This window comes from Rutidosis leptorrhynchoides, chromosome 1 (assembly GCF_046630445.1).
Source record: "Rutidosis leptorrhynchoides isolate AG116_Rl617_1_P2 chromosome 1, CSIRO_AGI_Rlap_v1, whole genome shotgun sequence".
Lineage (NCBI taxonomy): Eukaryota > Viridiplantae > Streptophyta > Magnoliopsida > Asterales > Asteraceae > Rutidosis > Rutidosis leptorrhynchoides.
The window spans coordinates 618,821,115-618,893,203 of NC_092333.1; the positions used below are offsets into that span (position 1 = coordinate 618,821,115).

The window sequence follows — 72,089 nt, forward strand, 5'->3', positions numbered from 1 at the left end:
ACAATGGTAGTAACGATATGGTTTACAGTCCCACATGACTATAAAAATTTAGGTCCATTAAGGAAATTGGATCTTTATGAAAACATTTGATCTTTTGAAAATTAAATCTAGTTTTTACCCTAGATAAGTTTTCCGGAATAACCCTTCACTGGTGTTTGCAAAATATTTTTGTGGGTTTGGTGGGTTTCAGATTTGAAAATTTTAGCTCAAAACTTATGGTTTTGTGTCACCCACTTGCTAACCTTGTATTTGGAAAGCAACACGTCCAGTTTACTTGTCCCGTATATTACCTTTCGGTAAACTACCGTCCGGTTGTAAAGGAAAGCGTTGAACAAGCAACTGTTAAGGCAATGTCCCGTGACATGCTTTTAATTATGGTCCAAAAACGTGTCGGATGCTTTTACTATCCTTTGTAGGAGCAATAGTAAAGCTCACCCTTATAATAGAGTTTTCCCATATGGAACAATAGAGTTAATAAATTCAAATGGGATTGAATTTAAAGTTAATGGTCACAGAGTTAAACATTACATACATGGTCCGATGAAAGTTGACAATGAAGTCAATCATAATTTCACCACCCAAGAAAACCCTCAGAATGAAAACATAAATATGTTATCAACAACATATGAAAAACCAAAATTGGAAGACGGAGAAGCTTCAATTTGGAGTGATGAAGAAGAATTCCTATACAAACCTCCCATTCCAAGAAACGAAAAAAAATGTGAACAAGAAGTTCAAGTAGAAGTGAAAGAACCAAGAAAAAATCACTTGGAAAAGGTTAACAAATCAACTCTACTTACTAAAGTAGAAGACCCAGGTGAATTTATCATTTCTTGCTTGCTTAACGACGGTGCTATGTATAATGGACTCGCAGATTAGGTGTGGGTAAATTAAGACCAACCAGAATAGGTGTTCAATTATTTGATCAAACCATTAAACACCCGATTGGAATAGCAAACAATTTACTTGTTAAAGTGGGAAGTTTGACCTTTGTTGCAAACTTCGTAGTTATTAATATGGAGGAAGACCTTGATATTCCTCTAATTTTAGGTCGCCCATTTTTAGCAACCACCGAGGCATTCATTGATGTAAGAGAAGGTAGAATGACACTAAGGGATGGTGAAAAATCGGTCACCTTTGTGAACCGAAAGTTTAGATCTCCACCAACCAAAACTGTTGAACCAATAAAAACACCTAAGTGTGGGGAAGATGAAGCAACAACTAATGATGACCTGATAACAAAGAACCCCGTTGTTGATACGAAATTAGATGAACCTGTTTTTAACAGTTCAACGAAGAAACTTTATAAACGGATTCAAGATGCTAGGATTAAGGGGAACTTTAAGTTATATAACCGATTAGTATCCAATTTATCGCCTAAAGAAAAGGCAATGTTAGTTGAATTTGTAAAAGTTACAGAGGAAATCAACAATTGGCTTGAAGCAAAAGTCAGAGATATACAAGTTGTTGATAGTCCAATTGAAAACGAAGTTAATCACAATTTCGACACCACAGCTAACTAAGTGTGGGGAGAATCAAGTCTTTTTAAGGATAATATATATTTCTGTTAGAGTTAGAATTTCTGTTTTCGTGTAGTTCTCGAGAATGGAATCCGAATGGTCTTTCCCTAGCAGACCCTAAAGATCTAGTCTTCTCCCTCCATTCTGAATTTTTATTTCTTTTAGGTTTTACAAGATGAAGAATTCCTGTGATCTGAACCATGGTCTACTACTACACGCTATGATTACTAAACGTAATAATAATATCTTCCCAAGTAAACTGGTATCCTTCATAAGAGGCAAAATGGACAAAGTAGGAAAGAACTCGGGAAAGATCATCATAAGACACATTTTGGTAAAGGAAAATCAAAATCCGCAACAAAAAAAAGAGCACGACACCTTGAAAGATGTCGTAAATGCGGAAAATGGTCACACGAAGGTAAATGTTCAAACAATCAAACATATTCAAATACCGAATTTGTTACTCTATGAAGAGAATGACCGTTCATATGTTTAGAAGAAAAGTTATTGAAGAATCAAGGTTACGCTTACGTAGCTATGGAAAACCAAATCACACGACTCTCCTATGAGTCGGCTAAAGCAGGTCTCTGAGAATTCTTTCTCACAGGTAAGTATGTACAATTTTTATTTTTTATTTTTATTGCTTTTAATCTTTTGATAATAAACGCTGAATCGTTCGCTATAAAGTATTAAATTGATATTCAATAAAATTAGGTATGCGAAACCGAAATTATTGATATCATAAAAAAAAAATTATTACATCACTGCGAAATTTACGTTTTATTCTTAAGGTGTAAATATCTTTAATCAATCAATCCAAAATATTTCAAAAATTCGTCAGGAGTAAAACTAGGTAATATAGCCGAAATTACTTTACCCAAAAAGAGGGACGTATATTTTTGTTAATATTTGATTGATTAAAGTGGGATAAAAGACCAAAAAGATTTTTAATTATTTTTACCTTGTTTTTAAATTAATATTAAATTATTATTGTAATTTTTAAAATCAATATATTTATGTTTTTTAAATATTTTAAAAATTAATATTTTTAAATAAGTTTGTAAAACTAAAATATATAAATATTAATGATAATAATTTGAATTTTTAATTTTATGCATTTTAAATTTAAGTTTGGTGTAAATTTAAAAACAAAAATTACTTTATTTCATTAAGTTAAAAATGTGATTTCTAAAATTCGTCGTGAGTTGAAGACTATGTCATTGAACCGAAATTGCTTTACCCGAGGGCGGTACGAGAAATTTTGTTATCATTATTTTTAATCTTATTGAATTAAAGTATGCCAAAAACATTAAAAAAACCCCAAAAATCTTTGCTTTTAAAACAACGCTTAAAAATGACAAATTTTTATAATTTTGTCGAGAGACGGACTAGGACAACGATCCGAAACGCCCTCATTCTTAAAAGAAACAAATTTTTATAATTTATTAATTTATGTTTTATTAGTTAAAGGTTTTATAAAAAAAAAAATACACCCCATGCGATCACATGGGGTTTGTGCTTCAAAACCATGCGATCGCATGGAGCCTAAAAACTGGCCAGAAACAAAAGTCCATCGAGCTGTTCTCTGTCCACATAAAACACACATAAAACACGAACACTGATAAGGCTAAAAAGGAACATATATTTCATAGCAATATCCCTCCTAAATAATAGGTTTTCATATGTAATTGTATTATATTTTCATTGTAATTGTTTAAATAAATAAGTGCGAAGACAAAAGGCGAAAATGAAGATTTGAAGACACAAACGTCCAAAAAGCTCAAATGTTCAAGATACAATTCAAAAGGTTCAATTTATTGATGAAAAACGTCTAAAAATGACAAGAGTACAAGTTACAAAACGCAAAGTACAAGATATTAAATTGTACGCAAGGACGTTCGAAAATCCGGAACCGGGACATGAGTCAACTATCAACGCCCGACGCAACGGACCAAAAATTACAAGTCAACTATGCACAAGAATATAATATAATATTTAAATAATTATATAAATTATTTATATATTATATATATTTAAAAATTATGTCGACAAGCTATGAGACAAATGATCCTGAGCTGGATTTTCAAACTCCGCGACTCGCGGAGTTTGAAGGCTAAAAACTCCACGACTCGCGGAGCTGTCAGAAATCAAAATTCCTATAAAAGGTCACGAATTCTGCTAGTAAAAAATATATAATAATAATAATACTCCCTAGTATAATATAAATAAATATATATATGTATATATAGTATAGATTAGTGTTATATTAGATTAGTTTGGGTTATGTAAAAGTTATTTTTACGGGTTTTTAAAGTCGGAGCTCTGTCCGTGTAACACTACGCGATAAATAATCAATGTAAGCTATGTTCTCCTTTTTAAATTAATGTCTCGTACTTAAGTTATTATTATGCTTATTTGAGCCAAAGTAATCATGATGTTGGACTAAATATTAAAGACGGGGTAATTGGGTTTTGTACCATAATTGGGGTTTGGACAAAAGAACGACACTTGTGGAAATTAGACTATGGGCTATTAATGGGCTTTATATTAAATTAACGATACCTCGTTAATTTAATATAAAGGTTATGATTTGAAGTATCTATATATAACCACATACGCTTAATCGGACACGATGGGCGGGATATTTATAAGTACGAATTATTGTTCATTTGACCGGACACGGGGATGGATTAATAGTCAATGGACTCATTAAAACAGGGGTGGATTACATTCAAGGGTAATTGGTGTAATTGTTAACAAAGTATTAAAACCTTGGTTTACACACAGTCGATAACCTGGTGTATTCATTAAGCAAAGTATTAAGACCTTGTTACAGTTCGAATCCCCAGTTAGTTGGAATATTTGACTTCGGGTATAAGGTTAAATTTGCCGAGCAGTTTATAATTATGACCGATGAACTATTATGGACAAAAACCAGATAGGTTTCAAATACATCCAGGACAAAGGACAATTAGCCCAGGACAATAAATTAAAATCAAAACGTCAAACATCATGGTTACGGAAGTTTAAATAAGCATAATATATTTTATTTCATTTTTCCTCGTACTTTTATTTATTGTCATTTCAATTATTGTTATTTATTTTATATTGTTATTTAAATATCGTCATTTACTATACGCTTCGCTTAAAATATAAATCGACAAACCGGTCATTAAACGGTAAACCCCCTTTTATATATTATTATATATAATTATATATATTTTGTACAAATATAGTTGTTTAAAAATATAGTGTGCAATAAGCCCGCTCCCTGTGGAACGAACCGGACTTACTAAAAACTATACTACTCTACGATTAGGTACACTGCCTATAGTGTTGTTGCAAGGTTTAGGTATATCCCATTTGTAAATAAATAATTAAAACTTGTGTAATTTGTAACGTATTTCGTAGTAAAATATAGTACTATCACGTACCCCCACGCTACCACATCAAGTTTTTGGCGCCGCTGCCGGGGAACTTGGCGAAACGCTATATTTTTAATATATATTTGTATAAATATATTTTTAGAAAAACAATATCAAATTTAAAAAAAAAAAAAAAAAAAAAACCACGTCGAATTAAAAACTGTACCAGAGTTGAATTTTGGAACCCCGCGACTCGCGGGGTTTGCTGCTTGAAATACCGCGACTCGCGGAGATACTCTGACACACGTGACAGAACCCTAATTTCACATTAATTACGGATTTTATTATTATTATTATTATTAAACCCAAATTAGTTTAATTATTATAATTAGTTTAAGTTTTTTTTAATTAAATTGTATTTTAAATTTTAATTAGTTTTATTATATGTAAAATTAATAGTTTTAATAAATAAATAATATAAAAATAATATTTTTATAAAAATTGTACTTTTTACAACTTTTTGTATATTTTTATATTTTGTCCCTTTTTAATCGTTTTAGCGTAATATTTGTATTTTTAGCTCATATTTAGTTTTAAACTTAGTTTTTGCCATAGTTATTTTTACTTCTAGGTTTTTAAGCTTTGCCGTAAAATCCCTTAAGTGCTTTTTCTTTAGACTAAGATTTAGGTGCTTTAGAATTTTGCGACGCCGTTTTTATATTTTAGTATCTTTTTAAGTTATTACCATTTGGGATATAGTTTTTCTTTTAAGCTTTAATATTTTTAGACGCAACTTTTAATTCTTAGTTTTTAATTCCTTTTTAAGTTACGACGCGCTATTTTCTTATTTTTATTTTTCGAGGTTTTTCGACGCGCATTCTTTTTCTTTCTTATTTCTCGACGCTTTAGTTTTTAGGACTTAGAAATTTTCTCTATTTCTTATCTAATATCTCAAACAGAAAGAAAAATTATTTAAGTGGTTAAATTAATGGACGTTGACAATTTTCTGCTTCGTAGTAATAGTTGGATTTGTTAGTGGCTGAGTTGTGAGCTTCCGATTTAAAGGGTTCTGGCTCCCTGATGCATCTTTTGGCTATTCGAAACGTGGGCAAAAGCAGAAAAGTCTATTAATTGGACAACTTATATAAGTTTTTCTATTTTTATAACTAATAGGATAATTAGTAAATGCACCACATTGTAGCTAAAATTTGGCCATCGCAATAAAATGGAAAATTTTGAAAACAAGGCTATGGAAACCCTTTTTGATATCCAAAATCAATTAAATCAATACTCTCAAACGAGTGTTGATGACAATTCGTTCGGTCAATCTTGGATCACGAATGACGAAACAATAACTGGTTGTGAAATCTGTGGAGATTATCACTCAACAAGGGAATGTTATTATTACGTTCCTATGAAAAATTACGCACCCACGGAACCTGAATGGAATGATTATGAAGAATACAATTCAAATTGGGATTATTCCCAAGAATATATCCAAACTCAACAACCAGTAGACGAGGAAAATTACGTGTCTGCAAATTTATTAGACAATATGAAAATCAAACTCGAAGAACTCAATGCTCAAAATGAACAAATGAGAGAGTTTGTAAACCGGCAAGCTGAAACTCTATCAGACTACACACCTATTGATCTGAGGAGTCGTGTGCAAGAAAATCTCATATCATCGAATTTTGATGAATTCGAGAGCTCCGAAATCACCAACTATCCCGATGATACTTTTTATTCAGTCTTACCAATTTCACAACATATCGACACATTAGCCTCTACCGACGAAATCATCGATCCATCAATGGATAAAGAAGAAGTAAGGGTAACAAATTGGTACTCTTGGGAATACGATAACGTTGAAAATTTTACCCCCAAGGCCAAACCGAACTTCACCATTCCACAACCTTCCAACCCAATATTCTCAATAGACGAGTCATCCACCGGAAATGAACTACGAGCTGTAATATATAATGACACCTCGAATTTCACCCAATTGGGTAATAGAGGTGAAAACTTTGACATCGAGAATAAAAGGAAGGAAACGTTAGAAATTGTCCACCCTATAATATGTATGTCGGTGTATATCGATCCATTTGACCAAGAACCAGAAAAGAGACATATCCATTTACTAAAAGCTACACTTAAAAAAGAATTAAGTAGTGACAATCGGGCGAGTCTACACTTTAAACCCATTGATATATTATACACCACCCGAGATGTAAATAACTGGCTCACTACTCTAATTCGTGGAACTTATTCTACCGACTTCACATGTCGTCAGCTAAGTGTGGGGAAGTTTAACCCCACTTAATGTTAAATTAGGGGTTCGGGTTAGTGCATAACTCGTTAACAAAAATGCATGATAAGTTAGGATAAAAGACGTTTTTTCAAATATTAGTAAACAGTTCAGAAAAGCAACCGTTTTTGAAGAAAAACATGTGTGATAAAACAAGAAGGAATGAACGATGAGGTGCACCATCTATCATCCTGCAATTTTATGGTATCTTTAACTACTTTCTACACTAATCACCCTCATAAATTTATAATTAGAGTCTGATTTCATGCAAATGAGGGCATTGCATAATCTTAAGTGTGGGAAAAGGTTATAAATTCTCTCGGATCTATTCTTGGCTTATTTTCTAAATTTTGTGAAAATTTAAAAAAAAAAAAAAAAATTCAACTAAATGAATTCAAAATCATGTTTATACATATTTATGAACGGTGAAAACTAGGTGTTAATACCGAAATTATCGTTACCTCGGAAAGGACATAAATTGAGAAACACCCTAAAACGATTGAATTCATTTAAAATGGAATAAAGGAGAATAAAAAGGCAAAGAAAGAAACTAAGTGTGGGGAGAATGTACCAAGTTATTCAATTAAAAACTATATATCACATGTTTCTGTAAAGTTATTGCAGGTGCTTTTGTTTTGGACTAAATTAACTGTTTTACCCGATTTACTGTAATATATTTGAAAGAAAAGATGGATCTACACGATGAATCAATTCCATCATTAAAAGGAAGTAAAGTCTTCCGAAAAAGACACGCGCTTCTTGATTTAGGTCATGAAGTTGTCGTCCAGACCAGCTGTAGGTTGACGAAAAATCTAGAAAAGTCATCTCTAAAATCAGCAGGAAATCCACGGACCTCAGCATCAAACAGGGTCGCCAAGTGGTCAGATTTATCCTAACCATGAGAAGGATTTATCTCGTACAATGGGGGGGGGCACCGTGCAAATTAGCTTGATAAGACTAATGAATCAGATCCCCAGAAAGGATAATCTCCTTAAAGATCAAAAATCAGCTTTTAAGCCTGATATTACTCAATCCTTGAGATTGACCTTAAAGATTGAGAATTACAAACTCATGGAATTCAATGATATCTAAACTCGAGCTTGAACGAGAAAATATTTTGATCAAAAATAAAACCGATTTGTTTTCTGAAAACCCATTTTCAATGCATTCATTACCTTTGAACGTAAAATCCTAGGAATTCACCTGAAATTCATTAGGTCACCTGAACCAAATCGGGTGTCAACCGTAAGAACGGTGGTTGCATAGCATGGTCGGAGACAGGACCTTGTGCCAGACCGAAAAATCATAGGATGATCTTTACTATTGCTCCTACAAATGATAGTAATAGCATCCGACACGTTTATAGACCATAATCAAAAGCAAGTCATGGAACATTGCCTTAACAGTTTCTTGTTCATCGCTTTCCTTTACAACCGGACGGTAGTTTACCGAAAGGTAATATACGGAGCAAGTATACTGGACGTGTTGCTTTCCTAATACAAGGTTAGCAAGTGGGTAACACAAAACCACAAGTGTTGAGCTAAAATTTTCAAAACTGAAACCCACACAACCCACAAAAATAATTTGCAAACACCGGTAAAGGGTTATTCCGGAAAACTTATCTAGGGTAAAAACTAGATTGAATTTTCAAAAGATCAAATGTTTTCATAAAGATCCAATTTCCTTACGGATCTAAATTTTCATAGTCATGTGGGACTGTAAACCGCCTTTCAAATGTGCACTTTGCTTTGGAAACCGAAAGTAAATCGGCTATTTGATTGCAAGTGTCGTTGACCTAAACCCGAGGCAACTGTGGATGACACACCCACCTTTAACCATGGTTCTATCGTTACTATCATTGTTTATACCACCATATCAAAATCACTGATGTACAAAGTGTGATGAATAAAAAAGTGATTCATGTATGTTTTTATTTCAAATTCTGTATTGCTTGAGGACAAGCAACGCTCAAGTGTGGGAATGTTTGAAAAGGCTAAAAAGGAACATATATTTCATAGCAATATCCCTCCTAAATAATAGGTTTTCATATGTAATTGTATTATATTTTCATTGTAATTGTTTAAATAAATAAGTGCGAAGACAAAAGGCGAAAATGAAGATTTGAAGACACAAACGTCCAAAAAGCTCAAATGTTCAAGATACAATTCAAAAGGTTCAATTTATTGATGAAAAACGTCTAAAAATGACAAGAGTACAAGTTACAAAACGCAAAGTACAAGATATTAAATTGTACGCAAGGACGTTCGAAAATCCGGAACCGGGACATGAGTCAACTATCAACGCCCGACGCAACGGATCAAAAATTACAAGTCAACTATGCACAAGAATATAATATAATATTTAAATAATTATATAAATTATTTATATATTATATATATTTAAAAATTATGTCGACAAGCTATGAGACAAATGATCCTGAGCTGGATTTTCAAACTCCGCGACTCGCGGAGTTTGAAGGCTAAAAACTCCACGACTCGCGGAGCTGTCAGAAATCAAAATTCCTATAAAAGGTCACGAATTCTGCTAGTAAAAAATATATAATAATAATAATACTCCCTAGTATAATATAAATAAATATATATATGTATATATAGTATAGATTAGTGTTATATTAGATTAGTTTGGGTTATGTAAAAGTTATTTTTACGGGTTTTTAAAGTCGGAGCTCTGTCCGTGTAACACTACGCGATAAATAATCAATGTAAGCTATGTTCTCCTTTTTAAATTAATGTCTCGTACTTAAGTTATTATTATGCTTATTTGAGCCAAAGTAATCATGATGTTGGACTAAATATTAAAGACGGGGTAATTGGGTTTTGTACCATAATTGGGGTTTGGACAAAAGAACGACACTTGTGGAAATTAGACTATGGGCTATTAATGGGCTTTATATTAAATTAACGATACCTCGTTAATTTAATATAAAGGTTATGATTTGAAGTATCTATATATAACCACATACGCTTAATCGGACACGATGGGCGGGATATTTATAAGTACGAATTATTGTTCATTTGACCGGACACGGGGATGGATTAATAGTCAATGGACTCATTAAAACAGGGGTGGATTACATTCAAGGGTAATTGGTGTAATTGTTAACAAAGTATTAAAACCTTGGTTTACACACAGTCGATAACCTGGTGTATTCATTAAGCAAAGTATTAAGACCTTGTTACAGTTCGAATCCCCAGTTAGTTGGAATATTTGACTTCGGGTATAAGGTTAAATTTGCCGAGCAGTTTATAATTATGACCGATGAACTATTATGGACAAAAACCAGATAGGTTTCAAATACATCCAGGACAAAGGACAATTAGCCCAGGACAATAAATTAAAATCAAAACATCAAACATCATGGTTACGGAAGTTTAAATAAGCATAATATATTTTATTTCATTTTTTCTCGTACTTTTATTTATTGTCATTTCAATTATTGTTATTTATTTTATATTGTTATTTAAATATCGTCATTTACTATACGCTTCGCTTAAAATATAAATCGACAAACCGGTCATTAAACGGTAAACCCCCTTTTATATATTATTATATATAATTATATATATTTTGTACAAATATAGTTGTTTAAAAATATAGTGTGCAATAAGCCCGCTCCCTGTGGAACGAACCGGACTTACTAAAAACTATACTACTCTACGATTAGGTACACTGCCTATAGTGTTGTAGCAAGGTTTAGGTATATCCCATTTGTAAATAAATAATTAAAACTTGTGTAATTTGTAACGTATTTCGTAGTAAAATATAGTACTATCACGTACCCCCACGCTACCACATCAAACTCACACACACAAATCACTCTAAAATCTCCATTTTTTAACCAAATTTCTTGATATAATCCGCTTTAATCATGAAATTGTTCAAAAGTTTTTCAAAGAAGGTAAAGATTTCACCCCTAAAACTCTTTAAATTTGAATTTTAGTGTTCTTGAGCTAAATTTTACCTAATTTGATTTTGTTAATTTTTAGTGTAATTAGAGTTAAATTGTTAGTATATTATGCATGTACAACCTAGATTGATGCTATTTAACATGATTTGAAGTCTTAAACTTCAAAAAATTTAGGAATCTAGGGTTTGTGTTCTTGAGCAATTTGGGGCTTTTTGATATAAACAGGTTATGGACGATTTTTGTCATGAATTATTGCTAAATTAAGTAATGTAACATGTTTAGGTAGCTAAATGATCCAAACTTTGATCCTAAACATGATTTTTGAGAATTAAAGTGGACTTTTTAAGTTTAAAATTCATGAACTTGATTAAATAGATGTAAATGCCATTTGAAACTTGTTTAATTGCTAGTAATAGTTATTTTTATTTGAGTTGAATGCTTATGAACTTTGTAAACATTTTCATATATGCTTATTTGAAAAAGTGTAGAATTGATAAAAATAAGAAAATGAGTATAAGTTTAATATGGATTAAACATGTTATTGTAATTGTTTTAATTTGTTATTTTGCTAACACTAATGCATATTTGGATGCACAAATTTTATGTTTAATGTGTTTTGCAGAGAAATACCGATACTGATGGTGCATCATCATCATCTAGGCAACCTGCTCCGGAACCACAGCCAGAAATGCAATATCACGAACCGAAGCAACAACAGGAACAACAACAACAACATGATGATCAACATGTACCATACTATGAGCCGGATCCACAATTTTTTATTACCTACGTAGTATTTTCCGCTCACCATATGGTAGAACACCCAACAATTCATGAAGAACAGTTGCATCCCAATTTAAGGATTGACAAAAGTTGGAGAGATTACCCGACGTACCAAAGTAACAAATTTAAACTGGTAACGAAAAATGTGGAAGTACCGAGGGTAATCGATTGGGAGCCTTTGGAAAGGGTCCAACTAGCTAACCCAGTTAGACTGCATCTAATCCAAAGGTATGGCAGCTCTTCTTTTCCCGATTGGGAACGTTTATTCACCATTCGTAGGCCTGTACATAAAGAGTGGTGTGTTGAGCTTATGAGTTCTATAGCTTTTAATAAGGATGTAGATAGGTTAGACGATAAGAGTTTTCTTAGATTTTTACTTGGCCGTAGGATGTACAGGATGTCCATGCTGGACATGGCCAGAGCTTTACAGATTTACACTCCCACTGAATTACTATTACCTGATTGTACAAATTTGATTTATCATGGTGAGAGGGTAGATAGGAATTTTGACGCGAACGCCATCTGGAGGTGTATGTCAAATTTTAATGTTTTTTCGCGGGGAGGAAGACACTCCTATTTAGATATTAATAAAGCCGAGCTTCGTATAATACATAGATTCTTAGCAAACTCGATTACACAAAGAGATAACAACAAGGAGAAAATGACCTTACACGATTTATTTTACCTTAAGTGTATTCAAAACACTAGAAGCTTTGTTAATATCCCCTACTGTGTTGGTTTTTATCTGTCCAAAATGGTGGAAGGTATACAGGACGGGGGAATAATAGGAGGAGGTATTTTTGTTACTCTCATTGGAGAGTATTTAGGTGTAGATAGGGATCAAGGGGGTCCACTGATGGTGTGTAGGGAACAGGATGAGACTTTAGGATTGCGAGTCTATCAAGGTGCAAAGGTATTAAAGAGCAGACGCAATCAGGCAGTGTTCAGATGAGGAAATGGAGGAAACGGATGACATTAGGGATGTCATTAGGGAGGTTGTTACTGACGTTTACCAGCGTATAGATGAGGTAGAAATGACAAACGAGGCTAGACATAGTCAGTACGAGCAGTGGCACGCCGAGAATGTGTACGAGCATTCCAGGCAACGACAGCATGATAGATGACACTATCATCAGCATCAGATCATGAGCCAGCTATCATCTCAGGTACCAGATAACTACGTACCGACCCGACCTGCTTACTATCAGCCACACCAGCCCGATATGCGACAACCATTTACTCTCTACGACCCCAACCAAGTCTATCAGTACACCTATAACCAACCGTGGAACTCGACCGACGACATGAACTGGAACCCCTATCCAGATTGATACAGTTCCCGTTGGTGATTTTTATCTTTTATTATTTTTATTTACTTATGTTTAAAACATATAATATTATGATACTTTTATGTAATTTTTAACATTTTTATTATGTTGTACTAATATTTCATATTTGATTTGAAAGTGAGATGTTAAGTCCCATTTCAAAATACCATGCATGTTATTATTTGTATGTATGTATATTGTCAATTGTACACAACAGGGTAAAACAACGAACTTTCAAAGACTGACATTAAGTTCAGCAAAAGCTACTAATTTTGACGACAAAACGAAAAACAAATGTGATGTAACAACAAGACGAAATGAATAAATGATGTGCACTATTTATCATTCAACAAACAAACGCCAATATGTTTGGAAATTTTGGTAAAATGTAATCATTTTTCTACGCTACTCACCCTCAATAATTTAAATTGCTACTGATTTCTTGCAAATGAGGGCATTGCAAGATCTTAAGTGTGGGAAGGGATTAAATTCTTTCGGTTTTAATTTTTTTTGACTTATACACTTGGTTACCATTAAAAATACTAGTAACGCAGTAGTTGTATTAGAATCTAGTGCTCTCTGATAATAAAGAACAGCCCTAGTCTTATATACTGACAACCCAATTCTAGTAAAAATTTTCAACTAAATGAATTCAAAATCATGTTTATACATATTTATGAACGATAAAACTAGTTGTTAACACCGAAATTATTGTTACCTCGGAAAGGACATAAATTGAGAAACAACTCAAAACGCTTGAATTCATTTAAAATGGAATAGAGAAAAATAAAAAGGCAAAGAAAGGAAAATAAAAGCCAAGTGTGGGAAAAATTTACCAAGTTACTTAGAACATATATCACATATTTTTGTACAAATAATTGAAGATACTTTTATTTTGGACAATTTTATCAGTTTTACCCAATTTCTTATAATATATTTAAAAGAAATGTGCCACTTGATTTAAAAGGAAGTAAAGTCTTCCGAGAAAAAGACACGCGCTTCTTGATTTAGGTCAGGAAGTTATCGTCCAGACCAGTTGTAGAGTCTACGAAAAACCTTGAAAAGTTTTCTCTAAAATCAGCTGGAAATCCACAGACCTCAGCATCAAACAGGGTCGCCAAGTGGTCAGACTTATCCTAACCATGAGAGGATCTGTCTCGTACAATGGGGGCACCGTGCAAATTAGCTTATAAGACTAATGAATCAGATCCCCAAAAAGGATAATCTCCTTAAAGATCAAAAATCAGCTTTTAAGACTGATATTACTCAATCCTTGAGATTGACCTTAAAGATTGAGAATTCAAACTCATGGAATTCAATGATATCTAAACTTGAGCTTGAACAAGAAAATATTTTGATCAAATTACAAACCGATTTGTTTTCTGAAAACTCATTTTCAATGCGTTCATTACCATTGAACGTAAAATCCTAGGAATTCACCTGGAATTTATTAGGTCACCTGAACCAAATCGGGTGTCAACCATAAGAACGGTGATTGCATAGCATGGTCGAAGACAGGACCTTGTGCCAGACCAAAAAACTATAGGGTGATCTTTACTATTGCTCCTACAAAGGATAGTAATTGCATCCGACACGTTGTAGACCATAATCAAAAGCATGTCACGGGACATTGCCTTAACAGTTGCTTGTTCAACGCTTTCCTTTACAACCGGACGGTAGTTTACCGAAAGTAATATACGGAGCAAGTATACTGGATGTGTTGCTTTCCCAATACAAGGTTAGCAAGTGGGTGACACAAAACCGCAAGTTTTGAGCTAAAATTTTCAAATCTGAAACCCACCAAACCCACAAAAACATTTTACAAACACCGGTAAAGGGTTATTCAAGAAAACTTGTCTAGGGTAAAAACTAGCATGTATTTTCAAAAGATCAAATGTTTTCATAAAGATCCAATTTCCTAAAGGATCTAAATTTTCATAGTCATATGGGACTGTAAACCACAACGTTACTATCATTGTTCATACCGCCAAATCGAAATCACTGATGTACAAAGTGTGAAGAATAAAGAAGTGATTCTAGTATTTTTATTTCAAGACTATATTGCTTGAGGACAAACAATGCTCAAGTGTGGGAATATTTGATAATGCTAAAAACGAACATATATATCATAGCATTATCCTTCAAGAAAGACAAGCTTTTGGTTGTAATTGTTCTATTTACAAGTGATATTCGTTTAAATAATAAAAGGTGAAGACAAAAGACAGATTCGACGATTTGAAGACGCAAACGACCAAAAAGCTAAAAAGTACAAAGTACAATCAAAGTGGTTCAATTTATTGATAAGAAACGTCTCAAAATTACAAGAGTACAAGCCGCAAAACTCAAAGTACAAGATATTAAATAGTACGCAAGAACATTCAAAAATCCGGAACCGGGACATGAACCAACTTTCAACGCGCGACGCAACGGAGCGAAAATTACAAGTCAACTATGCACATAAATATAATATAATATATAAATAATTCTTAAAATTATATATATATTATATATATTTAATAAAACCGTCGGCAACAAGAAAACAAGCGAATGTGAGCTGTCCCAGGGGGTCATGCGATCGCATGTCCAGGAAGCACAAAAGCCATGCGATCGCATGGATCACTGTAGCAGTCCACATTCTATAAATTGCAACGTTTTCGACCGATTTATGTACACATAATTCAATCTCTCTCACTCTCAAATATATATATATTTATAATTTTAATTTTAATTTAAGATTAATAATAATAATAAGGTTATGTTAGCGAATGTTGTAAGTTTGTAAGTCGAAATTCTGTCGGTGTAACGCTACGCTATTAATACTCATTGTAAGTTATGTTCAACCTTTTTAAATTAATGTCTCGTAGCTAAGTTATTATTATGCTTATTTAAATCGAAGTAATCGTGATGTTGGGCTAAATATTAAAGATTGGGTAATTGGGTTTTGGACCATAATTGGGGTTTGGACAAAAGAACGACACTTGTAGAAATTAGACTGTGGGCTATTAAAGGGCTTTATATTAACTAAACGATACCTCATTAATTTAATATAAATGTTACAATTTGACGTATCTATATATAACCACATACGCTTAATCGGGTACGGTGGGCGGGATATATATAAATACGAATTATCGTTCATTTTACCGGACACGGGGATGGATTAATAGTTAATGGACTCATTAAAACAGGGGTGGATTACATTCAAGGGTAATTGGTGTAATTGTTAACAAAGTATTAAAACCTTGGACTACACGCAGTCGATAACCTGGTGTATTCATTAAACAAAGTATGAAGACCTTGTTACAGTTCGAATCTCCAATTAGTTGGAATATTTGACTTCGGGTATAAGCATAATTTGACGAAGACTCTCGCACTTTATAATTATGACCGATGGACTTTTATGGACAAAACCGTATGGACATATCGAATAATCCAGGACAAAGGACAATTAACCCATGGTAATAAACTAAAATCAACACGTCGAACATCATGATTACGAAAGTTTAAATAAGCATAATTCCTTTATTTTATATCTTATCGCACTTTTAATTATCGTACTTTTTAATTATCGCAATTTTATTTATCGTCATTTTATTTATCGCACTTTTAATTTATCGCACTTTAATTATTGTCATTTATTTTACGCTTTAAATTAAGTTATATTTATTTTTAATATTTTACATTAGGTTTTAATTGCAACTTAAAACATAAAATCGACAAACCGGTCATTAAACGGTAAAAACCCCCTTTTTACAATAATAATACTACTTATATATATATATATATATATATATATATATATATATATATATATATATATACACACAAATATAGTTTTAAAAATTATAGCGTTAAACTTGTTTACTGTATCCCTGTGGAACGAACCGGACTTACTAAAAACTACACTACTGTACGATTAGATACACTGCCTATAACTGTTGTACCACGGTTTAGGTATATCCACTCTATAAATAAATAAGTAACTTGTGTAAAATTGTATCACATTTAATAGTATTTTGCAATAAAAATATAACTATTTCGTATACACCTCTGCACATATCATAAGTGTATTGATTGAGAATTTTTATTGCATTAGTTATTTCTCATATTATTACATTATTGACTTATGAATTATCTAATTTGTGTGTTAGCTGTGGTTAAATGATCATGTTCTTAAATGAAGCAACATTTGTTTAAACTGATAATCTGTGTTAATGGATATGTTGGCTTTTTGGGATGCACAAAAGACTGTAACGATGAAGAAGTAGAAGAATTAACAAGAATGAGGTATTTTTATTTTTTAAAAAAAAGATTTGATTTTTATTATTATTCGTTTAAGTTTTTTTATTACTTCTCATCTGGGGTGTTTTTAAAATTGTTAGATATGCGTATCCATGATGGAAAGAGAAAGAAATCGATTCAGATATTAAAATAAAAGAAGGGTTGTGTCCTACGACATTAGAAGAAACTGCTTTAATTTTAAGATCATCGAGAGTTGATCAAAATATACAAATATATATAGCTGCAGGTGAAATATGGTGGGAAAAGCCGAACGGATAGTTTAGCTGCAGCGTTCCCAAATCTGGTCAGTAGATGGGTCGGGTGTCAAAATGGGTAATTTTCCATTATGGGTCAAAATGGACCGGTTTTGCTTAGTATTCGAGTCTTAGGCTTGGGTTTAGGGTTTAAATTTAAGGCTTTGGGTTTAGATTTTAGGGTTTAGAATTTAGGGTTTAGGTTATTGTTTAGATTTTAGGGTGTAGGGTTTTGGGTTTAGAATTAGGGTTTAGGTTTAGGGTTTATGGTTTATATTTTAGGGCTTAGGGTTTAGGTTTAGAGTTTTTAGGGGTTAAGTTAGGGTTTAAGGTGTAGGGTTTAGAGTTTAGGGTTTACATTTAGGGTATAGGGTTTATATTTTAGGGCTTAGGGTTTAGGGTTAGGGTTTAGAGTTTTCGGGGTTTAGGTCAGGGTATAGATTTAGGGTGTAGGGTTTAGAGGTTAGGTTTAGGGTTTAGATTTACCGTTTAGGGTTTAGGTTAGGGTTAAGGGTTTAGAGTTTTCGGGGTTTAGGTCAGGGTTCAGGCTTTAGGGTGTAGGGTTTAGAGGTTAGGTTTAGGGTTTAGATTTACCGTTTAGGATTTAGGTTAGGGTTTAGGGTTTAGATTTAGAGTTTTGGGTTTAGATTTTAGGGTTTAAAGTTTAGGTTTAGGGTTTTGGGTTTAGATTTAGGGTTTAAGTTAGGGTTTAGATTTTAGGATGTAGGGTTTTGGGTTTAGATTTAGGGTTTAAATTCTAGGGTTTAGAGTTTTTAGGGGTTAGGTTAGGATTTGGGGTGTAGGGTTTAGATTTAGGGTTTAGGTTAGTGTTTAGGGTTTAGATTTAGTGTTTAGATTTTAGAGTTTAGGGTTTAGGTTTAGTTTTTCATTTTGGCATATGTTGTATTTTTCATATGTTCTTTTTCTATACACACATGATCTATTTATTTCATAGAATGTTTTAATGCTATTTATTTTAATTTTCTGCAGGAAGATAGACTACGCTCTCTTACTGGAGATTATACTCCTAATAAAACAACCAGCCTTCCAACTAAATATTATTCATCAACATGTTAAAAGCTTACAATTATGGAGTAATCTGTGTAAAACTCGACTAAAATGTTAGATACAAAGGAAACCTTTTTTCAAGTATTAGTGTTTTCAACTTTGTGTTATATATATATATATATATATATATATATATATATATATATATATATATATATATATATATATATATATATATATATATATATATATATATTCAGGTTACAACTTGCGTTCTTTATTATCATTACTTCAACATTTATTACATGAACTGTTTTGGTTTCTTAACAACCTAATAAATAAAATATAAAATATAATTATTCTAACAATTCGAGTTTTGGTTCGTCCTTAAAAAAGTCCCGCGAATTCGGGGTCTTAAGCTAGTATATAAATTATATCAAAGAGAAAGAAACTAATGAAAGAAACTTTGATCTATAACTCTCAGATGGTGGGAAAGTAAAGTTTGAAGAAAAATTTATATTTTAAAAACGACATTGACATACTTTTATTTTCGATTAAAAATACGAGACAATGACCTAGTCTCATATTAAGATGTAATTTTATGTATTATAGAAACAAACTTATTAAATTAATTTTTTTCCGTAAATGGTTAACCAAATCAACCGTTTTATAATTAATCGTTAATCAATTTAACCAAATTAACTAAACCGAATTTAACCAAACCCAATGATTAAAAAATATAGTTAACTGAATAATGATTATGGGTGTGATTTTGACCCCAAACCGCCTCAACTCGCACATGAGTCCCTAGTATGTATAATTCAAGTTAAAGCTTACAAAACACGCTCCATCCACACCACCGCTGGAATTTATAAAAACACGGGGAAAAAAGGGAGGGAAAACAAAATTTTGTTCATATTTAATCATCACTCGATTTCAATTTCAATACTTGTAAACCTAATTTCGGTTCCTCACACTAACTACTACCCTATACTTTATTTTTATCACTTTACACTAAAGTTTGATCCAAATCATGAGTTACAGCCAGTTCGATGGCAACGCCGTCTTCTCCGGCGGCGGTTTTATGCCTCCTTCTCAGGCCACTCAAAATACCGAATCTGCAATTCCTGTCTTCAGTAAGGTATAAAATACATCCCTAAAACTCTTTAATTTACTTAATTTTAGCAGTTATTTTATAACCTAGCTTATTATTTTGTAGTTATTATAATTAGGTTTAATCTATTAATCCTTTTTTTTTTTTTTTTTTTTTTTTATGTACAGAATCGTGAAACACAAACGCTGATTCCGTTAACCGTTAATCAAATCCTCAAAGCGTCTCAATCGAATGACGATAAAGTCAATTTGATTATTGACGGCGTTGATGTTAACAACGTAGGGTTTTATTTCTTTTTAAATTGATGCATATATTACTTTAATTAGGTTTATGAATTGTTTATCTGTGGAAGTATTGATCTAAAACCCTAATTTTGTTATCGTATTGACTATATTGAGTATCTAACTTTGTTGCTGTTTTTTGTTGAAATTAGGTTAGGTTAGTCGGGATGGTATGTAACAAGATTGAGAGGGTAACTGATGTTAGTTTTCATCTTGATGATGGTACTGGTGATATTGAATGTAATCGATGGTAAATAAGTCGCATTGTGTTTATGTTTTTTCACTATTATTTTAATAATTTGCTGTTTTGTGGTTTTGTTACGAAGTTTTGTGTTTTTGTGATGTTTTAGGGTACATGATCCGATAGACACGAAGGAGATGGATGCAATCATGTACGTTTCCATGTATTTCTGATTCATGAATGAATATTCAGGCTGTTTGAACATATTATGATTGTAATATTCATGTTGATTGTCTTGTAAAATTTAGGGATGGGATGTATGTTCGAGTTCATGGCCAATTGAAAAGCTTTCAGGGGAAAAGGCAGATGTCGATATTTGGTATCAAGTATGATCTCCAACACAGCTGTTTATCTATTGATTTCAAGATATATTACTTTTTGTTTATATATAAATTACAATCATTAATTGGTGAATGTATCCTTCTGGCTCATGATTTAGTAAATAACATATAGTGGATGTGAATATTTGATTGCCAATATTATTGATCAACCGTCCATGGTTATTGCTTTCGAATAAGTTTAGTTAGCATGTTGCCATTACCTGCATATAGAGCCATGTTATCGATGATGATGATGTCTTAGAAGTTTAACCAATTAGTCTTTTGGACTGTCATATTGTTAATTTACTGTATTCATATGATAGTGGATAAGATTGAATGATTACATTTTTTAGCTTCAATTACTTTAATTCTTCGTTTATAGCTTAAGTTTAAGATTCAAACTTCAAATTCTGGAGCATTTCATGCTTCCAGTTTTACATTTTGGGATATTGTGCTATGTTTGATTAGTCTGATGACATTACTATCTATGAATTTGTTGCTTATTTTTTTTTTTTTTTTTTTACATTTCATTTATTTATTTTGCGTTACTATGACGCTAAGTCAATAATTTACTTAAACTTGCAGGCCAGTGACTGACTTTAATGAGATCACACATCACTTCGTTGAATGCATCTATGTTCACTCTCACAACACAAAGTTGATGGTAGAATTTAAGAACCTTGCTCTATTAAATATCTCATACAGTATATTGAATATGAATACTGTGATCTCTAATGTATGCGTGTGTATAATAATGATGATGTTTGTTTATGATAGAAACAACAACAACCTGGTAGCAGTAATCAAGGGTATACGCAAAGTGCGGCTGCTGTCAACACACGAACATACCAAACTACCCCATCAAACCAAGTAAGCTAACTGACTACCTGTTTTCAGTTTTTACTGCATTTAAAGATCCTCTTCAGAAGGTTTGAGTCCCAATTGAATTTTACACAAACTGCATAACACATCCTAGCAGGGAAGCTTTGGTGCACACGAGTTGTGGGCTTGTAGCTCAATAATCTTTTACAAGTATCAAATAAATAGTATGAATTTTGATTACGAAACAACTGTTACCAGAAAAATACAGTACTGTTTTGAAAAAGAAAAAAAAAAAACAATATATTTATGCAACCCTAAACGGGTGAGGTTTTTCCTCCCCGTCAGGTTACCGGGGAGGGTGAGTATTTTTACTTAGATTTCAATTTTGCCATTTGACCCATTAAACATGACCCTAATCACCCTTTATGAGTAAATGAACTTAAAATGTACCTTCTTTTTTAGTGTTATATATGCTCTGTTTTGTGTTTCATGATTATTAGTATGCTGGTCATTATGCTGCTGATGGGATCAAGGATGTTGATAAAATGGTGAGAGATTATCTCATGTTGCCGGCTAGTTTGTAAGTTTTCCAACTGCCTTTTCAATTAGTAACTGTTTTTCTTTGTGTTAAATTTTTAATCCGATTTAATCAGACATTTGCTGTACTGTATTGGTCAATTATTGAAGTGAAAAACTAACAACAGTTAATTTGAATTTAACTTGAGAGACCTTTGTATATTTCAGAGCTAGGGAAGAAGGGGTACACGAACAGGAACTTGTGGCACAATTAAATGTACCTTTGGATAAGATACGGTAAATCGCTTCCTCTTTCTCTTCCCTGGACACATTCACTAGGTGGCAAAATGGGCTGGTTGGGTAACAAGTCACAGTTCTATTTGGGTTAACTGACAGTTTTGTCGTATAAATCGTAACATATGAGTTTGGAGAGGATTTATGCATCAATTTATACCTCCGATTATTTTCAACCTTGTTTGTTATGTTTTCTTTTGGGCTAGTATTTTGAATCTACATGGTTAACCTGTTAGAGTCAAAACATAAGCTATATATATTACATACTCACAAAATCACGTGACATGTTGACATGGCTGGCGTTGTTTTTAACAGGACAGCAGTTCAATATCTGGTGGGAGAGGGGTTTGCTTACACAACGATTGATGATGTGCATGTCAAGTGCACTGCTAATGGCTGATACCAGAGTATATTATATTAACGTTGCAATTCTGGAATACATTTGAAGTGCAAACGATTGGATAGTAACAGTATTAGATTTTTGAGTTGTGTGTGTCTGCTTTGCTTTTTATAGAACCATCGTGCATGGCTAGATGTTTTAATCTAGAAAATATTGCTGTTTGCTGTTTTAAGTTTCTTCTTACATCAGCATTCTGGTTGGATGTCTAGCTTTTAAGTTCAGTGGAATCTTTAAGTGGAAACTTCAAACCTCTTTAAACAAAAATGTACTAGCTGAAAAGATAACATTAACAACTTCTAAGGGGGTGTTTGGAGTTGTGATTAGAAGTTGAATTTTTTATTGTCACGTTTGTAAATCGTAAAAAAGTAGATACTAGTGTTTGGCAAATAAAAATCAACCATCAATTAATTGCAACATCAAAGGCTCTAAACGCAGTTTTCAAGAAGTAAGGTTGGTCATACTGTTCCAAAACGCATTATTCAATTTTCGGTTCATTTAATCATCCTTTCCCTATATACCCTTGTGCCCCGTATAAGTCTCATTCCCCATTTATCAAATAACATTTAGGAGCAATTTTTCTTTTTTTATTTACACCAAGGCTGTCATGTTTGTCATGTATTTGTGTCTTTAATTTAGGTTTTTGTTATCTCCACATTATGTTAGCATATTATGTACGGAGTACTTCATAATTAACTTTTCCACTTCATAATTATTACTACTCCATATTCAGTAAATCGTATATTGACAAACATATTGTATTATAAATTGTTACGAGTTATAGAAATCAATTTCTGTAGGTTAAACTTAAGTAATTAGTATTCTTATAAATAATTGTGTATATTAGTAATTCTATTTGTTAAATGATCAAATAATTTAGAGAAAATTGTGCGGTTGGTCCCTGTGGTTTACATGAAATGCTGTTTGGTCCCTGAACTTTATTTTCGGGGTTATTGGTCCCTGTGATTTTTAAAACACGCGTGGTTGGTCCCTGACAGGACCAACAACCCAGAAAATTAAAGTTCAAAACAGGTGTAGTTGGTCCTGTCAGGGACCAACCTCGCGTGTTTTGAAAACCAGAGGGACCAACAACCCCGAAAATGAAATTCAGGGACCAAACAACCCATTTCAAGTAAACCACAGGGACCAACAGCGCAATTTTCTCAATAATTTAATTTGCCAAACACCAAGATAACTGATTATATCATTATTATGTTATCAAATCACATAATCAAACCCAAACACCTTTTCTCTTCATCGCGTTTTGTTACTGATTATTTGATTCTAATTATTCAAAATGCATAATCCATTTTCTAATCGCAACCCCAAACCCCCCTAAAAATAGCTTCCTGTAAACATTTATTTTTGTAAAAAAAAGTAGAATTTAAAACAAGAGAACATTTTATCAAAAATGAAAGGACAACCAACGATACAAAGGACACCGAAATGAAAATCAAACCTAACAAAGCAATGACAAACTGCAATCAGTTTCAACTAAAACAAATCCCCCATCAAACTAAGGAAACACCTTACATCCACTTCTTACACTTACCCCCCTTCTTAGACTGAGAAGTGAAGATCGGATCACATCTCACATGTTCCGAAAGCCTTAACGCCGTGTGATTTCTAACATTTTTTCTTACATCGTCACAACACAAACACTCCTTTTCTGAAACCTTGCTTGAAGCTAGCGCACCACTACCACCTAAAGTAGGCCTACTGCGTTCGTCAGCCTAACAAAACACAAAGACTCCCGAATCACCCCAAACTGATGAGCATAAACCACAACACCAAAACCACCTTTAACAACAGTCAGAAGTCAGAACACGTAGCCAAGCCCCCAAACCCCGACGACACAAACCGGTCCACATCCGAAACAGTAGCCCTAATCTCAGAATTCACAACTCGTCAAAACGATTTCCTTGTGACTTTCACCACATCTGAAACAGTAACCCCAATCCGAAACACAAACCGATCATATAGACGATTATGCATTACGAAACTTCTTTGTGACATGAAAAAGAAAGTTTTGGTGGCATAATTGTACGTGAATCATTTTCTAATGATAATATAAATAAACCAGTTCAATCACCAAGATATAAAATATAAACTATCAATAATGCTTTTGTAATCGCCATTAGTAATGTCGTATCTTCTATCATAGTTAAGAAACACGTCATTACTTGATGTTCAATTTAAAAAAAAAAAGGGAAATAAAATCGATAACCATTCTCTGCACCCAAAATTTGAATCAGTATCCAGATAACAAGCCATGCTGGAGGTGTTAGTCCTTCGACCTGTGCTTTCGTTTCTTACTCCTGATTAGGATAAGAAATTGATCAATCGATGATTAAAATATTTGTCAAGCTAATTAGCTGAATGGTGTACATAGTTATTAAAGCTAGTATCTAACAAAAGGAAAAAAATATGAGTACTTTTCATGTGAGCCCGGGTCCCGGCAATGTTTCAGCTTCCGATCAATGTGTTTCATATCCGCAGCAGTAGGTGTCTCAAGTTTATTTACCTATAGATATAATCAACCAAAAATGAATTGTGACAAACGATCAGGAAACAGCTTCATATCGACTACTTGTGCAATTTACACCTTTTTCTATATTAAGCAAATACATAGTTAAATTCATAAAAAAACAATGATCATTAATAATTACCAGCTGGTCAATAGCATTTAGAAAAGTTGTGAGCTCATGAACAGGTAGCGCTGGATGCTGACGAGAGAGGATATTGTACAAGTATCTGCATCGAAACACAATTTGAAGAAACCAGATTAACAACATTTGATAAATCTAGTCATATTAGAATCTTTATAAATACTTTGGAGACAACTTTAACCTTTCAAAGTCAACAACTTGATGCTCCTCGTTTGACTTACGCAGAGCAGCCAACGCCAGCTAAACCGCATCACAAGAATGAGTAAGAAAAATTAATGTGAACCATTTTTGTCCAGTCATATAACTATATCCACATCAGTTTCAAATAGTAATATACTAATATAATATACGGAGTAATAGTTTATTTATAACCAAATAATTAAATTCTTTTTGAACCAAAGTCCATTCCTTACCTGCCCAGGAGTAAATAAAAGAGGTGCCTCTGTACGCATTGTTTTATCTGCTATCATCTTTGCAGTCTCATGTAAATCCTATATCAAGAAAATGAATAAAGACAAATATCTATTGAGTAAATTTTTACATTCTGATCATATAAAAACAAACTTAATAATTAGGCACAATGAAGAAAAGAGATAATCAGAACCTTTAGATATTCAAGTTGACCGTTGTTTGAATAAATAAAATCCTAGTAAAACAATAACAGATAAAAAAATTAGCAGTGCAATATATACTTAAGTAATCAATCAATTACTGTAGTAAACAGTTGAATAACAAACCTCCATATCAACGATAAACCCGTCAATTGAGCGGTAAGGTGAATATATGATAAGCTCAAATCCAAGAGACTGTAACAGAATATTTACAATGTTCAAAAAAAAAAAGTCAAAGTAAGAAACAAACAACTAAAAAAACAAGTGTTGTTTGAGAGTAATTTCATGCCTGAAGAACAACCATCTCGTTATTAAGAATCACTTGATGATCCTGATCAATCCCCTTACCGAGTTCTTCAGCCGATACATGATTTTCCTCTGCTTTACACGCCGTATATATGCACGTCAACCTGTTAACAAGTTTTTATTTTTCAAAGTTTGAATGAATAACATTTAAGATTTTCTTCTTAATAAAAGGATTCCAAGAAGGTTTACATAATATCTTTTGGATGATGTTCCATCACGGACCATTGTAGGTAGAACCTTTTGAAATATACTAGAGCTGTAGCCTACAAACCATAAAAAAAAACATCCCAAAATATTAACCATGGTAGTAAAAAATATTCTAACAGTTGTAATTTACTTTAAGTACCTGTATTTTACGAGGGAATTTGAAAGCATCACAAACGTCTTGAATTTTGAACTCGTAAAATGCACGAAGCTGTTGTTCTTCATCTATCTTGAGTGGTTTTGAACGAGAATGCTTCTCAACTAAGTACAACCCAAAAAAAGAGTAATGAGCTAAATGAGCTAACAGAATAATGTCTTATAAAAGCCGAGTCAACTCGGTGAATCAAATATTGGTCTTAAATACCATTGTCCTTTGCATCAATTTGAAGCTCTGGATATGTCAATGTGCCATCGAGATCAACATCAACACGTGTTGCACCATACTGCGCAAACATCAAATAAATTCAAGCTTACATTATTTATGATCTAGTGCATACTGTATTAATCTAAATTTTTCTTCATGAATTGACTAAATTACTTCGCAAGCAATTCTAGTTAAACAAAATGTTACTGACATACTATTGAAGTCAAACTGATATCATACCTTTTCAAGCATCTGTTTTGCTCTATGATTAGCAGCCTTGTATTTATCTTTCTACAAAACATAAATAACGTAAAGTTGAATTAGTTCAAGGTCTTCAAAAGAAGACGAGCACAAGACATGTATACATGATACTAAATTCCTATACATGATACTAAATTCCTTTATATAACAAGCAAACAAGAAACTTCCATAATCTTGTGAAAAACACATAAATGGTGTACCAAATCTTGGGGAGTGAAGATCCACCTAGCTCGGTGAGTAGAAGTTAAAAAATCCGCCATGACTACAAAATATAAACGAAGATTAAATGTATAATAATCTTTCAACATAACACAAAACATAAATAAATACACAAGTCTCTATAAGCATCTACAGTAATACAAATAGTGGTGAATCGGTGCATTAATATGTTCTAAAAGTCCTCAACTTCAATTCACATGAAATAAGTTTACAATTCACTTAACTTTATAAAATTATTAAATATATTGAAACAAATACAATTATTGAATGACCTAACAATCACTTTATAAACAAATTAGAGTTGATAATGTTGAAACAAATAGGGCATGTTAGTGTATGGGTACAAAACTACAAAATGATCAAAATATGGATTGCAAGCAAGCAGTAAACCCTAATTGAATTTGAGCTAAAATTACTTTACAGAGTAACTAAATAATCACTTCACAGTATGCAGAGGCCTCATTAGAAACAGAACACATTATTGATTGATTTCATAGAAGGTGTAATCGATGAGTATAACAACCTTTTATATAGGAGAACAATATAGACGAAGAAACAGCAAATGAAATAGAAATCAGGAACCCTAATTTGGATTATAGAGAATATGATATGAAGCCGGAATCGAGTGAGGTGAAAGTGTATTTTTCCACTTCAAATTATTCATCCACCGTTAACAATGTTTATCGTTAATAGATTGAGATTGTACTGTAGAAGTAATTAATGTTTATGTACCCTAACCCTAATTTGGTGAATATAGTACTCAGTAATTTAAAATGATGAATATAATTAGCTTAGAAATAACGAACCATGACAACAATTCAATAGGATGTTAATCTTTCATTAAGAAAAATTAAAATTAAAATTAAAATTAAAACTAAAATTAAAATAAAAAATACTCCGTATTTAGTTGAAGTCGTAAGTTATACCGGTCTAGTTTTATCTTCTTCCCTCAAAGTTATGGAATAAGTGGGAGGAACACTTTATAATCACCGTTATAAACGGCGTCCGTTGCGACGTTTTGTGACTAAATCGTTTCGACCTCGTTCCGTTTTTTTATAAGCCGGTCAACAGTCAAAAGTCAGGTTAAATGCAAAAAAAATTGAGTCAATGCCAGTCAAAAGTCAGAAATTCTATTAAAATCAATCATAAGTCGGTCAAATCAATCAAAACTGACTTATTTTAGTATTCAATTTTGTATTATATTAACGCTAATAGCAATTATAGGTACAAACTTGTCAACGAAGATTTTTTAGCGCTAAAATATGTGTAAATATATATTTATATATATAAGTCAACATTAATCAACATCCGTTTCGACCCCATCTTGACCCCGTTTTTTCCGTTGCGATATTTTGAGGTCGCTACCGTTTCGGCCTCATCTCACGTCATTTTCAACCTTGCTTATAATATAACTAAGGGTGTGTTTGGGTGAAACTAGCTGGAACTGAAGCTTGTAGCTGGAACTGAAGTTTATGGACAAGAACTGGAGTTGAAGCTTATTTTTAAAGCTGGTAGCTTGAGCTTATTATTTTTTATAAGTGTTTGGTAAATTAACTGGAGCTTATTTTTCAGTTCATAATCTTACTTTCTTTCATAAGCTACTACAAGTAGCTTATTTTTTAAGAGCTTATGATTTTTCTAAGCCCTACTTTTTATGTCTACCAGACAAAGCTTATGACTAGAAGCTTATTATAATCACAAGCTCAAGCTCCTATAAGCTCGCATGAACTCCAATAAGTTAGTGTGCCAAACACACCCCAAAGTTAAAAGTATGAGTTTTTTTTTTTTTTTTTACTTTTACCGTGAAGTTCAAGTTATTTTTTATGTATTTTTAATAAAGTAGTCAGAGTTACACTTTATAGTTGTGATTTGATTTTATTTAAAGGACTCGACTATAAAATAAAATGTAAAATAATATAAAAATGGTAAATTAATAATTTCATCATTAGTAAGCTTTATTCTTTTAGAGAAACTAGTTAAGAATAACTTAATTTTTAAACCCTACATTTATCATAAATTATACTTTTTCTATACGTTTTCAATGCTACCAAACAAAACTAAAATATTTTTTATAGTTCGCAGAGAAAACCTCGCTAGCACATTGAATCCCCACTAGTGAGTAAAACTCCTGGGTGACAAGCCTCCCGAGCGACGAGACCCATAACCGAGTGAATTATGCACATTGACGCCTCCTCTAGTCAAGAGCCTAATTAATTCAATCTTTGGCGTTACCAAAAATTGAACTTGAGTCTCATGCTTCATCGGGAACTCGATGACCGCATTGGTTAACAAAATTAAGGGTGTGCTTGGTTTAAGAGGGGGAATGATGATGGAAATAAGAAATAAATGATACACTAATAGAATGGAATGATCATTCCTAGTGCATTATTGTTGCTTAATTGCTACTTTATAATAATAGAATTAACTTAACCAGCATATTACAACAACAAAACTTAATACCACATGAGTGGTGTATGAGGTATGTAAGATGTAAACAATCTTTTTTTCTATTCGAGAAAAAAAAAAACAAGTCATTTCTCTACCCAGAGTGAAAACACTTTCAAAAGTAGAGAAAGTCATCATTTTTTCTATTCGACGGATAAAGAGATTGCTTCCGAGCTGATCTCCGACCAATAAGTATTTTTTTTTTAATTCAGAATAAAATTAGAATAAAATTGAGACGACATGAAAATGGTAGAATCAAATTTTCATGGATTTTAAAACCTGTCGGAAAATTTAATTTTTTATTTAACCAACATATTACTAATATTAAAATTAATTATTAATAAACAAATAGTAATACACAATAGGTTTCATTATGTAAGATCATGTTTTCCAACTAAGTGGGACGCCGTCCAAAACAGAGGACGCCGTCCAACATTGAAGGACTGGACGCCGTCCAGGATATTGGATGCCGTCCAGATGAACTGGCAGACCAGCTGTTTTATTTTAAGATATTCAAAAGGGCTTTTTGGTAATTTCACACTTGGGACGAATTTAAGACCACAAGATCAGTTAGTGGAGTGTCATAACTCCATTATCACCCACCTTCATCTTTCCACTTAAATTCTAGAGAGAGAAAAGAGTTCTAGAGTGAGAGAGCTCAAATCAAGGAGGAAGAAGGTTAATTCGGGTCAAAGTGCGTGTTTTAAAGTTGTTCATCTAGTCACTAGCTACGTTGTGATTGTGGTGGTAAGTCCTAAACCTAATTTCTTTACTTAATTAGTGATAAGGGTTAGGGTTTGGATTAGTGATGAACATAAAACCCATTTGATAGTGATTTGGGGGTTTTTGGGTAGGATTGGGTCATGAGGACTCAAAGATGTCAAACCTAAGGTTTTGAAATGATGAACTAGTTTATGGGTCTTAAATGTTTAGTAAATCACTAGCACACTTAGTGGTTAATGTGAATGGGTGTATTTAGGTTTGATGGTGACCCAAATGAGTGTGTTAACCTTGAAAAGGGTCAAATGAGTCTTTGATGACCTAAGTGGGTTAATGTGTGCGAAAATGCGATAACCTTGTGTTAAAAGAGTGTATTAAGACCATAATCGAACTAATGATAAAAGTTTGACATAATCCCGACCTAGTGTTAGCGTAAATGGTGCAAATGGGTCACGTTTGCACTATGGGTCAAATGACACTTGGATGGCGAGTAAGTTGTTTGACCAACTTGAATGTATGATTGATATATGTGCATAATGTAATAGGTATGTTATTTTGAAGTGGCGATCTTGGTTTATCAATTCACCGAAGGTGTAAGGTGAGTGAAATAATTATGCACGTATGTATATAATGTATTTATTTGTGTGGCGTGAAATGTGAGTTAGTCACGGTGTTAAGACACCGCATAATGCGTAACGAGTGGGGTAGTCGCGGTGTTAAGACACCACTCCGGAAATTAATGAATGTGGGGTAGTCACGGTATTAAGACACCACAAATATGTAACGAGTGGATTAGTCACGGTGTTAAGACACTACTCCGAAAATTAATGAATGTGGGGTAGTCGTGGTGTTAAGACACCACAAATATGTAACGAGTGGATTAGTCGCGGTGTTAAGACACCACTCCGGAAATTAATGAATGTGGAGTAGTCGCGGTGTTAAGACACCACAAATATGTAACGAGTGGATTAGTCGCGGTGTTAAGACACCACTCTGGAAATAAATGGCATGTGGGTTAGTCGCGGTGTCAAGACACCACATTGTCTTAAAGGGCGGGTGAGTCGCGGTGTTAAGACACTACCCGGGGGTTAGGGCCTTAGTGATACACGGTGTTAAGTACGCTAATGAAAGTTACGAATTCCGATGGTCTTTTGTGAGTACCATCTCCTTGAATGATTTGATTAACCATGTTTTGTGAAGTAGTATAACATATTGTATAGTTTGGAATATATGCTAATATTTGTGCTAGCTCGTGATTTGGAGACTTAGCATTATATTTAAGTTGATATGCTAATTAATTACTAGCGTGTATGCGTTAATGTGTAAGTGCTTGCAAGTAGGTATATTATATATGTATGTATATAACTATTGCATTCATTAAGCGTTTTGCTTACCCTCTCGTTGCTTACTCTTTTTAGGTTCTGGCGTGGACAAGGAAAAGGGTTTTCGTTTGGAATAGTGGCCTCCCGCTTATTTTGATAGGGGACGCTTTTGGGTGATTAGCTTTTGGAAGTTTGACCGAGAATTGGGTAGTTTAACCCCCAAAAACCATGCTCTAGTGTCGTTTGGATAATTAAACTCAAATGGTCGAAACTTGTATTTTTGAACGAAACTCGTAAACGGGCCAATGTGGGCCCGATGTTGTAAAACTTGGTTTTATTGTGAAAACTTCTTAGTTTTAATTATGTTAACATGTTTTGGAAGTTGTTTCGTTTAAATATGTCGGGAAACAGGTTTTCCGCTCGCGTGAAAATGGAAAACAGATCAGAAAGTTGCAGTTCATCTGGACGTCATCCAAATTCCTTGGACGTCATCCTGGCCTTCAATACTGGACGCCGTACAGATAATTGGACGCCGTCCAGATGTACTGATGCAGAAAAAAAATTTGGGTCGTGTTTTTGGTATAACGAGGTTTGGGTCGTTACAAGTGGTATCAGAGCATGGTCTAAGGGATTTAGGCTACTTGAGATAGGTGCCTAGACATAGACTTTATTGTGTATGCGCTTTATGCGGGACTTGTAGGAGACGGGTCGGACCGGGATTGGTTAGTGCCTAGGTTTAGGTGAACTAACTTTGCGCTAATTATTTTGTGTTGTGTTTGCAATCATCAAGCGAGATAGACGTTGTACTAGCAAGTTAATGCGATGTGCTCGCGTAACAATGATTAGCTACCATTGTTACGAGTTCAAATCGTGTCAAACAAGCAATGTACGACGATTGTTGAGCAAGATGAGGCGGTGAGGTGTATATGAATATTATGTCTTGTCCTTTCGTTTCATTGTTTAACCTATTTCCGTTTTATAGTATGAAGATGAGAAATGGACATGATACCAATGAAGGAGTTACAAGCGAGGACGCCGAGTTCACGGCCAATGTTGAGGCCATTTTGAAAAGGCATTACACGACCTTTCTAGAGGACGTTAGGAAGATGTTTCTAGATTCGGTTAACGAGCAAGTAGTCAATCTAGTTAAGGAACAAGTGAAGGTTGTTCTTCACGAAGATAATGTTGGAAGACGAGACTTCTACTATAAGAACTTCAAGGATTCTCAACCTCCCACCTTTGAAGGTGAACAGGACCCACTTAAGAGTGCCCGTTGGATCTCCGATATGGAGGGGGCTTTTCGTACTTGTGAATGCCCTCTCGATAAGAAGACAAGGTACGGGTGTAGTATGTTAAGGGGCGATGCCAAGTTGTGTTGGGACGCAAAAATCCAACTCTATGGTGAAGAACAATGTATGGAATTCACGTGGGATGAATTCAAGATGGAATTTTTCAAAGAGTACCGAACTTCGGCCTATCTTACAAGGCTTAAAGACGAGTTGCGTACTGTGAGGCAAGGGTCGATGGACTTGAACACTCTTAAGTCCACTTTCTTATCAAAGACCCAATTTTGCCCGGAGTGTTTTTGGAATGATCACATGTTAAAGGAAGACTTGAAGCGACCTGTGACGTCCTCCAGATAGGGCCTGGAAGAATAACGTCACTAAATATATCAAATCACAGTTGTATAAACGAGAACGACTCTATATGAGACGTTTTATTGAGTTTTGCAGCGGAAGATAAATAGATTACATTGTTTTTAATGAACAATGCATTAAATGTCTTTAATTGGTATTATATGAAATGAAGACTCCAAGCATGGCAAGCAATCATCATCAAAGCAGCAGATATACAGCGGAAGCAATATTTAAGTACCTGAGAATAAACATGCTTAAAAAGTCAACACTAGGTTGAGTGAGTTCATAGGTTTGTCATAAATAATGATTTCAGTAATAGAGTTAGACCACAAGATTTTTGTTCATAAGCTTGGCCTCGCAGGGACCAATTAGTAGATCTCCCAGATCCAAAAGTTGTTCATAAAGTTGGTCTCGCAGGGACCAAAAAATAGATCATGCAGATCCAAAAGTTGTTCATAAGCTTGGTCTCACAGGGACCAATTAGTAGATCTCGCAGATCCAAAAGTTGTTCATAAGCTTGGTCTCACAAGGACCAATTCGTAGATCACGCCGATCCAAAAGTTGTTCATAAGCTTGCCCCAAAGACAAGTTGTGTTTATACTTGTCGGTTAGGGACTTAGTCGGACATAGCCGGGTATAGCATAGTTTAAAGTTGGTACTTGTGTCTAGTGTGTAAAACAGTTATAAAAGTTGTGCATGTATTCTCAGTCAAAAAATGTAAAGAGTAAAAGGGAATCAAATAAACTCACGAAAAATCAGTTTTAGTATTTGTATTCATTTCATAAAAAACAGTTATAAAAGTAGCGCATGTATTCTCAGCCCAAAAATGTAAAGAGTAAAAGGGAGCATATGAAAACTCACTAAACAGTTTAAAAAAGGGGACTATGAAAACTCACCTTAAATAGCAGTTGAAGTATTCCTTGAAAGGAATGAAATGAATGGAAATAAGTGACCGGGATCTCAACGTATCAATATTGTGACTCAATATTGCAGGAAAAATTACGCAGATGTAACGGACATTACAAATGCTAGGTTGACCTCACGAACAATACCCATAACCTCCATAGCTATAACCCATACTTTCCTTAGCTCTATCCCGCTCATAAAACCCGTTTTGAAATGACCCGCTCATGACTTCGTCGTAGTATTTTATGTATAAATAATAATATGTTATAATTCAGTAGGCTTATAACTACATTTAGTGGTTTGATTATGTTATAATTCAGTAGGCTTATAACTACCTTTAGTGGTTTGATTCTTGATTAAGAATACTAATAATGAAGTGTAAGAACAAAGATGATAATGGAGAGAAAGAAAGAAACACTTTGTAAGTGTGAGAAATGGTGCAAGTTTAATGCTTGCATTCATGAGTATTTATAGCCTAAAATTTTAATATAAAAATACATACTTTATGTACCAAAATTGACTATATGTATACTAGTTTATAATTTTATTTTTAGTCAACATAAGGATGTACTAGTTTATACTCTTTTATTTATTTTTAGTTAACATAAGGATGTATTTGTTTAGGATTCTTTTTAGTCTCATTATTATTATTATTATTATTACATTTACTACATGATAAGTATTATTTTCTTTTTAGTAATTCATTACATTGAAATATATATATATATATATATATATATATATATATATATATATATATATATATATATATATATATATATATATATATATATTCATTTCGAAATATATATTTGAAATATTTATTTAATATTTAGTTTTTCAAAATCAATTATATTTTAAAGTTTATTTTAAAATCGTTTAAATAATAGAAATTATTATAACACGTAACGTTTTTAATTAATATATATATATATATATATTTACATAAAATTGTTCGTGAATCGTCGGAATCATATAAAGTTAGGTTTAAATTTAGTCGGAAATTTCCGGGTTGTCATACGACCCGTCCTAATCCATCTGGACGAATACATTATATTTGGTTACATCGCGAGGTACTTGACCTCTATATGATACATTTTTACAAACATTGCATTCGTTTTTAAAAGACAAACTTTTATTACATCGAAAGTTGACAGGCATGCATGCTATCTTATAATATATCCAAACTATGAATGACTTATTATCAATCTTGATGAACTCAACGACTCGAATGCAACATCTTTTGAAATATGTCATGAATGACTCCAAGTAATATCTCTAAATGAGCAAATGCACAGCGGAAGATTTCTTTCATACCTGAGAATAAACATGCTTTCAAGTGTCAACCAAAAGGTTGGTGAGTTCATTAGTTTATCGTAAACATTCATTTCCATCATTTTAATAGACCACAAGATTTCATTTTTCATAAATAACATTACACTCGCAAGTGTATAAAAATCCATTCGTATGATGAACATCTGCTAACCGACATTAACATAATGCATATAGAATATCCCCGCATACTCGCAAGTATGCCATAAATATTGGCAATCGCAATCACCATTTAAATCGAAGCACTAAAGCATTTCAAATTCCAGAATGGGGTTTGTTAGGCCCATAGATCTATCTTTAGGATTTGCGTCAATTAGTGGCCATTTCCCTAATTCTTAGGTTACCAGACTTGAAGGGGCGATATTCGGTATAGTAATCCAACCATACAATGTAGTTTCAAGTACTTGTGTCTATTTCGTCAAACATTTATAAAAACAGCGCATGTATTCTCAGTCCCAAAAATATATATTGCAAAAGCATTTAAAAAGAGAGCAAATGAAACTCACCATACTGTATTTTATAGTAAAAATACATATGACGTCATTTAACAAGTGTAGTGTTGACATCGGATTCACGAACCTATATCATTTGTATATATATTAATACACGTAATCATAATCGATCAATTATATATATATTTTTGTTATTAATAATATACTTGTTATACTATATATTATTTAGATAACTTTAGTTTTTATGTTTTATATAACTATTACATATCATTAATAATAAAAACTATATTTTAAGGTTTAGTATCTGTTTATATATTAATTGATATAGCTTAAATAATATCTTTTTAGTAATAAAAGTATAGCATAATGTATCCTTATATAAAAGTATCTATTTATGATAATATAGATAGTTTCAGTGATAACAAAATAATAATTTTATAAAAATGATACTAATGATAATAAGTTTAATAGTAATAATACTAATGATTATATTAATAATAATAATGATAATATTTATAATCCTACTTATGTTACTAATAATAATAACAATATTCTTATTTATAACTATCATCCTAATAATAATAATGACAACTAATACTTGCATGACAAAATTTATAATAATAAATACATTAGAAATGTTAATTATAATACTAATGGTTTTAATACTTATAACTATTATAGTAATAATAATATGTGTTATAATACTAATAATAACAATAATATCAATAACAATAATAATAATCCTAGTAATAACATTAATAATAATAATATAAATGATAGTCAAAATAATAATAATAATAATAATAATAATAATAATAATAATAATAATAATAATAATAATAATAATAATAATAATAATAATGATAATAATGATAAGAAAAACTACCTTAAAGAGTTTTCCCAAAAAAATGGCAAGGATGGGGCTTGAACCCGCAACCTCTAGTTAAACACCAACACCCTAAGCCGTCCCTCTATTTCTCTTTTTCTGTTTTAATACCCCGAAATAAATATATAATATATATCTATTTGTTTCTTCTTCCTCTTCATTAACAGATCGATAAATAAATAAAAAACTTTTCCAATCATCATCCATAACTATGAACAAAATCATATCATAATCATAATCATAATCATAATGATCATAACGAACCCATCATCCTAATAACCACTATCATCATTGTCTTCTCTTCACTATCATTCACAGAAACCATCATCATTAAACATGATTGCCATTCGATTAACCTCCTCATCATCCTCATATATCGTTGTTTAAAAGAAATCGAAAACAAAACAAAAACAAAAAATACGTAGCTATGACTGCCAGTCCAATCCAGCATAGTAGACTTAAGAGGTTTAGAGGTGTTTTTGTGATTCAGACCCAATAACATATAGCCCAAGTAATCTCTAATCCATTAGAATCCTAGAAAGCAGCCCAAATTCAGTTTATAGGAGCCCATTTAATAATCCATGGATCCATCAACTAGTCCGCTAACTTAGGTAACAAAAAGTGTCGGTCAGGTAACAATAGCTGGAATCCATTATATAGCAGACATCTTTATCCCATTCGATATTCACCCTACCCATTATCTTTTTCGTTGTTTCATCATCACACACAATACACGCTATTCAACATCTCCTTTCTTCATCTCTTGAATCAGGTATATCGGACAGCAAAAAAAAAATAGTTTTTGTGCAGGTGGTGATCTAAAGTGATGGAGGCTGTTATGTTGTTCCGGCTATTTATAGTGATTGCAGCAAATAGAAATCGTGTTTGCTTCTTGATTGATTCAAACAATAGTTGTTCTCGATGGACCGTGTGGCTGTTAAGCTAGAGTGGTTCCGTATAGTTCCTGCAGTAGATTGTTGACGGCTGATGATGGGTGTCTGTGGTGGTTGTGCGTGTGTGATCTGGTTCGCGACAGAGACAAGAACAGAAGTGGTGTAATTATAATTCAAGGTGTGAAGTGGTGGCAATGGGATTTTAGAGAGAGAAGGAGAGAGATGGTGAAAGGTGGTGATCGAGGGTGTGGTTCTTCTCCTCGATAGAAATAGATAAGACTAGCAAGAGTTCAAATTTGTTGATGGTGATCTTGGAAATCAACGATGGTTATGGTGGAAAGGGTGACGGTTCACAAAGATGTGAGATGGGTTTCATCAATAAATCAAGAAGAAGAGAGAGTGAAGATAATGGTGTGATTGAAGTTTTGATAATGTAGGATCGACTGTTATCAATTGACATTGAATGTGATCGCTTATAATATGAATTGAGGTTGACAGAATGATTCCCTCAGGAAGATAAAACAAATAGCAAAAGAAATAAACAGATAAAGATTTTAATTGATTCGTACAAATTAGAGATTTGGTTGTCCAATAAATTTTGTTTTTGCACAGGTGATCAACTCGTCTGGTAACCAGGATTGAGACAGATAACAAAATTGAAAAAGTTGATTAAGATAGGGAATTGAATCCATGATAATATATAAATATATATATATATATATATATATATATATATATATATATATATATATATATATATTATAATAATACAAATAATAATACAGTCATTAATACTGATAAGGAGAGCAATGCCGATAATATTGATATAACACTTTATGCTTATCAATTCTCATATTTATATGTTATGTATTAAATTAATAATACCGATATCAATATTAATCAGGAAGGTAATATTCATTAATACAATAACTATATTTTAACTTATAATTATATTTAATATATTAACATTACATATTATTAACTATGTAATATTCATATTTAATACAATATACCTAGTTTATTAATTGTGTACACAAATCATATATATATATTTTCATATATTACTTTTAATAGTAATTTAATTACTTTATTTATCATTCTACATTTTTTAATTCTAATTGATTAAAGTATATTTTTATTAATTCAAATTATTATATATACACTTTCATTTATATTTATATATATATATATATATCTGCATAATCATTTACACATAATTGTTCGTGAATCGTTGGACACAGTCATAGGGTAATTTGAATATATGAACATAGTTTCCAAAATTTTTGAGACTCAACATTACAGACTTTACTTATCGTGTCGGAAACATACAAAGATCAAGTTTAAATTTGGTCGAAAATTTCCGGGTCGTCACAAGACTTCTATCGAATCATGAATGACAACTATCAAGAGAAGATTAGTGTAAATGCGGTGAAAACATTTGATGAGTTGTTCGACATGGCTAAGGGTTTTGAAGCGATCATTTTGAGAAAGAGTGGTTTTACCTTTGGCAAAAGGAAATTTGAAGGTTCGAGTCAATCGAACTTTTCAAGCAAGAAGAACAAGAAGAGCTCCGAAAGTGGTAATAGTGTGAAGAAGAGTGTTTTCGGAGGTTTTCCTTATTCTTGCCACAATTGTGGACGAAAGGGGAATATGGCTCATGATTGCACGAACCCGAAGACAACCAAACTCACTTGTTTTAATTGTAATAAAGAAGGACACCAGAAATCAGAGTGTCTCGATTTGTATGGTGATCAAGTGAAAAAGTTAGAGAAAGCGGCGGGTACGGCTAGGGGTCGAAACTATTTGATGACCCATGATGAAGCCAAGCAATCCAACGAAGTTGTCTCAGGTACTTTCATGGTTAACTCTAATCCAGCAAGGATACTATTTGATAGCGGTGCTAATTTATCGTTTGTGTCACCGCGATTTGTGTCTAAGCTTAATAAGCCGCTAGCTAAGTTAAGTCATCCGGTAGAAGTCGAAATAGCGGATGGTAAGACGGTGCTAGGGGTTGATATTTGTAAAGATTGTGATGTTTTGTTTGGTACCGAAACGTTTAAAATTGATCTCATTCCTATGACTTTGGGTGAGTTCGATATTTTTATTGGTATGGATTGGCTCGATCGTTATAGAGCAGATATTACATGCCATGGAAAGTATATCCGTGTGAAGACCCCTAGTGGGGGAGAGTTAATTATTCATGGCGAAAAACGAAGAAGACTTGTGCCATTATGCACTTATGCACGGGCACATTGTTTCCTTAGTAGTGGTGGCATGGCTTTTCTTGCCCATGTAGTTGATACTCGTGAAGAGCCACCATCCATTCGTGAAATTTCGGTGGTTAATGAATTTGAAGACGTTTTTCCGGATGAATTACCGGGTGTTCCGATGGAAAGACAAGTTGAATTTCGCATCAAGTTGGTTCCGGGGGCTACTCCCATTGCTAAAACTCCTTATCGTTTAGCACCAATGGAAATATAAGAGTTGTTAAATTAAACCCAAGAGTTCTTGAAAAGGGTTTTATACGAACGAGTGCTTCGCTATGGGGCGCTCCGGTTTTATTCGTGAAGAAGAAGGATGGTAGTATGCGGATGTGTATCGATTATCGGGAGTTGAATAAAGTGACGATCAAGAATCGTTATCCATTGCCTCAGATTGATGATTTGTTTGATAAACTCCAAGGCGCGACGTATTTTTCTAAAATTTACTTACGATCCGGCTATCATAAAATGCGGGTCTGTGAGGAAGATATTGAGAAAACGGATTTTCGAATGCGTTACGGGCATTTTGAGTTTGTAGTTATGCCTTTTGGTCTTACGAATGCACCGGCGGCATTCATGGATCTTATGAACCGAGTGTGCCAACCTATGTTGGACAAGTCGGTAATTGTGTTCATCGACGATATACTTGTCTATTCGAAAAGTATGAAGGAACATGAACGTCATTTGCGTGAAGTATTGATGACGTTGCGGAAGGAGAAGTTGTATGCTAAATTCTCCAAGTGCGAATTTTGGCTAAGGGAAGTGTAATTCCTTGGCCACATAGTGAATAAAGAAGATATTCAAGTAGATCCGGGGAAGATAGAAACGGTAAAGAGTTAGGAACAACCGACTACACCTAAGAAAATTCGGAGTTTCTCGGATTGGCTGGTTATTATCGACGATTTATCCAAGACTTTTCTAAGATCGCTTATCCATTGACAAAGTTGACGAGAAAGAACGCGAGATTTAATTGGGAAAATGAGCAAGAGATCGCTTTCTAATTGTTGAAAGAGAAGTTGTGTCAAGCTCCGGTGTTAGTGTTGCCGGAAGGTGTAGAAGACATGACGGTATTGTGAAGCTTCTTTAAATGGGCTCGGATGTGTTCTAATGCAAAGAGGTAAAGTCATCGTTTATGCCTCTCAACAATTGAAGGAACACGAAACGAGATACCCGACACATGATCTTGAATTGGCGGTGGTGGTTCATGCGTTGAAAATTTGGCGCCACTACTTGTATGGTGTCTAAGTGTACGATTTATTCGGATCATAAGAGTTTGAAACATCTTTTTTATCAACGGGATTTAAATTATCGTCAACGTAGATGGATAGATGTGGTAAAGGACTACGATTGTAAGATACTTTATCATCCGGGTAAGGTGAATGTGGTCGCGGATGCGTTAAGCCGAGAGATTCAACATCCGGCGATACGAGTAGGATCGTTACGCATGATTATTACTAACGATTTTCTTGTGAAGCTTGGTGAGATACAAATTGAAGCTTTTATTAACAACAAGCATAAGGAACGAATCGTGGGTCAAACGGAATTTATTACCTTAGGCTCACATGGTTTGTTGTCTTTTCAAGGACAAGTGTGGGTGCCTATAATGGGGGATTACCGACGAGTGCTACTTGATGAAGAACATAAGTCAAAGTATTCCATTCATCCGGGCGCGACGAAGATGTATCTTGATTTGAAGAAAGAGTATTGGTGGCCGGACATGAAGCTTGATGTTGTTAAGTATGTTGAACAATGCGTCATGTGTTTGCAAGTTAAAGCAGAGCACTAAAAGCCGTATGGTAGGTTACAACCGTTGGAAGTCCCGAAATGGAAATGGGAGCACATTATCATGGATTTCATTACAAAGTTACCAAAGATGGCGAGAACCCAATATGATACGATTTGGGTGATAGTTGACCGATTGAAGAAAATGCTTTATTTCTTCCCATTCGAGAAACGATAACGTCGAAGGCTTTGTCAAAGTTGTTTATCAAAGAGGTGATATCGAGAAACGGGGTTCCTATATCTATTGTTTCGGATCGAGACACTCGTTTCATGTCTCGGTTTTGGAATAAGTTTTATGTAGATATGAGTACACAATTGAGAATGAGCACGTCATACCATCCTCAAACGGACAGTCAAACTACGAATCAAATATTGGAGGATATGTTACAGGCGTGTATTATTGATTTCGGTGGTAGTTGGGATGAGCACTTGCCTTTGGTGGAATTCGCGTACAATAATAGTTATCATACTAGTATCGGGATGCCACCTTATGAGATGCTTTATGGGCGAAGGTGTCGAACTCCAATTTGTTGGGGTGAAGTGGGACAAAGGGAAATCGGGAGTACCGATTTGGTTTTAGAGACGAATAGCAAGATTGAGATGATTTGGACTCATTTGAAAGCGGCTCAAGATAGACAAAAGTCATATGCCGATAAATGTAGGCGACCGATTGAGTTCCAAGAAGGTGACATGGTAATGCTTAAGGTTTCGCCATGGAAGGGTATTATTCGGTTTCGAAAACGGGGAAAGTTAGCTCCCCGGTTTATTGGGCCATTTAAAATTTTAGCTCGTGTTGGTGAAGTTGCGTATCGTTTGGAATTACCCGAAGAGCTTGCGGGGATCCATAATACATTTCATGTTTCCCATCTCCGTAAGTGTCTTGCGGATGATTCTTCATGGGTGTCATTAGAAGAAATTGAGCTAAACAACAAGTTAGAGTACGTCGAGGAACCGATTGCCATACTTCATGAGAAAGTGAAAATGTTGAGAAATAAAGAGGTGAGAACCTTTAAAGTTCAATAGTGAAATGTACCGTTCTTATTGATTAAAAACGTTCCATATTAATTGATTTCGTTGCGAGGTTTTGACCTCTATATGAGACGTTTTTCAAAGACTGCATTCATTTTTAAAACAAACCATAACCTTTATTTCATAAATAAAGGTTTAAAAAGCTTTACGTAGATTATCAAATAATGATAATCTAAAATATCATGTTTACACACGACCATTACATAATGGTTTACAATACAAATATGTTACATCGAAATCAGTTTCTTGAATGCAGTTTTTACACAATATCATACAAACATGGACTCCAAATCTTGTCCTTATTTTAGTATGCAACAGCGGAAGCTCTTAATATTCACCTGAGAATAAACATGCTTTAAACGTCAACAAAAATGTTGGTGAGTTATAGGTTTAACCTATATATATCAAATCGTAACAATAGACCACAAGATTTCATATTTCAATACACATCCCATACATAGAGATAAAAATCATTCATATGGTGAACACCTGGTAACCGACATTAACAAGATGCATATATAAGAATATCCCCATCATTCCGGGACACCCTTCGGATATGATATAAATTTCGAAGTACTAAAGCATCCGGTACTTTGGATGGGGTTTGTTAGGCCCAATAGATCTATCTTTAGGATTCGCGTCAATTAGGGTGTCTGTTCCCTAATTCTTAGATTACCAGACTTAATAAAAAGGGGCATATTCGATTTCGATAATTCAACCATAGAATGTAGTTTCACGTACTTGTGTCTATTTTGTAAATCATTTATAAAACCTGCATGTATTCTCATCCCAAAAATATTAGATTTTAAAAGTGGGACTATAACTCACTTTCACAGATTTTTACTTCGTCGGGAAGTAAGACTTGGCCACTGGTTGATTCACGAACCTATAACAATATATACATATATATCAAAGTATGTTCAAAATATATTTACAACACTTTTAATATATTTTGATGTTTTAAGTTTATTAAGTCAGCTGTCCTCGTTAGTAACCTACAACTAGTTGTCCACAGTTAGATGTACAGAAATAAATCGATAAATATTATCTTGAATCAATCCACGACCCAGTGTATACGTATCTCAGTATTGATCACAACTCAAACTATATATATTTTGGAATCAACCTCAACCCTGTATAGCTAACTCCAACATTCACATATAGAGTGTCTATGGTTGTTCCGAAATATATATAGATGTGTCGACATGATAGGTCGAAACATTGTATACGTTTCTATGGTATCTCAAGATTACATAATATACAATACAAGTTGATTAAGTTATGGTTGGAATAGATTTGTTACCAATTTTTACGTAGCTAAAATGAGAAAAATTATCCAATCTTGTTTTACCCATAACTTCTTCATTTTAAATCCGTTTTGAGTGAATCAAATTGCTATGGTTTCATATTGAACTATATTTTATGAATCTAAACAGAAAAGTATAGGTTTATAGTCAGAAAAATAAGTTACAAGTCGTTTTTGTAAAGGTAGTCATTTCAGTCGAAAGAACGACGTCTAGATGACCATTTTAGAAAACATACTTCCACTTTGAGTTTAATCATAATTTTTGGATATAGTTTCATGTTCATAATAAAAATCATTTTCTCAGAATAACAACTTTAAAATCAAAGTTTATCATAGTTTTTAATTAACTAACCCAAAACAGCCCGCGGTGTTACTACGACGGCGTAAATCCGGTTTTACGGTGTTTTTCGTGTTTCCAGGTTTTAAATCATTAAGTTAGCATATCATATAGATATAGAACATGTGTTTAGTTGATTTTAAAAGTCAAGTTATAAGGATTAACTTTTGTTTGCGAACAAGTTTAGAATTAACTAAACTATGTTCTAGTGATTACAAGTTTAAACCTTCGAATAAGATAGCTTTATATGTATGAATTGAATGATGTTATGAACATCATTACTAACTTAAGTTCCTTGGATAAACCTACTGGAAAAGAGAAAAATGGATCTAGCTTCAATGGATCCTTGGATGGCTCGAAGTTCTTGAAGCAGAATCATGACACGAAAACAAGTTCAAGTAAGATCATCACTTAAAATAAGATTGTTATAGTTATAGAAATTGAACCAAAGTTTGAATATGATTATTACCTTGTATTAGAATGATAACCTACTGTAATAAACAAAGATTTCTTGAGGTTGGATGATCACCTTACAAGATTGGAAGTGAGCTAGCAAACTTGAAAGTATTCTTGATTTTATGTAACTAGAACTTGTAGAATATATGAAGAACACTTAGAACTTGTAACAACCCAAACCAAACCACGACAATTCCCGTTAAATTTCACAACATAAAAAAAAATTTCTGGTGCAGTTCATTTGCGCGGCGCGCCAGGTGGGTGCGCGGCGCGCCAAACCACCTGGACAGCCCGCTGTCCCCGGAAGTCAATTTAACAAAAATGTTTGACTCGTTCCCGATGTTTTTAGTCCAAACGCTTTCAACCATACATTAATATATGTAAAACTAGCACATAACTAAGGTTTGAGCGAGTTTTACAAAGTGGGGCCCACACGTGCCCAAATTACCCTTTAAGTATCAAAATACAATTTTAGACCATAAGACTCTTAATACAAAACAAAGCCGAGCATGACGATTGGGGATACACTACCCAATCCTAGTAAATCCAAAAGCAAGCCTTCTACGCAAACTATGCACGTCCTCTAATCCTCGCGCTTACCCGAGCCACCATCCGCATGCAATCTATAAAAAGAGTCAACAACGAGAGGGTAAGCTAACGCTTAGTGAATGATAATATACTACATACATATATATGCATAAAATGGACACGCCACATAAATAAACAAATACCGCATACCGGAGCGTCCAAGCCTAAAGGCAAGCTAATCTAAGTATACCGTACGATCACTAAGCAACAAGCTAAAAATACCATCAATAAGGTAAGTTCACCAACGTCAATGTGAACAACGCCAATAACTACACCCGGAGGGTTAACTACATCACGACAATACAACATTAATCACGAATTAGCAATTCGACAATCATGCAACATATCGTGCATATACCAATAACCGCAAATCCACATTAGCTAGCAATACCAATAGCATATAGTTCATAATTAAATATGCCAATACATAATTCATACAACCATGGTTAACCAATTCGAACAAGGGAAACGGTACATACAAGACCGTTGGAGTTCATAACATCCGTTAGTGCTACTTAATCAACGCGTAGTCACTAATCCCCCGGGTGATGTCTTAAACAACGCGACTCACTCACCCTTTACAATGTGGCGTCTTAAACAACGCGACGATTCCACATGCCATTCAATACGATGGATGGTGTCTTAAACAACGCGACATCCCCTCCATTACATTGTGGTGTCTTAAACAACGCGACATCCACTTCTTTACCATGTGGTGTCTTAAACAACGCGACATCCACTTCTTTACAATGTGGTGTCTTAAGCAACGCGACAATGCCACATTCATACGACACAAATAAATACATTATATACACATACGCATAATTATTCCACTCACAACCACGTGTGATAACGTACACCCAAAATGTGTACTTTGCCAAAGGTAGTCAACCAAAACGCACAACCGTGCCAATTGGACCTATGCACAAGTCCATCAAATCCACCTATATGTGAGGTGAGCTCTAAAGCCGAGAATCACTTCACCCGACCCGCACCCATCCTACACATACATATGCATATAGGATATTAACACTCACCTTGAAGTCTTGAAGAAAGCTTCCAAGTAAACCGCAACTCGCCAATGGAAAATACCTATTCCATTATCACAATTACAACAATACACTTAGAATGGATTCACAAATCAACCCAAATTGACACTTAGTGCAAATTTGACCCAAATGCACTTCCAAGTACAAAACGCGCCCAAAATTAACCAATAATCACTAACACAAGTGAGAATGGTCTTAATACGCCAATTAAACTCGAACTCAAGTGTTAAACACGTGTCATACCCATTTTGACACTTAAACCCTAATTTTGACCCATAAAGGTCAAAATCTCATCCTTTACAAGTTTTGACACCTAAACACATTTAACTCGGTTCTGTACTTCAACTTAATCCATTTTAAGTTTATAAACATCATTAAATCGCCAATTGGGTCATAATTACCACCGAACCCTAATTTGACCCAAAGTCACAATTAGTCAACCATAATACCCTAAATGGGTTCCAATACTTCAATAATCACTATACCTAGTGATTAAACTCCAAACCAAAGCCTAATCAAGGCCAAATCGTCATCCAACCCAAAACCCGCCAAGTGACAAGAATAACTAGTCACCATAAACCCATTTCATCACCTAAAAGGGTATTACAACAAATTAACTCAAAACCCTAACTTGAATATCAAATTAAATAGATGAAATTCGGAGTTTGAGCTTACCAATACTATCACCGCGTAGCCGAGAACGAAAGGAACAACTTTAAAACCCGAGACTTTGATCGATTCGAGCTTCTTCTTCCCCAAAACCTCAAATCTCTCTCTAGACTTCTCTCTCTCTCTAAGAATGGATGAGGAAGATGAATGGATGTGAAATGATCCAAAGTTGGATCTAAACCAACTGAAAATGCCCACAAATCCGGCCCCATGTGAAATTACCCAATTGCCCCTCATTAAAACAATTAAAATAAAGAGTGTTCTGTCAGCGCCTATTTGCGCGGCGCGCGGCCTCATTGCGCGGCGCGCAGAATGCCAGCATCAGATCCTTTTGCTTTTTAATTAAATATAACGAAACCTCATTCCCAAAATGTCATTAATACACAATTACGCGAGATAAATATTCGGGTCTTACAACTCTCCCCCACTTAAACTCGATCACGTCCTCGTGATCCTCATCACTTAATCAAAAGGACCTCACTCAACGGTACTCATCATAAGTCCCAAATCCGACTTCCCTAGGCAATTCTTCCCAACGAATCGCCTTCAACAACTAAATCGTCACCCGTGATTTATCCAAATCACCATCCGAGCACTAAAACCATGCTCATTCCCTAACATCGGGGGAAACTCAACCAAATCTCGTATCGAGGTATAAATCCCTTAGCGTACTATTACCGAGTACAACGCTAAAGCGACCAAGTCTCAACTTGAAGTCAACAATCCGAACGTTGAAGATCGCACCACATGAATCCTTACGGGTTACACTTACCACTAAACATCCTTTGTAGCGTGCAATATAACAAATATGCCACTATCCTAACATCATAAGCAGCGGCTAAAACCAAAAGCGCCCAAAACGACTAAGGCAACGCTAAACCTAAGGTATACAAAATCGACTATTGTCACACTCGTAACAACATGTGAGCGAAACACGGCTATCACATCACTAATCACACAACATGGTCCTCACGATCCCACCATCGGCATATAAACAACCGATAGTTCACTCAACACCGGATGAAGTCAGCGGACCCTGTCAACGGTCATGCTTCATCAATATATCACTACTCTCATGATGAAGTCAGCGGACCCCGAAGGTCATGCTCCACCAATATAACAATACCTCATGATGAAGTCAGCGGACTCCGAAAGTCATGCTTCACCACTATAACAAATCCTAACGGATACCACTAACCATCCACACTATCGAGCAAAAACCACCTATATCAAACACAGGCACAAAACAATATTTCTCTAGAAGAGAATCCGACACGCACATCCCTTAACCGAGGGATTTCACCTTGCTCGCCAAACACGCCCATTATCTCTCAACGAGATTTACCACGTTACCACCTCGGTGATAATTTAAATCCAAACCATAAGTACAACTTAACCGTAATTGTATTCTACCACAAATCGACCAAGACTAGGTCCCAACACAAGTTTTGGACCTACCAAAAACGTCATCCGAAATCTCACCCTAAGGTCTCCTCGTGCGGGAGTGTAACTTCCCTACTTGGAACTACGTTCCATAACCACGTCATGTACAACCGTACAATGCTACCAAAGGTAGACTTTACCAACAATTGGGTTCACACGACCCATTACCATACCCTGCTCCAAACCTTGAGCATACTAAGGATCTTAACCTATCCTTAAACACTTTGAACGAAAAGTGTACCACAGATTACACGAACTATACACTCGCAATTATCCAATTGCTTTAGTTTGTCGAATTTCAACCTAGTCACTCATGTACTTAAGGGTTTCTCCCGGTACCCTACGTACAATGTAACTACAACACAATCGGAGTCGACACCACGCTAGCAGGTATAAAAGAGGCACCTAATGTCGCGTCATAAAGACTCCATTACCAACACACATCGAGATTTTAAACACTCGGCCTCAAAGGTTCCAATCACCCGACGAACCTCATGGTTCATCACTTCAACACCAAAAGCGAACACGCGCTAAACAATCGAACACCAAAACCATTTCCGTGGCTTGGTAGTAACATTCCCCAAACACTAAGGAATGCTTGGTTACACCAAGTCTTACGCCCTTCGTCCAACAACCAAACATCACCATAGGGTACTTCCGTTAGGAACGTCACCCTTAACCATAACATGCAAATCACTATGCAATTAACAAGTCCGAACATAAACGCCACATAAATAAATATTCAAAGACATATTTATCAAAACGAAACGTACCTCAACGTCTCCTTGCGGCATTCGCCGCCGCCAACTCGGGACAATCCAGCTTGCGATGTCCCTCTTTATGACAATAGTAGCACATTCCGTCGTCACTCCTCGGCATTGTGCATTCCCACAACTTGTGACCCCTAACGCCACAATTAAAACATCTAGGTGCACGAGACTCCACCGCGCCCTTTACCACATTACTCGTACTCGCACTCGGACCCTTAGTCCTCTTACTCGGAGCACCATAAGAAACAACCCTTCTCTCAATTGAAGGTTCGCCCCTTTTTGATCGGGAATACGACTCGAAACCTCTAGCCACGGCGAATAATTCTGCAAACGATTTTGCGTAGCCCCGGCTAATCTTACCTTTCAAGTCATCATTCAAAGTTCGATAGAAATCCTCCATCAACAAACGATCATTCCCCAAATATTCAGGGCAAAAACGAGCCTTCGACATAAAAGTCGTCTTTAAAGTATTCAAGTCCATAGAACCCTGTTGCAAATTTCGCAACTCACAACGCAATTCCGATAAATCGGCTGAAGTTCGGAACTCCTCGAAGAATTCCTCCTTAAATTCATCCCATGATAACGCCATAAACGTCTCACCACCGACAAGATCAATCTTGCCATCCAACCAATCCTTCGCCCTACCCCGCAACAAACTCGTAGCGAGTCTCGTCTTTCTCTCGGGAGGACAATCAATAGTACGGAAACACCCTTCGACGTCCGAAATCCAAGTTGTGCTCACCAAAGGATCCGGTTTCCCGTCGTACATCAGTGGTTTAGTCCTCATGAAGCTCTTAAGATAACGCTCCATTTCGCCACTACTTTGAAGTTTGGAATACTTCCTATCCCTTTCTTCTCGAAACGCTCTCATTTGCTCCGCAACGGCGGCCGCAACTCTAGCGTTAAACTCCACGTTATTCGCCTCGATCTCGTTTCGCGTCGTCAATCTCAAAATGCAAAACGATTAGATCACGAACGTATAAAATCGCACGCACAACTCCGTCCCATCTTGCTAAACACTCGTCGTACATCACTCGTTAGACACGATTTGTACCCGTAATAAGGTTTGCAAGTTCTTATTACGCACACACGCCGCATCGACTCGTTAGTACAACGACCGCCTCGCTCGATGATAAGAACAAACACAACCAAAATTCTACGCGATACAAACACACGCGAGAATTATTACCACAACACAAAAGCATATTAATAATATCCGCATTACTAATATATACGTTAGTCGACCTATAAACAAGGCACTAACTAAACCCATTCCGACCCGAAATCCTACAAGTCCCGCAACAATTTAAGCACACACAAAAGTCTAAGTCTAGGCACCTATCTCAAGTCACCTAAATCCCTTAGACCATGCTCTGATACCACTTGTAACAACCCAAACCAAACCACGACAATTCCCGTTAAATTTCACAACATAAAAAAAAATTTCTGGTGCAGTTCATTTGCGCGGCGCGCCAGGTGGGTGCGCGGCGCGCCAAACCACCTGGACAGCCCGCTGTCCCCGGAAGTCAATTTAACAAAAATGTTTGACTCGTTCCCGATGTTTTTAGTCCAAACGCTTTCAACCATACATTAATATATGTAAAACTAGCACATAACTAAGGTTTGAGCGAGTTTTACAAAGTGGGGCCCACACGTGCCCAAATTACCCTTTAAGTATCAAAATACAATTTTAGACCATAAGACTCTTAATACAAAACAAAGCCGAGCATGGCGATTGGGGATACACTACCCAATCCTAGTAAATCCAAAAGCAAGCCTTCTACGCAAACTATGCACGTCCTCTAATCCTCGCGCTTACCCGAGCCACCATCCGCATGCAATCTATAAAAAGAGTCAACAACGAGAGGGTAAGCTAACGCTTAGTGAATGATAATATACTACATACATATATATGCATAAAATGGACACGCCACATAAATAAACAAATACCGCATACCGGAGCGTCCAAGCCTAAAGGCAAGCTAATCTAAGTATACCGTACGATCACTAAGCAACAAGCTAATAATACCATCAATAAGGTAAGTTCACCAACGTCAATGTGAACAACGCCAATAACTACACCCGGAGGGTTAACTACATCACGACAATACAACATTAATCACGAATTAGCAATTCAACAATCATGCAACATATCGTGCATATACCAATAACCGCAAATCCACATTAGCTAGCAATACCAATAGCATATAGTTCATAATTAAATATGCCAATACATAATTCATACAACCATGGTTAACCAATTCGAACAAGGGAAACGGTACATACAAGACCGTTGGAGTTCATAACATCCGTTAGTGCTACTTAATCAACGCGTAGTCACTAATCCCCCGGGTGATGTCTTAAACAACGCGACTCACTCACCCTTTACAATGTGGCGTCTTAAACAACGCGACGATTCCACATGCCATTCAATACGATGGATGGTGTCTTAAACAACGCGACATCCCCTCCATTACATTGTGGTGTCTTAAACAACGCGACATCCACTTCTTTACCATGTGGTGTCTTAAACAACGCGACATCCACTTCTTTACAATGTGGTGTCTTAAGCAACGCGACAATGCCACATTCATACGACACAAATAAATACATTATATACACATACGCATAATTATTCCACTCACAACCACGTGTGATAACGTACACCCAAAATGTGTACTTTGCCAAAGGTAGTCAACCAAAACGCACAACCGTGCCAATTGGACCTATGCACAAGTCCATCAAATCCACCTATATGTGAGGTGAGCTCTAAAGCCGAGAATCACTTCACCCGACCCGCACCCATCCTACACATACATATGCATATAGGATATTAACACTCACCTTGAAGTCTTGAAGAAAGCTTCCAAGTAAACCGCAACTCGCCAATGGAAAATACCTATTCCATTATCACAATTACAACAATACACTTAGAATGGATTCACAAATCAACCCAAATTGACACTTAGTGCAAATTTGACCCAAATGCACTTCCAAGTACAAAACGCGCCCAAAATTAACCAATAATCACTAACACAAGTGAGAATGGTCTTAATACGCCAATTAAACTCGAACTCAAGTGTTAAACACGTGTCATACCCATTTTGACACTTAAACCCTAATTTTGACCCATAAAGGTCAAAATCTCATCCTTTACAAGTTTTGACACCTAAACACATTTAACTCGGTTCTGTACTTCAACTTAATCCATTTTAAGTTTATAAACATCATTAAATCGCCAATTGGGTCATAATTACCACCGAACCCTAATTTGACCCAAAGTCACAATTAGTCAACCATAATACCCTAAATGGGTTCCAATACTTCAATAATCACTATACCTAGTGATTAAACTCCAAACCAAAGCCTAATCAAGGCCAAATCGTCATCCAACCCAAAACCCGCCAAGTGACAAGAATAACTAGTCACCATAAACCCATTTCATCACCTAAAAGGGTATTACAACAAATTAACTCAAAACCCTAACTTGAATATCAAATTAAATAGATGAAATTCGGAGTTTGAGCTTACCAATACTATCACCGCGTAGCCGAGAACGAAAGGAACAACTTTAAAACCCGAGACTTTGATCGATTCGAGCTTCTTCTTCCCCAAAACCTCAAATCTCTCTCTAGACTTCTCTCTCTCTCTAAGAATGGATGAGGAAGATGAATGGATGTGAAATGATCCAAAGTTGGATCTAAACCAACTGAAAATGCCCACAAATCCGGCCCCATGTGAAATTACCCAATTGCCCCTCATTAAAACAATTAAAATAAAGAGTGTTCTGTCAGCGCCTATTTGCGCGGCGCGCGGCCTCATTGCGCGGCGCGCAGAATGCCAGCATCAGATCCTTTTGCTTTTTAATTAAATATAACGAAACCTCATTCCCAAAATGTCATTAATACACAATTACGCGAGATAAATATTCGGGTCTTACAGAACTTGAAGTTAGAACTTGAGAGAGATCAATTAGATGAAGAAAATTGAAGAATGAAAGTGTTTGTAGGTGTTTTTGGTCGTTGGTGTATGGATTAGATATAAAGGATATGTTATTTTGTTTTCATGTAAATAAGTCATGAATGATTACTCATATTTTTGTAATTTTATGAGATATTTCATGCTAGTTGCCAAATGATGGTTCCCACATGTGTTAGGTGACTCACATGGGCTGCTAAGAGCTGATCATTGGAGTGTATATACCAATAGTACATACATCTAAAAGCTGTGTATTGTACGAGTACGAATACGGGTGCATACGAGTAGAATTGTTGATGAAACTGAACGAGGATGTAATTGTAAGCATTTTTGTTAAGTAGAAGTATTTTGATAAGTGTCTTGAAGTCTTTCAAAAGTGTATGAATACATATTAAAACACTACATGTATATACATTTTAACTGAGTCGTTAAGTCATCGTTAGTCGTTACATGTAAATGTTGTTTTGAAACCTTTAGGTTAACGATCTTGTTAAATGTTGTTAACCCAATGTTTATAATATCAAAAGAGATTTTAAATTATTATATTATCATGATATTATGATGTACGAATATCTCTTAATATGATATATATACATTAAATGTCGTTACAACGATAATCGTTACATATATGTCTCGTTTCGAAATCCTTAAGTTAGTAGTCTTGTTTATATGTATATAACTCATTGTTAATATACTTATGGAGATACTTAATTATCATAATCTCATGTTAACCATATGTATATCCATATATATATCGTCATGTCGTTTTTACAAGTTTTAACGTTCGTGAATCGCCGGTCAACTTGGGTGGTCAATTGTCTATATGAAACATATTTCAATTAATCAAGTCTTAACAAGTTTGATTGCTTAACATGTTGGAAACATTTAATCATGTAAATATCAATCTCAATTAATATATATAAACATGGAAAAGTTCGGGTCACTACAGTACCTACCCGTTAAATAAATTTCGTCCCGAAATTTTAAGCTGTTGAAGGTGTTGACGAATCTTCTGGAAATAGATGCGGGTATTTCTTCTTCATCTGATCTTCACGCTCCCAGGTGAACTCGGGTCCTCTACGAGCATTCCATCGAACCTTAACAATTGGTATCTTGTTTTGCTTAAGTCTTTTAACCTCACGATCCATTATTTCGACGGGTTCTTCGATGAATTGAAGTTTTTCGTTGATTTGGATTTCATCTAACGGAATAGTGAGATCTTCTTTAGCAAAACATTTCTTTAAATTCGAGACGTGGAAAGTGTTATGTACAGCCGCGAGTTGTTGAGGTAACTCTAGTCGGTAAGCTACTGGTCCGATACGATCAATAATCTTGAATGGTCCAATATACCTTGGATTTAATTTCCCTCGTTTACCAAATCGAACAACGCCTTTCCAAGGTGCAACTTTAAGCATGACCATCTCTCCAATTTCAAATTCTATATCTTTTCTTTTAATGTCAGCGTAGCTCTTTTGTCGACTTTGGGCGGTTTTCAACCGTTGTTGAATTTGGATGATCTTCTCGGTAGTTTCTTGTATAATCTCCGGACCCGTAATCTGTCTATCCCCCACTTCACTCCAACAAATCGGAGACCTGCACTTTCTACCATAAAGTGCTTCAAACGGCGCCGTCTCAATGCTTGAATGGTAGCTGTTGTTGTAGGAAAATTCTGCTAACGGTAGATGTCGATCCCAACTGTTTCCGAAATCAATAACACATGCTCGTAGCATGTCTTCAAGCGTTTGTATCGTCCTTTTGCTCTGCCCATCAGTTTATGGATGATAGGCAGTACTCATGTCTAGACGAGTTCCTAATGCTTGCTGTAATGTCTGCCAGAATCTTGAAATAAATCTGCCATCCCTATCAGAGATAATAGAGATTGGTATTCCATGTCTGGAGATGACTTCCTTCAAATACAGTCGTGCTAACTTCTCCATCTTGTCATCTTCTCTTATTGGCAAGAAGTGTGCTGATTTGGTGAGACGGTCAACTATTACCCAAATAGTATCAAAACCACTTGCAGTCCTTGGCAATTTAGTGATGAAATCCATGGTAATGTTTTCCCATTTCCATTCCGGGATTTCGGGTTGTTGAAGTAGACCTGATGGTTTCTGATGCTCAGCTTTGACCTTAGAACACGTCAAACATTCTCCTACGTATTTAGCAACATCGGCTTTCATACCCGGCCACCAAAAATGTTTCTTGAGATCCTTGTACATCTTCCCCGTTCCAGGATGTATTGAGTATCTAGTTTTATGAGCTTCTCTAAGTACCATTTCTCTCATATCTCCAAATTTTGGTACCCAAATCCTTTCAGCCCTATACCGGGTTCCGTCTTCTCGAATATTAAGATGCTTCTCCGATCCTTTGGGTATTTCATCCTTTAAATTTCCCTCTTTTAAAACTCCTTGTTGCGCCTCCTTTATTTGAGTAGTAATGTTATTATGAATCATTATATTCATAGATTTTACTCGAATGGGTTCTCTGTCCTTCCTGCTTAAGGCATCGGCTACCACATTTGCCTTCCCCGGGTGGTAACGAATCTCAAAGTCGTAATCATTCAATAATTCAATCCACCTACGCTGCCTCATATTCAGTTGTTTCTGATTAAATATGTGTTGAAGACTTTTGTGGTCGGTATATATAATACTTTTGACCCCATATAAGTAGTGCCTCCAAGTCTTTAATGCAAAAACAACCGCGCCTAATTCCAAATCATGCGTCGTATAATTTTGTTCGTGAATCTTCAATTGTCTAGACGCATAAGCAATCACCTTCGTTCGTTGCATTAATACACAACCGAGACCTTGCTTTAATGCATCACAATAAATCACAAAATCATCATTCCCTTCAGGCAATGACAATATAGGTGCCGTAGTTAGCTTTTTCTTCAATAACTGAAACGCTTTCTCTTGTTCATCATTCCATTCAAATTTCTTCCCTTTATGCGTTAATGCAGTCAAGGGTTTTGCTATTCTGGAAAAGTCTTGGATGAACCTTCTGTAGTAACCAGCTAGTCCTAAAAACTGGCGTATGTGTTTCGGAGTTTTCGGGGTTTCCCACTTTTCAACAGTTTCTATCTTTGCCGGATCCACCTTAATACCTTCTTTGTTCACTATGTGACCGAGGAATTGAACTTCTTCCAACCAAAATGCACACTTTGAAAACTTAGCGTACAATTCTTCCTTCCTCAATACTTCTAACACCTTTCTCAAATGTTCACCGTGTTCTTGGTCATTCTTTGAGTAAATAAGTATGTCATCAATGAAAACAATGACAAACTTGTCAAGGTATGGTCCACACACTCGGTTCATAAGGTCCATGAACACAGCTGGTGCATTAGTTAAACCAAATGGCATGACCATAAACTCGTAATGACCGTAACGTGTTCTGAAAGCAGTCTTTGGAATATCATCTTCTTTCACCCGCATTTGATGATACCCGGAACGTAAGTCAATCTTTGAATAAACAGACGAGCCTTGTAGTTGATCAAATAAGTCGTCGATTCTCGGTAGTGGGTAGCGGTTCTTGATGGTAAGTTTGTTCAACTCTCGGTAGTCGATACACAACCTGAATGTACCATCTTTCTTCTTGACAAACAAAACAGGAGCTCCCCACGGTGATGTGCTTGGTCGAATGAAACCACGCTCTAAAAGTTCTTGTAATTGGCTTTGTAGTTCTTTCATCTCGCTGGGTGCGAGTCTGTAAGGAGCACGAGCTATTGGTGCAGCTCCTGGTACAAGATCTATTTTAAATTCAACGGATCGATGTGGGGGTAATCCTGGTAATTCTTTCGGAAATACATCAGGAAATTCTTTTGCGACGGGAACATCATTGATGCTCTTTTCTTCAGTTTGTACTTTCTCGACGTGTGCTAGAACATCATAGCAACCTTTTCTTATTAGTTTTTGTGCCTTCAAATTACTAATAAGATGTAGCTTCGTGTTGCCCTTTTCTCCGTACACCATTAAGGGTTTTCCTTTTTCTCGTATAATGCGAATTGCATTTTTGTAACAAACGATCTCCGCTTTCACTTCTTTCAACCAGTCCATACCGATTATCACATCAAAACTCCCTAACTCTACTGGTATCAAATCAATCTTAAATGTTTCGCTAACCAGTTTAATTTCTCGATTCCGACATATATTATCTGCTGAAATTAATTTACCATTTGCTAATTCGAGTAAAAATTTACTATCCAAAGGCGTCAATGGACAACTTAATTTAGCACAAAAATCTCTACTCATATAGCTTCTATCCGCACCCGAATCAAATAAAACGTAAGCAGATTTATTGTCAATAAGAAACGTACCCGTAACAAGCTCCGGGTCTTCCTGTGCCTCTGCCGCATTAATATTGAAAACTCTTCCACGGCCTTGTCCATTCGTGTTCTCCTGGTTCGGGCAATTTCTAATAATGTGGCCCGGTTTTCCACATTTATAACAAACTACATTGGCATAACTTGCTCCGACACTACTTGCTCCGCCATTACTCGTTCCGACACCATTTGTTCCTTTCGTTCTATTAACCCCTGGTCCATAGACCTCACACTTCGCCGCGCTATGACCATTTCTTTTACACTTGTTGCAAAATTTGGTGCAGAACCCCGAGTGATTCTTTTCACACCTTTGGCATAGCTGCTTCTGATTGTTGTTGTTGTTGCGGTTATTATTGTTGTTGGGATGATTGTTGTAGTTGCTGTTGTTGTTGTTGTTGTTATTGTTGGGCCGTTTGTTGTAGTTGCGATTGATGTTGCGATTGTTGGGATAATTGTTGCGATTATTGTTGTAATTGCTGTTGTTGTTGTATTGGTGATTCTTATCACCGTTTTCCTCCCACTTTCTTTTGACTTGCTTCACATTGGCCTCTTCAGCAGTCTGTTCTTTAATTCTTTCTTCAATTTGGTTCACGAGTTTGTGAGCCATTCTACATGCCTGTTGTATGGAGGCGGGCTCGTGTGAACTTATATCTTCTTGGATTCTTTCCGGTAATCCTTTCACAAACGCGTCGATCTTCTCTTCCTCATCTTCGAATGCTCCCAGACACAATAGGCACAATTCTGTGAATCGTCTTTCGTACGTGGTAATATCAAATCCTTGGGTTCGTAACCCTCTAAGTTCTGTCTTGAGCTTATTGACCTCGGTTCTGGGATGGTACTTCTCGTTCATCAAGTGCTTGAATGCTGACCACGGTAGTGCGTACGCATCGTCTTGTCCCACTTGCTCTAGATAGGTATTCCACCATGTTAACGCAGAACCTATGAAGGTATGCGTAGCGTACTTTACTTTGTCCTCTTCAGTACACTTACTTATGGCAAACACCGATTCGACCTTCTCGGTCCACCGTTTCAATCCGATCGGTCCTTCGGTTCCATCAAATTCCAAAGGTTTGCAGGCAGTGAATTCTTTGTAGGTGCATCCTACACGATTTCCTGTACTGCTAGATCCAAGGTTATTGTTGGTATGTAGCGCAGCCTGTACTGCGGCTATGTTTGAAGCTAGAAAAGTACGGAATTCCTCTTCATTCATATTCACGGTGTGTCGAGTAGTCGGTGCCATTTCCTTCAAAATAGTTAAATGGAACAAGTTAATCATACAGAATATTAAGAGTAGTTAATAGTATTTCGTAGCATAATATGAACTCATTTATAAAAGCTTTTTCTTCATATTAGCGTTTTATAAGTTTAAATTCGGGTAGTACCTACCCATTAAGTTCATACTTAGTAGCTAATATACAATTCAACTACTACAATTCTATATGAAAAACTGATTATAATAATATTTCGCGTTCAAACTTTTATACAATATTTTACAAACTTACAATACCGCTTATTTTACATAAAGCATGAAATATAGCACACAATAACTTTGATACAAGATAGTTGTGAAGATAATTCTAGCTAGTACACAAGTCGTTCAGCAAAGGCAATAAAGACACGTAATTCATACGTCCAGAAACAAGTCATGCATTCTGGTTTTACTAGGACTACTTCCCATCCTTGGTCTTGTGCAACATAACCGTTATGGCAGTTGATAAGACAGCGTGTTGTAACGTCGTCAAAGGGACGAGGGTTACGTAATGTCCAACAGTCCCGTAATAATCTAAAAACCTCATTTCTTACCCCAATTACCGACTCCGTCACTTGTGGAAACGTTTTGTTTAATAGTTGTAGCCCGATGTTCTTGTTCTCACTTTGGTGAGAAGCGAACATTACTAATCCGTAAGCATAACATGCTTCTTTATGTTGCATGTTAGCCGCTTTTTCTAAATCAGAAGTCCAATATTCGGATATATTGAGTCAAAATAATTTCTTAACCCGTTGCGTAAAATAGCATTTGGGTTCCCCGCAATATATGCGTCAAAGTAAACACATCGTAACTTATGGGTTTCCCAATGTGATATCCCCCATCTTTCAAACGAAAGTCTCTTATAAACCAAGACATTCTTGGAACGTTCTTCGAATGTCTTACAAACTGATCTCGCCTTAAATAGTTGTGCCGAGGAATTCTGGCCGACTCTAGACAAGATTTCATCAATCATGTCTCCGGGTAGGTCTCTTAAAATATTGGGTTGTCTATCCATTTTGTGTTTTTAAACTGTAAAATAGACAAGAGTTAGATTCATAAAAAAAATACTTATTAATACAAGCAATTTTTACATATATCATAAAGCATACGAACACTATATTACATATATTACACCACACGAATACAACTATCTTATTCCGACTCGCTCGTTTCTTCTTCTTCGGTTTTGGTTCGTTTTGCCAAGTTTCTAGGGATATATGATGTTCCCCTAATATGAGCCGTCGTTGTCCACATTGGTTTAGAAAAACCTGGTGGTTTAGAGATTCCCGGGTCATTGTTACAACTTAAGGACTTCGGGCGTTGACGATACATATAAAGTTCATCGGGGTTGGAATTAGATTTCTCTATTTTTATGCCCTTTCCCTTATTATTTTCTTTTGCCTTTTTAAATTCAGTTGGGGTAATTTCTATAACATCATCGGAATTCTCGTCGGAATCCGATTCATCGGAGAATTGGTAATCCTCCCAATATTTTGCTTCCTTGGCGGAAACACCATTGACCATAATTAACCTTGGTCGGTTGGTTGAGGATTTTCTTTTACTTAACCGTTTTATTATTTCCCCCACCGGTTCTATTTCTTCATCCGGTTCCGATTCTTCTTCCGGTTCCGATTCTTCTTCCGGTTCCGACTCTTCTTCCGGTTCCTCTTCGGGAACTTGTGAATCAGTCCACGAATCATTCCAATTTACATTTGACTCTTCATTATTATTAGGTGAGTCAATGGGACTTGTTCTAGAGGTAGACATCTATCACATAATATCAAACGCGTTAAGAGATTAATATATCACATAATATTCACATGTTAAAAATATATAGTTTCCAACAAAATTTGTTAAGCAATCATTTTTCAAGTAAACACGGTCGAAGTCCAGACTCACTAATGCATCCTAACAAACTCGATAAGACACACTAATGAAAAATTCTGGTTCTCTAAGACCAACGCTCTGATACCAACTGAAATGTCCCGTTCTTATTGATTAAAAACGTTCCATATTAATTGATTTCGTTGCGAGGTTTTGACCTCTATATGAGACGTTTTTCAAAGACTGCATTCATTTTTAAAACAAACCATAACTTTTATTTCATAAATAAAGGTTTAAAAAGCTTTACGTAGATTATCAAATAATGATAATCTAAAATATCATGTTTACACACGACCATTACATAATGGTTTACAATACAAATATGTTACATCGAAATCAGTTTCTTGAATGCAGTTTTTACACAATATCATACAAACATGGACTCCAAATCTTGTCCTTATTTTAGTATGCAACAGCGGAAGCTCTTAATATTCACCTGAGAATAAACATGCTTTAAACGTCAACAAAAATGTTGGTGAGTTATAGGTTTAACCTATATATATCAAATCGTAACAATAGACCACAAGATTTCATATTTCAATACACATCCCATACATAGAGATAAAAATCATTCATATGGTGAACACCTGGTAACCGACATTAACAAGATGCATATATAAGAATATCCCCATCATTCCGGGACACCCTTCGGATATGATATAAATTTCGAAGTACTAAAGCATCCGGTACTTTGGATGGGGTTTGTTAGGCCCAATAGATCTATCTTTAGGATTCGCGTCAATTAGGGTGTCTGTTCCCTAATTCTTAGATTACCAGACTTAATAAAAAGGGGCATATTCGATTTCGATAATTCAACCATAGAATGTAGTTTCACGTACTTGTGTCTATTTTGTAAATCATTTATAAAACCTGCATGTATTCTCATCCCAAAAATATTAGATTTTAAAAGTGGGACTATAACTCACTTTCACAGATTTTTACTTCGTCGGGAAGTAAGACTTGGCCACTGGTTGATTCACGAACCTATAACAATATATACATATATATCAAAGTATGTTCAAAATATATTTACAACACTTTTAATATATTTTGATGTTTTAAGTTTATTAAGTCAGCTGTCCTCGTTAGTAACCTACAACTAGTTGTCCACAGTTAGATGTACAGAAATAAATCGATAAATATTATCTTGAATCAATCCACGACCCAGTGTATACGTATCTCAGTATTGATCACAACTCAAACTATATATATTTTGGAATCAACCTCAACCCTGTATAGCTAACTCCAACATTCACATATAGAGTGTCTATGGTTGTTCCGAAATATATATAGATGTGTCGACATGATAGGTCGAAACATTGTATACGTGTCTATGGTATCTCAAGATTACATAATATACAATACAAGTTGATTAAGTTATGGTTGGAATAGATTTGTTACCAATTTTTACGTAGCTAAAATGAGAAAAATTATCCAATCTTGTTTTACCCATAACTTCTTCATTTTAAATCCGTTTTGAGTGAATCAAATTGCTATGGTTTCATATTGAACTATATTTTATGAATCTAAACAGAAAAGTATAGGTTTATAGTCAGAAAAATAAGTTACAAGTCGTTTTTGTAAAGGTAGTCATTTCAGTCGAAAGAACGACGTCTAGATGACCATTTTAGAAAACATACTTCCACTTTGAGTTTAATCATAATTTTTGGATATAGTTTCATGTTCATAATAAAAATCATTTTCTCAGAATAACAACTTTAAAATCAAAGTTTATCATAGTTTTTAATTAACTAACCCAAAACAGCCCGCGGTGTTACTACGACGGCGTAAATCCGGTTTTACGGTGTTTTTCGTGTTTCCAGGTTTTAAATCATTAAGTTAGCATATCATATAGATATAGAACATGTGTTTAGTTGATTTTAAAAGTCAAGTTATAAGGATTAACTTTTGTTTGCGAACAAGTTTAGAATTAACTAAACTATGTTCTAGTGATTACAAGTTTAAACCTTCGAATAAGATAGCTTTATATGTATGAATTTAATGATGTTATGAACATCATTACTAACTTAAGTTCCTTGGATAAACCTACTGGAAAAGAGAAAAATGGATCTAGCTTCAATGGATCCTTGGATGGCTCGAAGTTCTTGAAGCAGAATCATGACACGAAAACAAGTTCAAGTAAGATCATCACTTAAAATAAGATTGTTATAGTTATAGAAATTGAACCAAAGTTTGAATATGATTATTACCTTGTATTAGAATGATAACCTACTGTAAGAAACAAAGATTTCTTGAGGTTGGATGATCACCTTACAAGATTGGAAGTGAGCTAGCAAACTTGAAAGTATTCTTGATTTTATGTAACTAGAACTTGTAGAATATATGAAGAACACTTAGAACTTGAAGTTAGAACTTGAGAGAGATCAATTAGATGAAGAAAATTGAAGAATGAAAGTGTTTGTAGGTGTTTTTGGTCGTTGGTGTATGGATTAGATATAAAGGATATGTTATTTTGTTTTCATGTAAATAAGTCATGAATGATTACTCATATTTTTGTAATTTTATGAGATATTTCATGCTAGTTGCCAAATGATGGTTCCCACATGTGTTAGGTGACTCACATGGGCTGCTAAGAGCTGATCATTGGAGTGTATATACCAATAGTACATACATCTAAAAGCTGTGTATTGTACGAGTACGAATACGGGTGCATACGAGTAGAATTGTTGATGAAACTGAACGAGGATGTAATTGTAAGCATTTTTGTTAAGTAGAAGTATTTTGATAAGTGTCTTGAAGTCTTTCAAAAGTGTATGAATACATATTAAAACACTACATGTATATACATTTTAACTGAGTCGTTAAGTCATCGTTAGTCGTTACATGTAAATGTTGTTTTGAAACCTTTAGGTTAACGATCTTGTTAAATGTTGTTAACCCAATGTTTATAATATCAAAAGAGATTTTAAATTATTATATTATCATGATATTATGATGTACGAATATCTCTTAATATGATATATATACATTAAATGTCGTTATAACGATAATCGTTACATATATGTCTCGTTTCGAAATCCTTAAGTTAGTAGTCTTGTTTATATGTATATAACTCATTGTTAATATACTTATGGAGATACTTAATTATCATAATCTCATGTTAACCATATGTATATCCATATATATATCGTCATGTCATTTTTACAAGTTTTAACGTTCGTGAATCGCCGGTCAACTTGGGTGGTCAATTGTCTATATGAAACATATTTCAATTAATCAAGTCTTAACAAGTTTGATTGCTTAACATGTTGGAAACATTTAATCATGTAAATATCAATCTCAATTAATATATATAAACATGGAAAAGTTCGGGTCACTACAAATAGCGTCGTAGTAAGGGTTCCGAGTTTACATGGGAATCCGAAGAGTTTGTCTTGGTGTATCTTCCTGCTTGTCATGCGGCTTTGATTGCGAGGACGCAATCCGGTTCAAGTGGGGGAGAGTTGTAAGATCCTGTTTTCCAGCTAAGTGGGACGGCGTTCAAAACAGAGGATGCCGTCCAACATTGAAGGACTGGATGCCGTCCAGGATATTGGACGCCATCCAGATGAACTGGCAGACCAGCTGTTTTATTTTAAGATATTCAAATGGGCTTTTTGGTAATTTCACACTTGAGACGAATTTAAGACCACAAGATCTGTTAGCGGAGTGTCATAACTCCATTATCACCCACCTTCATCTTTCCACTTAAATTCTAGAGAGAGAAAAGAGTTCTAGAGCGAGAGAGCTCAAATCAAGGAGGAAGAAGGTTGATTCGGGTCAAAGTGCGTGTTTTAAAGTTGTTCATCTAGTCACTAGCTACGTTGTGATTGTGGTGGTAAGTCCTAAACCTAATTTCTCTACTTAATTAGTGATAAGGGTTAGGGTTTGGGTTAGTGATGAACACAAAACCCATTTGATAGTGATTTGGGGGTTTTTGGGTAGGATTAGGTCATGAGGACTCAAAGATGTCAAACCTAGGGTTTTGAAATGATGAACTAGTTTATGGGTCTTAAATGTTTAGTAAATCATTAGCACACTTAGTGGTTAATGTGAATGGCTGTATTTGGGTTTGATGGTGACCCAAATGAGTGTGTTAACCTTGAAAAGGGTCAAATGAGTCTTTGATGACCTAAGTGGGTTAATGTGTGTGAAAATGCGATAACCTTGTGTTAAAAGGATATATTAAGACCATAATCGAACTAATGATAAGGGTTTGGCATAATCCCGACCTAGTGTTAGCGTTAATGGTGCAAATGGGTCACGTTTGCACTATGGGTCAAATGACACTTGGATGGCGAGTAAGTTGGTTGGCCAACTTGAATGTATGATTGATATATGTGCATAATGTAATAGGTACGTTATTTTGAAGTGGCGTGCTTGGTTTATCAATTCACCGAAGGCGTAAGGTGAGTGGAATAACTATGCACGTATGTATATAATGTATTTATTTGTGTGGCATGAAATGTGAGTTAGTCGCGGTGTTAAGACACCACATAATGTGTAACAAGTGGGGTAGTCGCGGTGTTAAGACACCACTCCGGAAATTAATGAATGTGGGGTAGTCGCGGTGTTAAGACACCACAAATATGTAACGAGTAGATTAGTCGCGGTGTTAAGACACCACTCCAGAAATTAATGAATGTGGGGTAGTCGCGGTGTTAAGACACCACAAATATGTAACGAGTGGATTAGTCGCGGTGTTAAGACACCACTCCGGAAATTAATGAATGTGGGGTAGTCGCGGTGTTAAGACACCACAAATATGTAACGAGTGGATTAGTCTCGGTGTTAAGACACCACTCCAGAAATAAATGGCATGTGGGTTAGTCGCGGTGTCAAGACACCACATTGTCTTAAAGGGCGGGTGAGTCACGGTGTTAAGACACTACCCGGGGGTTAGGGCCTTAGCGATACACGGTGTTAAGTACGCTAATGAAAGTTACGAATTCCGATGGTCTTTTGTGAGTACCATCTCCTTGAATGATTTGATTAACCATGTTTTGTGAAGTAGTATAGCATATTGTATAGTTTGGAATATATGCTAATATTTGTGCTAGCTCGTGATTTAGAGACTTAGCATTATATTTGAGTTGATATGCTAATTAATTGCTAGCGTGTATGTGACGTCCTCCAGATAGGGCCTGGAAGAATAACGTCACTAAATATATCAAATCATAATTGTATAAACGAGAACGACTCTATATGAGACGTTTTATTGAGTTTTGCAGCCGAAGATAAATAGATTACATTGTATTTAATGAAAAATGCATTAAATGTCTTTAATTGATATGATATGAAATGCATGACTCCAAGCATGGCAAGCAATCATCATCAAAGCAGCAGATATACAGCGGAAGCAATATTTAAGTACCTGAGAATAAACATGCTTAAAAAGTCAACGCTAGGTTGAGTGAGTTCATAGGTTTGTCATAAATAATGATTTCAGTAATAGTGTTAGATCACAAGATTTTTGTTCATAAGCTTGGTCTCGCAGGGACCAATTAGTAGATCTCGCAGATCTAAAAGTTGTTCATAAAGTTGGTCTCGCAGGGACTAAAAAGTAGATCACGCAGATCCAAAAGTTATTCATAAGCTTGGTCTCGCAGGGACCAATTAGTAGATCTCGCCGATCCAAAAGTTGTTCATAAAGTTGGTCTCGCAGGGACCAAAAAGTAGATCACGCAGATCCAAAAGTTATTCATAAGCTTGGTCTCGCAGGGACCAATTAGTAGATCACGCAGATCCAAAAGTTATTCAAAAGCTTGGTCTCACATGGACCAATTAGTAGATCATGCGGATCCAAAAGTTGTTCATAAGCTTGGTCTCGCAGAGACCAATTAGTAGATCACGTAGATCCAAAAGTTGTTCATAGTTTGCCCCAAAGACAAGTTGTAGTTTATACTTGTCGGTTTAATTTCATTATTAAGTAATATAAAGACTTAGTCAAATGTATCAGGGACGTTACTCCCGATAGGCCTACCCCCAATAATTAAGCATGCATTCATCGAGCAATTAAAAATATCACTGTAGGGACTTAGTCGGACATAGCCGGGTATATCATAGTTTAATAGTTTGGTACTTGTGTCTAAGTTGTAAAATGTAAAAACAGCATGTGTCTCACCCCAATAAAAGTAAGTAAGTTTGCTAGCAATAAAGAGTGGGGCTATGAATTCACATATTATAACTTATATTATATATTTAATTTATGTATATGTATTTAAAATGATAAATATTTATATAGTTATATTAATATATATTTGGTTTGTATTAAAAATACCTAATTTGTTATATATGAATATTCGTATAAAAAATGTTAATATGGTTAATACATACTTATATGTAATATTACTTATAAATATGTTTTTATATACATAATATCTATTTAGTAAAATAATATTAATATTGGTAATCAAAAGTTGTATTTGATTATAAGGGTAATATTAACAATAAAAATACTGATAGTAATGATAATTATAACAATAATAATAGTAATAATGATAATAATAATAATAATACTAGTAGTAAAAATGAAAATAATAATAATTTGTATTGTTTTAAAAGTAATAATAATAATAATTTTTAATCATGATCATAATAATAATAATAATAATAATAATACATATATTAGAGACAACAAAATTATTTTAGTAAGAATTATAGTAATGATAATGCTAGTAATTATAATAATATTGGTAGTAATAATAATATTCATAATTATAATTATAACCATAAATGGTAACTAATAATTATATTATATTAGTAATAATAATAAGGATAATAATAATAATAATAATAATAATAATAATAATAAAATAGAGGTGGAACTACCTTAGAAGCTAAAAATATGCCCAAGATCGGGCTCGAACCCGTGACCTCTCGAAAACTCATAACACCCTAAACCATCCTTCTAATTCTGCTTTTCTGATTTAATTTATAACTTATTTCTATTTATCTGCTTTCCTGTGTTCATCTTCTTCTTCTTTGTAACTGGTCGACCAGGGATCTCACAATCGTTACAACAAGCTTTGAATTGATTTTAGGATTTATAAAATAAACAGGAATGACCTTCTAGGTGATTAGAACCATCAAAAATTAATCCAGCAGCAGCAACAGTGACGCGATGAACTCAAGAACTCAATATTTGATTTTGAATTTTTAGGACGTTTTAGATCACGAATCCAAAATGAAATATGATCTAAATTCTTCCTGGAAACTTTCTCAACCCTTAATTTTAACAGAAACGACTTCTACAACTCCAATTTGATCTTAGAACACCCGGTTGACTTTTTATGTGAAAACTTTGACTCTAAAATTCGAATTCAATATCGAGAATTAGAGATTTAAACTTTGCATATAGTTTAAATACCTGATTCCTAAGACAATTGCATTTATAGATTTTGAAATGGTATTCGATTTCGTGGTTTTGTAAAAATGGAACAAGAACAGGGTACGGTTTATATTTTTCTTTATTTAATTTCTGTTTTCAAATCGATTAATTGCTGTTGTAGTGATAATTGGATATGGAAAAAGTTGAATGATTTAACAACTGGTTTGGATCGATTAATAAAGGCACGTAGTCAACAAGAGCAGGAGCAAAAAAAATAAAACAAATACGATTTAATAAAAAAAATAAAAGCAGATCTCTTTAAAAAATTAAAAGCAGGTTTGATTAATAAATATATCTGTTAGTACATTCTTTTTGACTTTTTTTATATATTAATTATTAATAAATATATTAATTAATAACTAATTAATAAATATATTAACAATAATTTGATAATATAATAATGAAAGTAATGATAATAATAATTATTAATAATGTTAATAATGATAATAATAGAATAAATAATAATATTACAAATGACAATTATACTTTTATTAATTTTGATAACAATACTAGTAATAATAATATAACAATTTAAATGTATCACATTTCATTATATTGCAAATAATAATATAACTAATACTGGTATTAATATTAATATTAATATTAATAATAGTAATAATATAACAACTATATTATCTTGTATATGATTTTTCATATTTGATTATAATTAAATCGTATTTTAAATTATATTTCAAGTTATTATATGTGTATATATATATATATATTTAAGTATTAAAAATTATTTGTTCGTGAATCGTCGGAATCATATAAAAGTTAGGTTTAAATTTAGTCGAAAATTTTCGGGTTGTCATAGTATATGCGGTAATGTGTAAGTGCTTACAAGTAGGTATATTATATATGTATGTGTATAACTATTGCATTCACTAAGCATTTTGTTTACCCTCTCGTTGTTCACTCTTTTTAGGTTCCGGCGTGGACAAGGGAAAGGGTATTAGTTTGGAATAGTGGTCTCCCGCTTATTTTGATAGGGGACACTTTTGGGTGATTAGCTTTTGGAAGTTTGACCGAGAATTGGGTAATTTAACCCCCAAACGCCATGCTCTAGTGTCGTTTGGATATTAAATTCAAATGGTCGAAAATTGTATTTTTGAACGAAACTCGTAAACGGGCTGATGTGGGCCCGGTGTTGTAAAACTTGGTTTTATTGTGAAAACTTCTTAGTTTTAATTATGTTAACATGTTGTGGAAGTTGTTTCATTTAAATGTGTCGGGAAGCGGGTTTTTCGCTCGCGTGAAAATGGAAAACCGATCAGAAAGTTGCAGTTCATTTGGACGCCGTCCAAATTGCTTGGACGCCGTCCTGGCCTTCAATACTGGACGCCGTCCAGATAACTGGACGCCGTCCAGATGTACTGATCCAGGAATTTTTTTTTTGGGTCGTGTTTTTGGTATAACGAGGTTTGGGTCGTTACACATTATTTTCATATGAAATCATGTGACCGGTAACTCCACGTTAATGCAGACATATGTTGTGAAAAACGTTAATGATTGTAAAAGATGCTTGGAATATAAATGTTGACAGTAGAAGACTTGATTGTATTTTTAGAAATAAATTAAAAAATATGAGATTTGATCTTAAAGAATGAAATTAGAAATCGTTGAAAAAGAATGATGGTGAAATTGAGGAGTTAAAAGTGGCAGCAATACAATGGGAATTAAGGGCCGAAAGCATAATTTTAACAAATGTTGAAAGGATAAAATGGTTGGATACTAGATAAGTATGGTTTGAAAAAGAAAAAATAAAGTCCAATATGGCAAAGCAAAAATCTCGCATAAAATGGACTCTTAAGGGGGACGAAAACTCGAGTTTCTTTCACTCATTCATGAGAAGATATTCAAAACGTAATATTCGAGGTCTCAATATTAATGGAAATTGGTGTGAGGACCCAACTGATTTAAAGGAAGAAACTTTTAACCATTATAAAGAACAATTTAAAAAAGTGGCTCGAGTAACATGAAGACGAATGATGGTATAAATAGTTGTCTTTCAAACCGATTGGAAACCGAACAGGCCGCGACTATTGAGGTTAAGTTCATCGAAAATGAGGTTCTTGATGCTATTCATAAATGTTGTAGCTCGAAAGCGCCGGGACCAGATGGTTTCAACTTTAGGTTTTACAAGTTACATTGGGAATTAATTAAAGATGATCTCCTCAAAACCCTCAGTTGATTTTGGGACTCATGTGAGATCTCTTGGGGTTGTAATGCTTCTTTTGTAATGCTTGTTCCCAAAAAACTGGATACTTTTAATCTTAATGACTACCGTTCGATAAGTCTAATTGGAAACTACTACAAAATTCTTTCAAAAGTACTTTCCATAGACTTCAAAAAGTAATTTCTACCCTTATTGGTAATGAACAAAATGCCTTTTTGAGAGATAGGTACATACTTGACGGGGTTCTTATTGCCAACGGAGCTATCAATTTCTTAAAGAAAAACAAGAAAAAGTCTTATTTTTAAAGTAAACTTTGAAAAGGCTTTTGATAACTTGAGTTGGGATTTTTTGATGAAAATAATGGAGAAGATGGGTTTTGGTATTCGGTGGAGAAAATGGATCCTTGCTTGTCTGGAGTCAACCACAATTTCTATTTAATGGGTTACCCATGAATGAACTTAATATTGAAAGAGGGGTTAAACAGGGAGACGCGTTTTCGCCATTCCTATTTATCATCGTGGCATAAGGTTTAAATCTACTTACAAAAAAGGCGGTTAATGAACGGATAAAGTGGTGGTCTCAAACCCACGGCCGATACAATTTTTCTTGGACAATGGAACCGCCAAAATATATGTAATCTCAAAAAATTATTGAATTGTTTCGAGAAGGTTTCGGGGTTAAAAATAAATTATCAAAAAGGTTTATTTATGGTGTAAGGGTGTCTTCGAGTGAAATAGAAATTATGGGCTCTCGGGTCAGATGTAAAATTGGAGAATTTCCTTTCACTTATTTAGGACTCCCTATAGGTCGAAACATGAACCGCGTGAAAAGTTGGAATCCCATTATTGATAAATTTAATTCGAAGTTGGCAAGTTGGAAGGCGAAAACGGCTTCTTTTGGTGGACGCTTATCGTTGTAAGTATTTGGGGTCCGGGTCGGGTGATGGCTCAAAAATTTGTTTAAGTCAAATGGAAAGACTCCCTTCCAACTTATGAGGAAGTGGGCCTTAACATTGGATCTCTTCGGCTAAAAATCTTGCTCTTTTGGGAGAGTGGTTTTTGCGGGCCAAAAATGAGTCTAGTTCACTTTGGGTAACATTATTCGTGCAGGATTAGACATTGACAAAATAGGGATTTGTTTTGGAAAATCCTTTATCAAACAGATTGGTTCAGGTGATGGTACGAGTTTCTGGTGCGAGCCTTGGTTGTGTGACTTTCCGTTGAGAAATAAATTCGATAGACTTCACCGCTTGGATACAAATCAGTTTACCTTGGTTCAGGAATGGATCAATTGGGAAATCAATAATTGGAACGCAACTTGGAACTGGAAAAGGAAGTTAATGGGTCATGCAAAAGATGATTTGGAATATTTAACTAGAATGATCAACTTTTACAATAAACAAGACGTGGCGGCAGAT

General features: G+C 34.7%; 2 protein-coding genes across 3 annotated transcripts; one reads left to right on the plus strand and one right to left on the minus strand.

Moving 5' to 3' along the window:
* Positions 1–19,635: 19,635 nt before the first annotated feature.
* On the plus strand, positions 19,636–23,109 carry LOC139885547 (replication protein A 32 kDa subunit A-like). Its single transcript, XM_071869302.1, has 10 exons — positions 19,636–19,916; positions 20,057–20,167; positions 20,323–20,420; positions 20,521–20,562; positions 20,660–20,737; positions 21,317–21,395; positions 21,509–21,601; positions 22,054–22,133; positions 22,298–22,366; positions 22,679–23,109. Exons 1-10 carry the CDS (start codon positions 19,809–19,811, stop codon positions 22,761–22,763), a joined length of 843 nt encoding a protein of 280 aa, XP_071725403.1. The 5' UTR covers positions 19,636–19,808; the 3' UTR covers positions 22,764–23,109.
* Positions 23,110–24,837: 1,728 nt separating this feature from the next.
* Positions 24,838–28,254, minus strand: LOC139885548 (cyclin-H1-1). Of its 2 annotated transcripts, none has more exons than XM_071869304.1 (14): positions 28,201–28,254; positions 27,376–27,437; positions 27,155–27,205; positions 26,915–26,993; positions 26,693–26,811; positions 26,536–26,609; positions 26,330–26,450; positions 26,167–26,235; positions 26,034–26,075; positions 25,843–25,920; positions 25,611–25,669; positions 25,430–25,514; positions 25,196–25,284; positions 24,838–25,078 (listed from the first exon to the last, which is right to left on the minus strand). In XM_071869304.1, the coding sequence occupies exons 2-14, from the start codon at positions 27,433–27,435 to the stop codon at positions 25,045–25,047; spliced, it is 960 nt and encodes a 319-aa protein (XP_071725405.1). In that variant the 5' UTR covers positions 27,436–27,437; positions 28,201–28,254; the 3' UTR covers positions 24,838–25,044. The 2 variants fall into 2 exon arrangements, with proteins under 2 accessions (XP_071725405.1, XP_071725404.1); XM_071869303.1 differs by lacking the exon at positions 28,201–28,254 and adding an exon at positions 27,918–28,142.
* Between the last annotated feature and the right edge of the window lie 43,835 nt (positions 28,255–72,089).

Bases quoted from the DNA above. Each gene is read 5' to 3' on its own strand.
- LOC139885547 (XM_071869302.1), top strand. From the start codon at position 19,809: ATGAGTTACAGCCAGTTCGATGGCAACGCCGTCTTCTCCGGCGGCGGT. The intron at 19,917-20,056 runs GTATAAAATACA...TTTTATGTACAG, and splicing joins CAATTCCTGTCTTCAGTAAG to AATCGTGAAACACAAACGCT. The intron at 21,396-21,508 runs GTAGAATTTAAG...TGTTTATGATAG, and splicing joins CTCACAACACAAAGTTGATG to AAACAACAACAACCTGGTAG.
- LOC139885548 (XM_071869304.1), bottom strand. From the start codon at position 27,435: ATGGCGGATTTTTTAACTTCTACTCACCGAGCTAGGTGGATCTTCACT. The intron at 26,994-27,154 runs GTATGATATCAG...ATGTTTGCGCAG, and splicing joins CAAAACAGATGCTTGAAAAG to TATGGTGCAACACGTGTTGA. The intron at 25,921-26,033 runs GTTCTGATTATC...TTCTTGATATAG, and splicing joins GTCAACTTGAATATCTAAAG to GATTTACATGAGACTGCAAA.